At 40.9% G+C, this 72,089-nt stretch overlaps 1 protein-coding gene and 1 pseudogene across 1 annotated transcript; both read left to right on the forward strand.

Annotated features, from left to right (window-relative positions):
• The first annotated feature begins 961 nt into the window (after positions 1-961).
• Positions 962-5,765, forward strand: LOC149378659 (uncharacterized; annotated as a pseudogene).
• A 19,277-nt stretch (positions 5,766-25,042) lies between these two features.
• LOC149378660 (uncharacterized) lies at positions 25,043-25,780 on the forward strand. Its single transcript, XM_089602860.1, has one exon. It carries the CDS (start codon positions 25,043-25,045, stop codon positions 25,778-25,780), a length of 738 nt encoding a protein of 245 aa, XP_089458986.1.
• The last annotated feature ends 46,309 nt before the right edge of the window (positions 25,781-72,089 follow it).

Consider the following 72,089-nt stretch of genomic DNA (forward strand, 5'->3'; position numbering starts at 1 on the left):
GACTTATCATCTTGATTCTTAAGTGATCATCTTGAGTATCTTGGTGTGGCGTCATATATATTGTAGGCTTGGTTCTTATCTCTCTAGATATTGGGTGAAGTCTCAACATTCTAGTCCTTTGCACATCTTGGGGTCTTTTTCCAATCATTGTTATTGGGTCTTATCACATTTGTTGGTAAGGATCATATCATTTGGTATCAGAGCTTGGGTTCTAAGGAAAAGTTTGTTTATCATTTATTTTAATTTTCGTTTGTGTCATTTCAAGTAAAAAAAAAACAAAAAAAACAAAAAAAAACAAAAAAACAAACACAAAAAAAAAACACAAAAAAGCACAAAAAAGTAGGTTTTCCCCATTTTTTTTTCGCACAACTTTCAGTTTTCTTTGTTTTCTTATCATTATAATTTAAAAAAAAAAGGCAAAAAAAAGGAAGAAAAAAAAAGCAAAAAAAAAAAAAAGCGAAAAAAAAAGCAAAAAAAAAAAAGAAAAAAAAAGAAAAAGCCAAATGAAGAAAGAATTTAGTCTATCGTTGTAGTATTTTTGTTTGTTTTGTTTTATGGTCTGATTCTAGAATTGGTAATTGAGCATTTTAGTTTACGTAGTGTGGGTTGTTTATCTCATATCTTATCCTTTGCTTTTGAGTCTCGTGATTTGTTGAGTTGTTTCACTCATTGAATTGCTACTCGAAACCCTTGTTGTTTACTTAGTCTGATTAAGAACAAAAGAAAACACTAGAGTGGAAAAAGGCAAGAGTGTGAGATTATTTGAGGGTAAAAGCCATTTTATTTCTAAACACGAGTGTTGAGCGGATACATTATTGAGAGAAACACGTGAGCGAGTGTTTGTGAGGTCCTCTAACAGATACGTTTTTTTTTTAATAAAAAAATATATATATTTTAAATGTCAGGAAACGAATCTGATCGTGGGAGATACGTACAACCACTACTTAATCGAAATCTTCAAATGGAGGCATTCGTGGCGTTGATGACGGAGAAGTTTGAGCAACTAAATGCGAGGATTGATGGAATAGAAGGGATGGCAGCAAATCATGCACCAAATGTTCCCAATAGACGAGCACAAAGAGCTGAAGAAGAGGGTGATGTATCGGAAGGTGTTGAAGACGAGGTTGCTGAAGATGGTGGAGAAGAGCGTCAACATAACCGGGGCAGGTTTGGGCGTGGTAATGGGAATAGAGAAGCTAGGAGGGGAAGGCCTGGAAGGGATGATGATTTGGGGAGTATAAAGGTGACCATACCTTCTTTTCAGGGGAGAAATGAACCTGAAGTCTATTTGGAGTGGGAGCAAAAGATAGAGATGGTGTTCGAGTGTCATAACTACTCGGAGATGAAGAAGGTGAAGCTCGCAGCGATTGAGTTCACTGATTATGCCATAATATGGTGGGATCAGTTGTTGAAAGAAAGGAGGAGAAATAGAGAGCGCATGGTGGAGACATGGGAGGAGATGAAAGCCATCATGAGGCGGCGATTCATTCCAAGTTATTACCATCGGGAGTTGTACAACAAATTGCAGCGTCTAACTCAAGGAATAAAGAGTGTAGATGAGTATTTCAAGGAGATGGAGGTGGCAATGATAAGGGCAAACGTGGTGGAGGACAGAGAAGCAACGATGACCAAATTCTTGCATGGACTAAATCGTGAGATAGCGGATGTCGTGGAGATGCAACATCACGTGGAGTTGACCGATATGGTGCACCAAGCCATCAAAGCGGAGCAGCAACCAAAGCGAAGGAACATGGCTAGGAGAGGACCAAGTATGTCGTCAACAAATTCGTGGAGGGCAGCCTCTAGACGAGATGAATTTCAAGCAAACAAGCCTAAATTTGACACTTTGAAAAACGTCGTACAACAACCAGGGGCTACACAAGGTAACAAAGAGGCTAATTCTACTAAAACACGTGATATAAAGTGTTTCAAATGTAGAGGTTCAGGACATATAGCCAGCGAGTGCCCAAACAAGAGGGTTATGGTGATAAACGCACAAGGTCAGCTTGAGTCGGAGGATGAGGAAGATGAAGTAGATGAGGACATGCCACCACTTGAGGATTGCAGCGATGGTGAATACCCAGTCGATGGAGAACTATTAGTGGCGAGGAGAGCTCTTAGTGCACAAGTGAAGAAAGAAGAAAATAATCAGCGCGAGAATTTGTTTCATACTCGATGCTTCGTGAACCGGAAAGTGTGTAGTGTGATTATTGATGGAGGAAGTTGCACGAATGTCGCGAGCAATGAACTTGTCGAGAAATTGGCGCTGCCTACCTTGAAGCATCCACGACCCTACCGTCTTCAATGGCTTAATGATAGTGGAAACATCAAGGTGACAAAACAAGTTCTTGTGGCATTTTCGATTGGCAAGTATGAAGATCAGGTGCTTTGTGATGTGGTACCGATGGTAGCTTGTCACATGCTTTTGGGGAGGCCATGGCAATTTGATAGGAGGGTCTCACATGATGGTTTCACCAATCGATACTCTTTTACTCTTAAAGAGCAACCTGTTACACTTGTACCATTAAGTCCCAATCAAGTTCTTGCTGATCAATTGAAATTACAAACAAAAAGAGAAAAAGAAAAAGAAAAAGAAAAAGAAAAAGAAAAAGAAAAAGAAAAAGAAAGAGAAAAAGAAAAGGAAAGAGAAAAAGATGAAAAAAGGAATTTGAAAAGAAAGAGAGAAACATGAGTGAAAAAGTTAGTCTCATGGCAAAAAAAAGTGAGATCAAGAGGGCATTATTCACCCATCAGCCCCTTATAGTACTCATGTACAAGGAGGCCTTTTTATGTACTGATGATCTTGCCGGATCTTTGCCGAGCAACGTTTTCTCTCTTTTGCAGGAATTTGTAGATGTGTTTCCGGAAGAGGTACCTCCTGGTTTACCTCCTATTCGAGGGATCGAACATCAAATCGACTTTGTTCCTGGCTCCACAATTCCAAATCGACCAGCCTATAGAAGTAATCCGGAGGAGACTAAGGAACTTGAGAGGCAAGTCAGTGAGCTAATGGAGAAGGGACATGTGAGAGAAAGCATGAGTCCGTGTGCTGTTCCGGTGATTCTAGTGCCGAAGAAGGATGGGACATGGAGAATGTGTGTTGATTGTCGAGCCATCAACAACATCACGGTAAAGTATCGACATCCTATTCCTCGTTTAGATGATATGCTGGATGAATTGCATGGATCGTGTGTGTTTTCTAAAATTGATCTTAAGAGTGGATATCATCAGATTAGAATGAAAGAAGGAGATGAGTGGAAAACTGCATTTAAGACAAAATATGGATTGTATGAATGGTTAGTTATGCCTTTTGGGTTAACCAATGCCCCGAGTACATTCATGAGACTTATGAACCATGTTTTACGTACTTTCCTTGGACATTTTGTTGTTGTCTACTTTGATGATATTCTGATTTATAGTAAAAACCTTGAGGATCATGTTGCACATCTAAAATTGGTTTTAGAAGTTTTGAGGAAAGAAAGCTTATTTGGAAATCTTAAGAAATGTACATTTTGCACGGATAAGCTTGTGTTTCTTGGTTTTGTTGTAAGTGCTAAAGGGATTGAAGTTGATGAGGAAAAGGTGAAGGCAATTCACGATTGGCCAACGCCTACTTCGGTAAGTCAGGTAAGAAGTTTTCATGGTTTGGCTAGTTTTTATCGACGATTTGTTCGAGACTTTAGTAGCCTTGCAGCGCCGCTAACCGAAGTCATCAAGAAGAACATCCCATTTAAATGGGGAGCTGAGCAAGAAAAGGCATTCAGACTGATCAAGAAAAAATTAACTAACGCTCCTTTGCTTATTTTGCCTAACTTCACTAAAACGTTTGAAATTGAGTGTGATGCTTCAGGTTTAGGAATTGGTGGAGTTTTGATGCAAGAAGGAAGACCAATTGCGTATTTTAGTGAAAAGTTGAGTGGGGCAGCCCTGAACTATCCTACTTATGATAAGGAATTATATGCATTGGTGAGGACTTTGGAAAATTGGCAGCACTATCTTTGGCCTAAAGAATTTGTGATACATACGGATCATGAGTCGTTGAAGCATTTGAAGGGCCAACACAAATTGAATAGACGACATGCGAAATGGGTGGAGTTCATTGAAACATTTCCGTATGTGATCAAATATAAGCAAGGTAAGGAGAATGTTGTGGCAGATGCATTATCTCGCAGGTACGTTCTACTCTCTACTCTAGATTCTAAGTTGCTTGGATTTGAGTACATTAAGGAATTGTATGCTTCTGATTCTGATTTTGGGGCAGCCTTTGAATGTTGTTCTAATGGGGCGAATGGCAAATTTTTTTATTCATGATGGTTTTCTATTTCGTGAAAATAAATTATGCATTCCTCATTCTTCATTACGTGAACTACTTGTTAGAGAAGCACATTCTGGTGGTTTGATGGGTCATTTTGGGGTAGCTAAGACATTGGGTATGTTGCATGAACATTTCTATTGGCCCCATATGAAACGAGATGTTGAAAAGATTTGTGAGCGATGCATAACTTGTAAACAGGCCAAGTCTAAACAACAACCACATGGTTTGTATACACCACTTCCGATTCCTAGTGCACCTTGGGTTGATATTTCAATGGACTTCGTTTTGGGATTACCAAGGACTAAGAGGGGGAGAGATTCTGTTTTTGTGGTCGTTGATCGATTTTCTAAAATGGCACATTTTATTGCATGTCACAAAACTGATAACGCATCAAACATTGCTGACCTGTTTTTCAAAGAGATTGTTAGGTTGTATGGCATGCCTCGCACAATTGTTTCTGATAGAGATGCGAGATTCTTGAGCTATTTTTGGAAAACGTTGTGGGGAAAGCTGGGAACAAAACTATTGTTTTCTACTACTTGTCATCCGCAAACCGATGGGCAAACTGAAGTGGTAAATAGATCATTATCCACTTTGTTGCGTTCTATCATTCAAAAGAACCTGAAAGCTTGGGAAGATTGTTTGCCACATGTTGAATTTGCATATAATCGTAGTGTTCACTCTGCAACTAAGTTCTCTCCTTTTGAAATTGTTTATGGTTTTAATCCAATAACACCTTTGGATTTGATTCCTTTACCTATTGGTGAGCAAGTTAACTTGGATGGGAAAAAGAAGGCAGATCTTGTGAAACAGATTCATGAGAAGACAAGGCAAAACATAGAGCGACGGACTGAGCAATACGCAAAGAATGCCAACAAGAGCCGCAAGAAAGTGATTTTTGAGCTAGGGGACTGGGTTTGGTTGCACATGAGAAAGGAGCGATTCCCTGAGCAAAGGCGTTCCAAATTACTTCCAAGGGGTGACGGACCATTCCAGGTTTTGGAGCGCATCAATGACAATGCCTACAAGCTTGACTTACCTGGTGAGTATGGTGTTAGTGCAAGCTTTAATGTTTCTGATCTATCATATTTTGATGTAGGTGATGATTTGAGGACAAATCGCTGTCAAGAGGGGGAGAATGATGCGAATCGAGGAGCTAAAGTGGATGCAAGTGATCAAGGAGTTCAAATGGATACAAGTGGACCTGAGATGACTAAAAGAAAACTTTCAAGTGATCCATTAAGTTTGCCTAGTGGGCCTCTCACAAGGTTTAAGGCCAAACAATTCAAAGAGGCTCTAAATGGGCTGATTCAACAAGTTAGCTCATTTGGGCCCAAAGTTGAGGCAAATCTAAAGCAAGAGAGCCTAATTACAATGATTAAGGTTCTACAAGAGTAATCAGAATGCCTAGGTCGTTTTTAGGCATTGGATCCACATTTCTAACAATAAATAAGGCTGTTCACTCTTTTGGGAGTTACTTTTGTAACCACTCAGAATAGTTGGACGAATTTGGGGTGTTTATACCTATTTAGTGTGTTGTTTTGTGTGTTTTTATGTCAAAAACTTTCAGTTTCAATGTTATAAGGGCTGAGAGTTATTTGCATTTAGATTTCAGCTTTTATTACTAGTGTCTTAAATGTTGTTTTTAGAGCTGTTGGAGCAAAACGTTTTTGGCTGATTGTAAAGCCTCTCCAAGGCTATAAATAAGTGTTTAGGAGAATGTAATCAGGACAATTCCCCTTTGAATGAAATATATGTGAGTTTGTGTCTTTCTTGTTCTTGAAAAGACTTTTTGAACTTATCAAGTTTTCTTGTGACGTTCAGCAACTTGACTTATCATCTTGATTCTTAAGTGATCATCTTGAGTATCTTGGTGTGGCGTCATATATATTGTAGGCTTGGTTCTTATCTCTCCAGATATTGGGTCAAGTCTCAACATTTTAGTCCTTTGCAGATCTTGGGGTCTTTTTCCAATCATTGTTATTGGGTCTTATCACATTTGTTGGTAAGGATCATATTAGGTAACCATCTCTCCGGTCGGAAGAATCGTCATGCTCCTCTTATTCGGGCATTGATTCGCGATGTGACCTACTCCCTGGCACTTGAAGCACTTGATATCACAATTTTGCTGAAATGACGTCTCCGGTTTCTTTTGAGCACTGGGACCAGGATTACATGTGGTTGGGGCCGTGGAAGTGCTTGGCTTGGCTATGTCCCCTCGTGGTTTGAAACTGCTCTTCTCGTCTCGGTTGAAGGTCTTCTTCCATGCAGGTTGTTCTGAGAATCGGTTTCCCCGCATGCTACCCCTCGTCTTGAGCTGCTTCTCAATCTTGACGGCCAAGTGAACCAAATCCTCCATCTCGACATAATGCTGCAACTCCACCTTGTCCGCTATGTCAGGGTTCAGCCCGTTGATAAATTTGGCCATGGTAGACTCGCGATCTTCCTCGATGTTTGCTCGGATCATGGCAACCTCCATTTCCCGGTAGTACTCCTCAACACTGCGAGTGCCTTGCCGTAGGCGTTGAAGCTTCTGATAGAGCTCTCGGTAATAGTGGCGAGGCACGAATCTTTTCCTCATGATAGCCTTCATCTCATCCCAAGTCTCTATCAGCTCCTCTCCATCCCGTTGCCTACTCGTCACCAGTTGATCCCACCAAACAATAGCATAATCAGTGAATTCAGCGGCAGCAAGTATTACCTTCTTGCGTTCGGTGTAGTTGTAGCAATTGAACACAAACTGGGCTTTGGTCTCCCATTCAAAGTAGGCGTCCGGGTCACTTTTCCCTTGGAATGTTGGAATCTTCTGCTTGATGCCACCAATTCCTCCGTCTTCTCTGTCCCTTCCTCCATGTCTTCTTTCGAACATTCTCTCGTTTCGTCCTCCTCTCCTATAATCCTCCTCTTCAAAATCATTCTCCATCTCATCTTCTGTCTCCTCCCTAGGCTGTCTTCGTCTTCCTCTGTTGGGAGCTTGTTGGCCTTCCTCCACTCTCTCAACACGTTCTCGGAGCGGCTCCAACTCTTCCCTCATCATCCTCCGCATTTCTCCTATCATGGCTTGCATCATCAACCTCCGGTCTGGAATTCCCTCATCTGCGTCGCCGTTGTTAGACATGGTTGCTGCAAGATATTATTAGTAACAAAAGAAAACCTCACAAAACTCTCCCTCACGTGTTTACACTCAAATAATATCACTCAGCGCTCGTGTTTGATAATGGCGATAGTTATACTCTCTCTGTCTTTTACCACTCACTCAAACTCTCTATAGGCTCATACCGAACTACTCAGAGACCAGGAAGGTGATAAAAGGAATTCGAAAACGATACACCAAAACGACACAAACGACACCCAAACGACACGAACAATAAAAACGACACCCCAAATGACACAAACAAGAAAGACAACACCACGGAAAGTTATGACCAGGGTCTTATATAAGTCCCAAAAACAATTCTACCAAGGTGCGACAAACAGCCCAAAATGTGACAAATGGTCGGAAAAAAAAATTTCAATACATGTAGGGTACCTTAAAACGCTCCAAAACACACAAGGAAACTACCAGCAAAAACAAATGGTCGGGTCCTCTTTCTTTTTCTTTTTTTTTTTTTTTTTTTTTTTGATATCTGGGAGATAAATAAAAATGCTAATTCAGAAGTAATGTGAACGCTGAAATTGATTGTGATCACACAAAATCAGGAAACGAATGAATGGGTAATTAAATGAAAAATGATTCTGGAAATAAGGAAACTAGATGAAATCCGGAATTAAATCCACTTGAATGTCGAAATGGATTGTGAACACACAAAACAGGAAATGCAAGAGAGAGGATTCGGGAAATAAAAGCAATTAAATGAAAAACCGATTTCAGGAAACTAGGAATCAATGAGATTTTCCGAACTAAATGATAAAATCCGGAAACTGATGAAAATGGACTTCCTAAAACAGACTGCGATAATTAGAATGTATCCCCACTGAATAAAAAAAAATTGAACTCCACGGATTCTCTTTTTCTTTTTTTCTTTTTTTTTTCTTTTTTTTTTGTTCGGATCTTTTCTCTTTTTTTTTTTGATGCTCAAGAACACAGACCTAGCACGAAAAGAACACAGACCTAATACGAAGAAAACAAACACAGACTCAACACAAATACGTACGTACGGGATGAACACAACACAAATGGAGAAAAGAAAAAACAAGGAAAACAAAGGATAAGCAGACCTAAAACTAGAGACTAGCTCTGATACCACTTGATACGAACCTCGGCCGACTAAGCTCCGAGACCCGATACCCCAATAGCACAGCGACGGATCGTCTACGTTTTAGGAACGAAGGTGGATCGAATGACGCCACGGACGGATGCGAATGGCCGCCTGATGAGTCGGGCTCGAACTCCTACACGCACCGCTTTGTAAGAGACTCGAATAGTTCTAAACGAACCAAAGAGAGAATGAAAATCCTCACAGAAAAGTGTTTAACTCGAAATCAGAATTGTGTCTTCCATTCAGCCTAAAGGCTTAATTTATAGAGTTTACAAAGGTCAAATTCGCAGCTCCATGGGCCCCATAACCTAATAAGCCCATTTAGCCTTATTTAAGTACTAATAAGCATAAAACAAAGGACCAGCCCAATACAAACCATTATGGGCGTTTTAAATAACATGTCTTGGCCCAAATAACATAAACTGAAAATAGAAAAATAGGAATAGTCTGACTAATTCAATTCAGCCCAAATAACGTTCTTCATTGTTGTTTCTTGGCTTCCTTGAATCTTCTCCTTTGCGAGCTTGTCCCCTTCTTCATCTTGGAGCTTGATGATCAGATTGTGAAGCTCCTCCTTGAATCTCCTCGCTCGAGCTCTCGTCACGGGTCCTTCCAGCACTTGGTATTTTGCTTGCGGCTCCTTTTGGGGCATGTCCTCATCAAGTAGAGACATCGATCGGTGATAAAGGTTGTCTTAATTTGATCGGGCTCGTGCATCCAAATTTGGTTGTAGCCCGAATAGGCGTCCATGAAGATGAGAAGTTCATGGCCAGCCGTGGCGTCCACCAGCTGTTCGATACACGGGAGTGGAAAGCAGTCCTTAGGGCAGGCTTTGTTAAGATCTTTGTAGTCTATACAAATTCGCCACTTCCCATTAGGCTTTTTCACCATTACCACGTTGGCGACCCACTTGGGGTACTTAGCCTCTCGGATGAAGTTTACGGCGAGGAGTTTCTCGACCTCTTCATTTATGGCCAGGTATCGTTCTGGGTTGAACGTTCGTCTAGCCTGCACCTTTTCGGCGACCTTTGGGTCATCGTTCAATCGGTGCACTATTACCTTGGGATCAATTCCAATCATGCCCGCATGAGTCCACGCAAAAACATCCTTAAATTCCCGGAGGAAGGCAGTGAGCTGAGTTTTGATGGCGAGTGGAAGCCAGATGCCGACCTTTACAACTTGATCAGGCTTAGATTACGATCGGAACAAGATCGTCAGAGGTTTCCACCTTGAGTCTTTCGACTTCATCCCGGGGGTCAAGTTCTCCGAACTTCCTTGCGTCCCTTGGGTCGCATGGGTAATCGTCTTCCAGTTGGAAGATTGTGTTGTCCATTTTTCCCGCGGATTTACCATCAACTCCTTGCACGTAGCATATTCTGGCTTGGGATTGGTCTCCGGCCATAATGCCAATTCCCTCTTCGGTGGGGAATTTCACCAGTAGGTGGTACGTGGAAGTGATTTCCCTTAGCCGGTTCAACGTGGGTCGCCCGATGATTAAGTTATAGGGCGACTCATGATCGACCACTAGGAATGGGACCATGTGAACAGCCTCAATGCCTCCAGGGGTCTCGAAGGTGACCGACAAATCGATGATGCCCTCGGTCATAACCTTTTCCCCAGTGAACCTAAACAAGGGCGTTTGGGTCGGAGTCGGGCGTAGCCCCCCGAGCTACATGCGCTCTAGGGTGGACTTGAAAATTATGTCGGCAGCGTTGCCGTTGTCGATGAGAACCCTTTTCACCAAGTTATTGGCCACTTGGACTTTGAGCACAATTGCATCATTGTGTGGATGCACAACTCGCTTGGCCTCTTCATTGGTGAAATACATCGTCTCATGAGGCACGGACGGAGGTTCTTCATATGTAAATTTGACGTGCATAGCAGCGTCTTCCTGAGCCACGGCCCTAAGGAATTTCTTCTGTTGTCGGGCTGAATCTCCATCTTGTGGGCCTCCCAATATGGTGGTTACTAGATGGAGCTGTGGATTGGCATTGGCAGTAGCCGCGGTTCGGTCGGTAGAAGCGGCTGTTCCTCCTCCCTGACTAGACTGTGGTCTGTTCGTGGTGGGGCCCGCAGCGCTAATCATGCGTAACTCGAACTCTTTCAGCTCACCCCGTTGTATCAAGACTCGATTTGCCTTTTAAGGTTGTAGCATTCCGAGGTTAAATGACCGTATTCCCGATGGAACTCACAATATCTAGATCGATCGCGAGTTGCGGGATCCTTTTTCATTGGAGCTGGGGGTGTGAACTAGTCACGTGCCAGAGCCAGGATCCGTTCCGGCGCCGACGCGCTCTGCGACGGCGCGCTCTCCGCGTGCCCTGACTTTTTGCAACATTCTCCCCTTGACCTAGTTGGTCGAGGGCTGAACGTCGGGAATTCCCCTCTTGAGAAGCTACCGGCGCGTCGCCTGTCCGGGGTAGGGGATTCGATGGACCGGCTTCAAACACGGCGGGGAGTTCCCCGTCCTTCGTGAGAGAAGTCTCGGTATCCTCCGAATCACCAGTACCCTCATAATCAGGGTCGCGGTCGCGGCTTTCCTCGTTGGGGTTCTTAGGATCCCCGCTGGGGATTACCTTGACATGCGCAGATCACTTTGCAGCCAGTCGAGTGTGGTACCTTGCGTTCCTCGCCTTTAGTTGGCGGATATTCTCCTCCAACTCCATGATGCGGTTGTCCCTGCTATCAAGAGATGGATATGGTGAGCGGGTCGAGCTCTCTTCATGGAGTGACTCTTCGTCACCATGTGCTCGGGAGCGCAAGAAGTACTTTTTGGTCCCAGTGACGTTATCGGGGTTGTTCACGCCCTCAGAACGTATGGGTGGTTGACTACTCATCTTTTCTCAAATTCGAGAAAGTTGAGTTTGTAGAAGAAAAGAAGAAGATGAACAGAAGGGATTTCGGGCTGAACAGGTCGGGAAGTCCCCTCCTTCTAGCGCCAAAATGTTGTCGCCCGAAAATGAACAACTATTGAATACCTTGGGCGGTTCGATCCAAGGCCGGACCAAGTGATCGCACCCTAAAAGCAAAATAATATGCGGAATGAATAATTCTCATTAACAAATAAAGGGGTATTTATACACATACAATCAGGAAAACCTAATCAGACTCTAACTAAACCCTAAATAATAAAGCCCATCTAACAATCAGCCTATTGGGCTATTTAATGATAATACACGTTAATAAGCAAGAGAGGAACGAAATTACACAATTAAACAATGTACATTACGTGATTTAACACTCCCCCTCAAGTTGGTGCAAAGATATCTATCATGCCCAACTTGCTTATAAAGTCTTCAAACTTCAGCTTGTAGAGCCCTTTGGTGAGAACATCTGCTACTTGTTCTGATGTTGGGACGAATGGCATGCAGATTTCTCCCCTTTCTAGCTTCTCTTTGATGAAGTGACGATCTATCTCCACATGCTTGGTCCTATCGTGTTGAACCGGATTGTTGGCAATGCTGATGGCAGACTTATTATCACAGAATAGCTTCATAGGAGTTGTGAACTTGATTTGTAGCTCATTCAAGATGCCTCTGATCCAGAGGATTTCACAAATACCTTGGGCCATAGCTCGGAACTCAGCCTCTGCACTACTCCGAGACACAACAGCCTGTTTCTTACTCCTCCATGTTACAAGATTACCCCACACAAAGGTACAATATGCTGAGGTTGATCGTCGGTCATCTAAGCACCCGGCATAATCAGCATCTGTGAATACTTCAATCTGCCTCCCCTCACTCTTTTTGAAGACAACTCCTTTTCCCGGGCTTCCTTTGAGGTAGTGAAGAATGCGATACACTACCTCTAGATGATCATTGGAGGGGCTGTGCATATGCTGACTTACAAGACTCACTGAGTAGGAAATGTCAAGCCGAGTGTGAGCTAAGTAAATGAGCTTTCCACCCAACCTTTGGTACCTTGCTTTATCTGCCGGATCCTCACCATCTGACTTTGAGAGTTTATGGTTTGGATCAATTGGAGTAGAGGCAGGTTTGCAGTCGAGTAGACCTGTCTCCTTGAGTAGATCAAGCACGTACTTTCTTTGTGAGATTGCAATCCCCTTTGATGATCTGGCAACTTCCATACCTAGGAAGTATTTAAGGCTTCCTAGATCTTTCACCTCAAATTGCTGAGCAAGGAACCTTGTCAACTTGCTGAGTTCAGCCTCATCATCACCTGTCATCACAATGTCATCCACATAAACAATCAATATGGAGAGTTTACCATTTAGAGAGTATTTGTAGAACATGGTATGATCACCGTGGGCTTGTGTGTATTGCTGATCCTTCATTGCCTTTGTAAATCTGCCAAACCAAGCTCGTGGAAATTGCTTGAGCCCATATAACGCCTTCTTTAGGAAACACACTTTCCCATTTGTATTCTGGTCAAATCCCGGAGGGGGCTGCATAAAGACCTCTTCTTCTAGTTCTCCGTTGAGGAAGGCATTCTTGACGTCAAATTGTCGTAGAGGCCAATCAAGATTCACGGCAAGAGAGAGCAGAACTCTGACTGTGTTGAGCTTGGCAACCGGAGCAAAGGTCTCCTCATAATCAAGCCCATAGGTTTGAGTGAACCCACGAGCAACCAGCCTTGCTTTGTACCTGTCAATTACTCCCTCAGCATTATACTTGATAGTAAAGATCCACTTGCAATCAACCATTCGTTTTCCCTTAGGTAACTCAGTCATCTCCCAAGTCTCATTCTTCTTAAGAGCTCTCATTTCCTCTAAAACAGCTTCCTTCCACTTAGGACTACTTAGAGCTTCATGTATAGAACTAGGAACCTCATCAGTCATAAGATTAGTGGTAAAGGCTCTAAAGGTAGGAGACCGGTTTTGATATGAGACATAATTAAATAAAGGGTACATGGGAAACTTTTCGGCTTTTCTAGTGGTGCAATTTCTGGTTCCTTTTCTAAGTGCAATAGGCTCATCTATGCTTTCTGACTCATCTAGGCTTTCTGACTCATCACTCCTTTCAATGGCTATGGGTGAATTATGGATGATAGGAGATGTGTTACCTTGGCCTGAGCTCGGTTCTGATGATCACAATGCTGGAGTTTCTACTTCATTCTCTGATTGCACTCTTGAGTTAACACGGAAATCAGTACTTGGTTCCTCAATTGAATCAGTTCTATATTCAGTATCTGATGAAATAACATTGGGCACACGTGTAGGTAAAGGTACATAATTAGGCAAGGTGTGATTTAGTTCCTAAAAACACTCTTCATTACCATTTATCTCCCCCTGAAGAGAGTTTTTCTCAAAGAATGGTTTGTTTTCAAAAAATGTGACGTCCATACTTACAAAGAATTTACCCGAGCTGGGATCATAACATTTAAAACCTTTTTGAGTTGGTGAAAAACCAAGAAATATGCATTTTATTGCTCTAGGGTCCAATTTTCCTCGTTCATGATTATGAATGTGAACAAAGGCAGTACACCCAAATATTTTTGGAGAAAGATGTGTGAAATATTTATTTTCAGGAAAATACGTTTTTAGTGTTTTAATGGGGGTATTATAGCTAAGAACTTTGCTAGGCATTCTATTAATTAGATATGCAGCAGTTAGTAAAGCATCTCCCCAAAAACAATTTGGAACATTCATTGAAAACATTAGAGCTCGAGTAACTTCAAGTAGGTGTCTATTTTTTCTTTCGGCAATTCCATTTTGTTGAGGTGTATAAACACAAGAACTTTGATGGATGATGCCTTTTTCAATTAAAAACTCACCAAGGATTTTATTAAAGTACTCTCTACCATTATCAGTTCTTAAAATCTGTATCCGTCTATTAAATTGAGTTTCAACCATTTTGTAAAACGTTTTAAACATGTTTTCAGCCTCAGATTTATCCTTTAAAAGGTATATCCATGTGTTTCTAGTATGATCATCAATGAAAGTAATGAACCAACGTGTACCAGTTATATTTTTTACACGTGATGGTCCCCAAATATCACTATGAATTAAGGCAAAAGGTTTTGATGGATTATATTTCAAAGTAGGAAAACTAGACCTTTTGTGTTTTGCTAATTGACAAACTTCACATTGCAAAAGATCAATATTCTTATTTTGAAACATAGAAGGAAACAAATGCTTTAAATAACTAAAACTTGGATGACCTAAACGAAAGTGCCATAACATTATTTCATCAGATACTGAAAATAAACTAGAACAATGAGGTTTCTGAATCTGTTTACTCAAGGTGTTCTCGGATGTGAAGTAGTAGAGCCCTCCATATTCTTTAGCACTGCCAATCATCGTCCCCGTGCTTAGGTCCCGAAAATCACAACAAGAAGGCACAAACGTGAGTTTACATTGTGAATCAATTGACAATTTATGGACAGAGATCAGGTTATAGGCAAGTTTAGGAACATGAAGGACATTTAATAGGGTCATTGATGGGGATAAAATAATTGAACCTTTCCCATCAATTGCAGCAAAAGAACCATCTGCAATTTTTACTTTTTCATGACCAGAACAAGGATAATATGTGTGAAAAAGATAAGATGAGCCAGTCATGTGGTTTGTAGCACCTGAATCTAAAACCCATGGATTGGAATTTTCTAGGGTGGTTTTTAGGGCTGCTACATGAATACCTTTGTGTGCTAGGTTTGATGAGGGCTGATGAGATGACCATAGCTTAAACAATTGCTCTAAGTTGTCTTTAGAGAAGGAAATCTGATCTTGAGTTGATGATGAAGCTCTAGGGCTGCCTGGTTGAGACTTTGGCGGCTGAGACCACTCCATGAAATTACTTCCATTCAGCTTATGAGAAGTAATGAAATTAATGGAATGGGAAAGAGAAGAATTTTCGCCTGGGTTGATAGAATTAATTCCACCAGACTTAGAGGAATATCCAGTAAAGCTGGAATTATTAGAATCGGCCATGAGAGTTTGGTCACGAATTCTAGAGGTGTTTAGGGAAGGGTTTGCGATTTTGTGGCTTTGAATAAAGGGGTATTTATACAAATAAAGGGGTATTTATACACATACAATCAGGAAAACCTAATCAGACTCTAACCAATAAGGGGCTCGTGTTCACACACCCGTGGAACGCGGAACATCTACGATAGTATTACCAATAAGAAGCCCGCTCTCGTTTTCCCAACGTTTAATTGTTTTCATCTTATTTTCAATTTTAGCAAGAGACAATTTCAAGTTTCACATAAGGCCAATGGCATGGGAATGTAATTTTTTACTATTTCGACATGATAATTGAATTACATTTCACTTCGAAACCTTTATCCTATACTACCTTCGAGAGAATGAAAGGAGCCTCGGATCAAAGCGGAATGAACGTGGAGTCGTCTCGAGAGTCGAAATACCTGATCAGCTTGGCCTTGAATATGAAATTTCGGATGTTGTTTGTGGATTTATGGTTTGTGTTGAATTCAGATAAGGGTCGTAGAGGTTGTATGGAATGAAAATCGCCACAATAGTTTATGGTGCGAACTATTGATAAGATTGGATAATCAAGAACGCCACAAGGGATTGCCTTGATAAGTTCTTCGTTTAGGGCTTAAAATTTCAGAGAACTAATCCTCACACAAATGTTTGATAATCAAAGATGGTCTGCCTTCTACTTCCACACAATTACTACAAATACTCAATTCGAGATTATGGTTACAAAAACCAAAGAGACGCCATAAATCTCGAATTTAACACAAAAAGGAAATAACTCTCAGACCATAAACTCACAAACGGTTACAAGAAAACCAACAGTCTCACACACACATAAAATTCGTTTATCCCTTTGGGCTTGACTCTATTTCGGATTATTGCCTTGAGTTTGGGCTGAGATCATGTTGACGATTCTGGGCTCTTCTATGGCAATATTTTGGGCTCCAAACTTGTGAAGTAGGCTGGTCACTTGCTCTTTGAATCTCTTGGTTCTGGCTCGCGTCATTGGGCCCTCCGGTGTATCCTTGATTGAATGCGAATGCATGTTCGTGGTGATGTCCTCATCATTGCCCCCGGGTTGGAAAGGATTTGCCCTCAAATCCAAATCTGCATGAAAAGGAGACAAATCAGCAACATTAAAAGTAGCACTTACATTATACTTACCTTGGAGATCAAGTTTGTATGCATTGTCGTTGATTTTCGACACCACTTGGAATGGACCGTCGCCGCGAGGGAGTAACTTGGACTTGCGTTGTTCTGGAAAACGTTCCTTGCGCATATGAATCCAAACCCAATCTCCGGGCTGAAACAAAACTTTTGTGCGCCCTTTGTTTGCTTGCTTTGCATATTGATCGTTGCGTCGCTCAATGTTGGCCCGAACTTTTTCGTGGAGAGATTGTACAAAATCAGCCTTCCGTGCGCCATCGAGATTAACCTGTTGAGAACTAGGCAAAGGAAACAAATCCAAAGGTGTAATAGGATTGAAACCATACACAATTTCGAAAGGTGAAAATGTAGTGGCTGAATGCTTGCTGTGATTGTATGCAAATTCGACATGAGGCAAACATTCTTCCCAAGACTTAAGATTAGTTTTGATTATGGCACGCAACAAAGTAGACAATGTTCTATTCACAACTTCCGTTTGCCCATCAGTTTGGGGGTGACAAGTGGTAGAGAAAAGTAATTTCGTACCTAATTTTGTCCACAATGTCTTCCAAAAATAACTCAAGAATTTCGCATCACGATCGGAAACAATGGTTTTAGGCATACCGTGGAGTCGTACGATGTCGCGGAAGAACAAGTTGGCGATGTTGGAAGCATCGCTGGTCTTCTTGCAGGGGCTGAAATGCGCCATCTTGGAGAACCGATCAACGACAACAAAAATGGAATCATTTCCCTTGCTAGATCGAGGCAAACCTAAAACAAAGTCCATAGATAAATCAATCCAAGGAGAAGTAGAAACGGGAAGAGGAGTGTACATACCATGGGGCAGACTTTTTGATTTAGCCTTTTTACAAACAATGCAATTTCCACAAATTCGTTCAACATCTTTTCGCATGTTCGGCCAATAAAAATTTGATTGCAAAATAGGCAGCGTTTTAGCAACACCAAAATGACCCATCAAACCACCACTATGTGCCTCACGAATAAGTAATTCACGCATAGAACCACTAGGCAAACATAGCTTGTTTTTGTAAAACAAAAATCCATCATGCAAATAAAATTTTCCAAAAGCTTTTTGTAAACAGTTTGCATGAATTTCACCAAAATCCGAATCATCTTTGTACAACTCTTTTATTATTTCAAAACCCAACAAGGGTGCAGTCAAAGATGAAAGTAAAACATACCTCCGAGAAAGGGCGTCGGCTACCACATTCTCTTTACCTGATTTGTACCGAATGACGTAAGGAAAAGGTTCGATGAACTCTACCCACGTCGCATGTCGTTTATTCAACTTGTGTTGTCCTTTGAGGTACTTTAAGGACTCGTGGTCGGTGTGAATGATGAACTCTTTGGAAAGGAGATAGTGTTGCCATGTTTCCAAAGCGCGGATGAGTGCGTAGAGCTCTTTGTCGTAGGTCGGGTAATTCAGCGATGCGCCTTTCAATTTCTCGCTGAAATACGCCAAGGGACGTCCTTGTTGCATAAGGACAGCGCCAATACCAATGCCTGAAGCGTCGCATTGAATTTCGAAGGGCTGGTCAAAATTGGGCAGCGCCAAAAGAGGAGGATTGATGAGGCGCTCTTTCAAAGTTTGGAATGCTCCCTCTTGCTCGTATCCCCATTGGAATCCCACATCTTTTTTTATTAATTCGGTCAAAGGGGCTGCGATGGTGCTGAAATTGGGAACAAAGCGACGGTAAAATCCCGCAAGGCCGTGGAAGCTTCTAACTTGTTGCATGGTCGTTGGTGTTGGCCACTCTTGAATTGCCTTGACTTTCGCGCTATCCACGGAGATTCCTTTAGCGCTGACTACGAAACCAAGAAACACAACTTTGTCCGTGCAAAAAGAGCATTTGGACAAGTTAGCATATAATTGTTCTTTGCGCAACACTTCAAAAACCTCGTTCAAATGAATCATGTGGTCATCAAAAGTCATACTATAAATCAAGATATCATCGAAATAAACAACCACAAATTTCCCAATGAAAGAACGAAGTACATGATTCATTAAGCGCATGAAAGTACTCGGAGCATTTGTTAAACCAAACGGCATGACTAACCACTCTTTGCTCCAACTTGAGGGGGAGTGTTAAATCACGTAATGTACATTGTTTAATTGTGTAATTTCGTTCCTCTCTTGCTATTAACGTGTATTATCATTAAATAGCCCAATAGGCTGATTGTTAGATGGGCTTTATTGTTCCCTGGTTAGTTAGAGTCTGATTAGGTTTTCCTGATTGTATGTGTATAAATACCCCTTTATTCAAAGCCACAAAATCGCAAACCCTTCCCTAAACACCTCTAGAATTCGTGACCAAACTCTCATGGCCGATTCTAATAATTCCAGCTTTACTGGATATTCCTCTAAGTCTGGTGGAATTAATTCTATCAACCCAGGCGAAAATTCTTCTCTTTCCCATTCCATTAATTTCATTACTTCTCATAAGCTGAATGGAAGTAATTTCATGGAGTGGTATCAGCCGCCAAAGTCTCAACCAGGCAGCCCTAGAGCTTCATCATCAACTCAAGATCAGATTTCCTTCTCTAAAGACAACTTAGAGCAATTGTTTAAGCTATGGTCATCTCATCAGCCCTCATCAAACCTAGCACACAAAGGTATTCATGTAGCAGCCCTAAAAACCACCCTAGAAAATTCCAATCCATGGGTTTTAGATTCAGGTGCTACAAACCACATGACTGGCTCATCTTATCTTTTTCACACATATTATCCTTGTTCTGGTCATGAAAAAGTAAAAATTGCAGATGGTTCTTTTGCTGCAATTGATGGGAAAGGTTCAATTATTTTATCCCCATCAATGACCCTATTAAATGTCCTTCATGTTCCTAAACTTGCCTATAACCTGATCTCTGTCCATAAATTGTCAATTGATTCACAATGTAAACTCACGTTTGTGCCTTCTTGTTGTGATTTTCGGGACCTAAGCACGGGGACGATGATTGGCAGTGCTAAAGAATATGGAGGGCTCTACTACTTCACATCCGAGAACACCTTGAGTAAACAGATTCAGAAACCTCATTGTTCTAGTTTATTTTCAGTATCTGATGAAATAATGTTATGGCACTTTCGTTTAGGTCATCCAAGTTTTAGTTATTTAAAGCATTTGTTTCCTTCTATGTTTCAAAATAAGAATATTGATCTTTTGCAATGTGAAGTTTGTCAATTAGCAAAACACAAAAGGTCTAGTTTTCCTACTTTGAAATATAATCCATCAAAACCTTTTGCCTTAATTCATAGTGATATTTGGGGACCATCACGTGTAAAAAATATAACTGGTACACGTTGGTTCATTACTTTCATTGATGATCATACTAGAAACACATGGATATACCTTTTAAAGGATAAATCTGAGGCTGAAAACATGTTTAAAACGTTTTACAAAATGGTTGAAACTCAATTTAATAGACGGATACAGATTTTAAGAACTGATAATGGTAGAGAGTACTTTAATAAAATCCTTGGTGAGTTTTTAATTGAAAAAGGCATCATCCATCAAAGTTCTTGTGTTTATACACCTCAACAAAATGGAATTGCCGAAAGAAAAAATAGACACCTACTTGAAGTTACTCAAGCTCTAATGTTTTCAATGAATGTTCCAAATTGTTTTTGGGGAGATGCTTTACTAACTGCTGCATATCTAATTAATAGAATGCCTAGCAAAGTTTTTAGCTATAATACCCCCATTAAAACACTAAAAACGTATTTTCCTGAAAATAAATATTTCACACATCTTTCTCCAAAAATATTTGGGTGTACTGCCTTTGTTCACATTCATAATCATGAACGATTAAAATTGGACCCTAGAGCAATAAAATGCATCTTTCTTGGTTTTTCACCAACTCAAAAAGGTTTTAAATGTTATGATCCCAGCTCGGGTAAATTCTTTGTAAGTATGGACGTCACATTTTTTGAAAACAAACCATTCTTTGAGAAAAACTCTCTTCAGGGGGAGATAAATGGTAATGAAGAGTGTTTTTAGGAACTAAATCACACCTTGCCTAATTATGTACCTTTACCTACACGTGTGCCCAATGTTATTTCATCAGATACTGAATATAGAACTGATTCAATTGAGGAACCAAGTACTGATTTCCGTGTTAACTCAAGAGTGCAATCAGAGAATGAAGTAGAAACTCCAGCATTGTGATCATCAGAACCGAGCTCAGGCCAAGGTAACACATCTCCTATCATCCATAATTCACCCATAGCCATTGAAAGGAGTGATGAGTCAGAAAGCCTAGATGAGTCAGAAAGCATAGATGAGCCTATTGCACTTAGAAAAGGAACCAGAAATTGCACCACTAGAAAAGCCGAAAAGTTTCCCATGTACCCTTTATTTAATTATGTCTCATATCAAAACCTGTCTCCTACCTTTAGAGCCTTTACCACTAATCTTATGACTGGTGAGGTTCCTAGTTCTATACATGAAGCTCTAAGTAGTCCTAAGTGGAAGGAAGCTGTTTTAGAGGAAATGAGAGCTCTTAAGAAGAATGAGACTTGGGAGATGACTGAGTTACCTAAGGGAAAACGAATGGTTGATTGCAAGTGGATCTTTACTATCAAGTATAATGCTGAGGGAGTAATTGACAGGTACAAAGCAAGGCTGGTTGCTCGTGGGTTCACTCAAACCTATGGGCTTGATTATGAGGAGACCTTTGCTCCGGTTGCCAAGCTCAACACAGTCAGAGTTCTGCTCTCTCTTGCCGTGAATCTTGATTGGCCTCTACGACAATTTGACGTCAAGAATGCCTTCCTCAACGGAGAACTAGAAGAAGAGGTCTTTATGCAGCCCCCTCCGGGATTTGACCAGAATACAAATGGGAAAGTGTGTTTCCTAAAGAAGGCGTTATATGGGCTCAAGCAATTTCCACGAGCTTGGTTTGGCAGATTTACAAAGGCAATGAAGGATCAGCAATACACACAAGCCCACGGTGATCATACCATGTTCTACAAATACTCTCTAAATGGTAAACTCGCCATATTGATTGTTTATGTGGATGACATTGTGATGACAGGTGATGATGAGGCTGAACTCAGCAAGTTGACAAGGTTCCTAGCTCAGCAATTTGAGGTGAAAGATCTAGGAAGCCTTAAATACTTCCTAGGTATGGAAGTTGCCAGATCATCAAAGGGGATTGCAATCTCACAAAGAAAGTACGTGCTTGATCTACTCAAGGAGACAGGTCTACTCGACTGCAAACCTGCCTCTACTCCAATTGATCCAAACCATAAACTCTCAAAGTCAGATGGTGAGGATCCGGCAAATAAAGCAAGGTACCGAAGGTTGGTTGGAAAGCTCATTTACTTAGCTCACACTCGGCCTGACATTGCCTACTCAGTGAGTCTTGTAAGTCAGCATATGCACAACCCCTCCAATGATCATCTAGAGGCAGTGTTTCGCATTCTTCACTACCTCAAAGGAAGCCTGGGAAAAAGGAGTTCTCTACAAAAAGAGTGAGGGGAGGCAGATTGAAGTATTCACAGATGCTGATTATGCCGGGTGCTTAGATGACCGGCGATCAACCTCAGCATATTGTACCTTTGTGTGGGGTAATCTTGTAACATGGAGGAGTAAGAAACAGGCTGTTGTGTCTCGGAGTAGTGCAGAGGCTGAGTTCCGAGCTATGGCCCAAGGTATTTGTGAAATCCTCTGGATCAGAGGCATCTTGAATGAGCTACAAATCAAGTTTACAACTCCTATGAAGCTATTCTGTGATAATAAGTCTGCCATCAGCATTGCCAACAATCCGGTTCAACACGATAGGACCAAGCATGTGGAGATAGATCGTCACTTCATCAAAGAGAAGCTAGAAAGGGGAGAAATCTGCATGCCATTTGTCCCAACATCAGAACAAGTAGCAGATGTTCTCACCAAAGGGCTATACAAGCTGAAGTTTGAAGACTTTATAAGCAAGTTGGGCATGATAGATATCTTTGCTCCAACTTGAGGGGGAGTGTTAAATCACGTAATGTACATTGTTTAATTGTGTAATTTCGTTCCTCTCTTTCTATTAACGTGTATTATCATTAAATAGCCCAATAGGCTGATTGTTAGATGGGCTTTATTGTTCCCTGGTTAGTTAGAGTCTGATTAGGTTTTCCTGATTGTATGTGTATAAATACCCCTTTATTTGTCAATGAGAATTATTCATACCGCATATTATTTTGCTTTTACGCACTGATCCAACCAAACTTCGTATATACAACATCGATTGTCAAGAATAGTCTTCGTTGTCGCATATGGGGGAGGAAGAATAAGCCCTATCTAGGGGTAAATCTGATATTTTTGGCGGAAAAGGGCGAGATCGGAACTTTTGACAGACGATGGCAAGAATTTATCGTCAACGTTCGAAGGGTTGGACCCCGATGGAGGTATATCCGAAGATGACATCTTTGGTTTTTGAGAAAGGTGTTTGAAGAAATTCAAAAGATTTGAAGATGTTAAAGATTGCAGAACGAACTGAAGGAAATACCTTGAGTTCGTCTAACAAACTGAAGCGAAGTCAAAGAAAATATGGAGGTCTTTAGAGTTCGAACTGAGGGAATTTAAAGCCGAAGTCGTAAAAAGAGTCTAAAACTTTTGAGAGAAAAATAATATTTTAAGCGAAGAGAGAGAAAGTAAAAGTTACCTTTTTATGCCGAGTTCGCTGGAGGTTATAAGTAAGAAAAAAGTCTTTTCGAATTTACCTTATTTATAAGCTTTTATATTAAACCGAATTTCGAGAAAAGAGTAATGATTACGAATAAAATAATATAGAAGCGGATTAAATACTAACCGCTTTCCCGACCCTTCGACTGCGTCTTGTGTGGAGGAACGACAGCGTGCCGCGTCCGAAGTAACTGCTGAAATCCCTTATTTTCAGTAACCCTAAAAGATTTCGCTCTAATATTTCGAAAAATTCGGAATATTTTCAAAATATTCGGGGGCTAACTGTGGGGGTTAAAAATCTACTTTTAAAAATATTATTTTATATTGGGCTTCAGTTCAGACCAAGCCCATTATCCTCTTAGCAGGTCGGTCCGTATATCAGTATTGGGCCCAGTTCAATTTCAACAGGTCGGCCCAAGTCTAATTACATTCCAGATCGGCCCAAGCCCAATCGCGTCTTCCAGTTCGACCACGTCCTCTTGACCAGGAGAATAGGTCAGTTAAAGAGAAGCCGTGCCACGAAGACCGGATCCAGGATGAATTCAACCTCGACGATGCGAAACGGATTAAGCAACATGTGTCTTCAATAAAGAAGTCCCGCCTCGTCTATAAATAGAGGATCAGATGACGATTTGCACACATGAGTTTTTAGTTTTTATTATCAGAATTATTAATTGAGTATTGTTGATTTCAGTGCTGAATTCGCCTGCGAGACTTCATCACTTCGTCCTATTGTAATTCATTTTCACGATTAATAACGCTTATTAATATTTTCCTATTATTACAGCCTTTGGTCCATAAATAGTTTCTTATACGACGTCTTCTGAAACCCCGATAAAATAAATATCATATACTAGCACTTTAATATTTGTGATTGTTGATCGATCCAAAAATCCACATCAACAATGACCATGTCAAAAAATGTATTGACATTCATTTCATTCTATGTCCAAAAAGACAAAATTACCCTTTAGACAATTTTCGTAAAACTCGTCTCGTTCTTGTTTTGACTTAGCTTCTAGTTTAACTATTCCTACTCGATATGATTTGTGATAGTGACCTCATGGATCCAAATGAACAAAGCTTGAGCTAAAATACTTGGACTCAAAAGTACACAAACTTTTTTCCAAGTTTAGCTTAATGTCAACTGACTCCACTAAAGAGTTGATATGAACCTCGGCCGACTAAGCTCCGAGACCCGATATCCCAATAGCACAGCGACGGATCGTCTACAATTTAGGAACGAGGGTGGAATGAATGACGCCACGAACGGTTGCGAAAGACCGTCTGATGAGTCGGGTTTGAACGCCACAAGACTAGGCTTGATAAGTTCGATACAAGTTTGTTAAAGTATTATGTTAATTCCGTGTATACTCTCCAGAATAGTCTAATTAACGTGTAACATTGTTAAAAGGCTCATTAGGTTGATTGTTAGATGGGCTTTATTTTTCTCCTTGTTAGTTAGAGCTGATTAGTGTGTGGGATTAATTCCCTTAGCTGTACACGTTTTTCTTAGCTGTCCTTAGTTGTCAACAGCTGATTATTTGTTTCCTTGTATAGTAGGATTAGGTTTCCTTATTTGTTTATTTCCCTTTCCTTGTAATGTGTATAAATACACGTCTGATGCTAATGAGAAAATATCAATTCCGCACATCTCTTTATCTCTGTTTTACTTATATGGTATCAGAGCTACACAAAACCCTAAAACACATATAGGTACTCGTGATCATACACCATGGCCGAGTCCAATAATACCAGTTTTACTGGAAATTCTTCTTCTTCTCAACCTGGGATTAATCCTATTATCTCAGCTGACAATTCTTCTCATTCCATCACTTCCCATAAATTGAATGGGAGTAATTTCATGGAGTGGTCTCAATCAGTCAAACTCTTCGTTCAAGGGAGAGGCAAATTTGGCTATTTGTCTGGAATCACAACCAAACCAGACGTGAAGGAAGATGCAGCCAAATATGGCGTTTGGGAGGCTGAAAATTCCATGATTATGTCATGGCTCATTAATTCTATGGATGCAGGTCTAGGGAGGACGTATCTTTTTCTTCCTACAGCAAGTGACATCTGGACGGCGGTTAGAGAGACGTACTCTGATCTTGGCAACGCTGGCACACTCTTTGAGATAGAAACTCAATTGAGCAAGGCTAGACAAGGCGAGAAGTCAATGACAAAGTACTACACCGACCTGAAGATGCTTTGGCAAGAGGAAGACCTTTATTGCAACCACGAGTGGAGCTGCCCAAAGGACAGCGCCTTGTACCAGAAGCTCGTGGAGAAAGGAAGAGTTTTTAAATTTTTGGTTGGCTTGAATGCAGATCTTGATGAAGTCAGAGGAAGGATTCTTGGCCGAGACCCTCTCCCAAGCACCCGGGAGGCTTTTTTGGAAGTCCGGAGAGAGGAAACTCGTCGCCAAGTCATGTTGGGATCCGGAAAGAATGAGGCTGCACCAACACATTCATAAACGAGTGCAATGGTGTCTTCCAAGCCTAATTACAACAACAACAACAATAACAACAACAACAACCGGAACCCAAGAAACTCCTCTGGCCGCTACAACAACAATGCTCCAACTTGTGAGTACTGCAAAAAGACCTAGCACATCAAAGCAAAGTGCTGGAAGCTTCACGGCAAACCTGATGATCTTCCACAGCCCTTCAACAACAACAACAAGGGTGCCTTTCAAGCCTCTCAGTCCACGGCACCCAAGTCTCAGCCAAAGCAGCCCTAGAGCCTCTTCATCAACTCAAGATCAGTCTTCTTTCACTAAAGGAGATTTAGAGCAAATGCTTAAAATGTGGTCCTCTCATCAATCAACATCAACCTTAGCTAAAAAAGGTATTCATGTAGCAGCCCTTAAAACAACCTTAGAAAACTCCAATCCTTGGATTTTAGATTCTGGTGCTACAAACCACATGACTGACTCATCATATCTTTTCCATACATATTATCCTTGTTCTGGTCATGAAAAAGTTAAAATTGCAGATGGATCTCTTTCAGCCATCGCTGGGAAAGGTTCAATTACTTTATCACCATCCATTACTCTTTCTAATGTTCTCCATGTTCCTAAACTTGCCTATAACCTCTTATCCGTTCATAAATTGACAACTGATTCACAATGCAAACTCACTTTTATTCCTTCTGGTTGTGATTTTCAGGATCTAAGTTCGGGGAAGATGATTGGCAGTGCTGAAGAAAATGGAGGGCTCTACTACTTCACATCCGAGACCACCTTGAGTAAACAAATTCAGAAACCTCTTTGTTCTAGTTTATTTTCCGTATCTGATGACATTATGTTGTGGCATTTTCGTTTGGGACATCCAAGTTTTGGTTATTTAAAGCATTTGTTTCCCTCTATGTTTCATAATAAGAATATTGATTTTTTGCAATGTGAAATCTGTCAATTGGCAAAACATAAAAGGTCTCATTTTCCTACTTTGAAATATACACCTTCTAAACCTTTTGCTTTAATTCATAGTGATATTTGGGGGCCATCTCGTGTAAAATCTTTAACCAACACTCGCTGGTTCATTACCTTTATTGATGATCACACTAGAAACACGTGGATATACCTTTTAAAGGATAAATCTGAGGCTGAAAACACTTTCAAATTTTTTTACAAAATGGTTGAAACTCAATTTGATAGCCGTATTCAGATTTTGAGAACTGATAATGGTAGAGAATATTTTATAAAAATCCTTGGTGAGTTTTTAAATGAAAAAGGCATAATCCATCAGAGTTCTTGTGTTTATACACCTCAACAAAATGGAGTTGCCGAAAGGAAAAATAGACATCTTCTTGAAGTTACTCGAGCTATAATGTTTTCTATGAATGTTCCAAAACGTTTTTGGGGAGAAGCTTTGTTAACTGCTACATATCTAATTAATAGAATGCCAAGCAAAATCCTTAGCTATAAAACTCCCATTTCTACACTTAAATTTTTTTTTCCGGAGAACAAATGTTTCACACATCTAAATCCTAAAATCTTTGGGTGTACTGCCTTTGTACACGTTCATGATCATGCTAGAGGAAAATTGGATCCTAGAGCAATTAAATGCATTTTTCTTGGTTTTTCACCAACTCAAAAAGGTTTTAAATGTTATGACCCTAGCTCGGGTAAATTCTTTGTAAGTATGGATGTCACATTTTTTTAAAACCAACCTTTTTTTGACAAAATCCCTCTTCAGGGGGAGAATAATATTGAAGAGTGTTTTTGGGATTTAAATCATTCTCTGCCTATTTTGGATCTGCCTAATATTTCTAGCCGTGTACAAAATGTCCCAAATGCTCCAAATGATCAAAATGAAATGTCATCATATAATGAAAATGGAACTGATTCAAATGAGGAACCAATATCTGATTTCCGTGTTAACTCAAGAGTGCAATCAGAAAGTGAAGTTGAAACTCCAGCACTGTCATCATCAGAACCAAACACGGATCAAGGTAATTCTTCTCCTTTCATCTCAAATTCACCCATTCTTGATGAGTCAGCCGAGAGTATAGGTACACTTGAAATTCTAGATGAGCCAATTGCCCTTAGAAAAGGAACCAGAAATTGCACCACTAGACAAGCCGAGAAGTTTCCCATGTACCCCTTGTCTAATTATGTCTCATATAAAAATGTGTCTTCTGCCTTTAGAGCCTTTACCACAAATTTGTTGATTGATGAGATACCTAGTTCTATTTATGAAGCTCTAAGTATTCCTAAGTGGAAAGAGGCTGTTTTAGAGGAAATGAGAGCTTTAAAAAAGAATGAGACTTGGGAACTGACTGTGTTGCCTGCAGGAAAAAGAACAGTTGATTGCAAATGGATATTTACTATCAAGTATAATGCCGAGGGAGAAATTGACAGGTACAAAGCAAGGCTGGTTGCTCGTGGGTTCACTCAAACCTATGGGCTGGATTACGAGGAGACCTTTGCTCCGCTTGCCAAGCTAAACACCGTCAGAGTCCTACTCTCTCTTGCCGTGAATCTTGACTGGCCACTACGACAATTTGACGTCAAGAATGCCTTCCTCAACGGAGAACTAGAGGAAGAAGTCTTTATGCAGCCACCTCCGGGATTTGATCACACGGCCAATGGGAAAGTGTGCTTTCTTAAGAAGGCACTGTATGGACTCAAGCAATCTCCACGAGCTTGGTTTGGCAGATTTACTAAGGCGATGAAGGATGAGCAATACACGCAAGCCCACGGTGATCATACCATGTTCTACAAACATTCTCTAAATGGTAAACTCGTCATATTGATTGTTTATGTGGATGACATTGTGATGACAGGTGATGATGAGGCTGAACTCAGCAAGTTGACAAGATTCCTAGCTCAACAATTTGAAGTGAAAGACCTAGGAAGTCTCAAATACTTTCTAGGTATGGAAGTGGCCAGGTCCTCAAAGGGGATTGCAATCTCACAACGAAAGTACGTGCTCGATCTACTCAAGGAAACAGGTCTACTCGGCTGCAGACCTACCTCTACTCCAATTGATCCAAATCATAAGCTCACAACGACAAATGATGATGAGGATCCGGCAGACAAGAAAAGGTATCAAAGGCTGGTTGGGAAATTGATTTACTTGGCTCACACACGGCCAGACATTGCATTTGCAGTGAGCCTTGTAAGTCAACACATGCACAATCCATCCAAGAATCATTTAGAGGTTGTGTATCGCATTCTACACTACCTCAAAGGAAGTCCGGGAAAAGGAGTTTTATTCAAGAAGGATGATGGGAGGCAGATTGAAGTGTTCACAGATGCTGACTATGCCGGGTGTTCAGATGACCGGCGATCAACCTCAGCCTATTGTACCTTTGTTTGGGGTAATCTTGTGACGTGGAGAAGTAAGAAGCAAGCTGTTGTGTCTCGAAGTAGTGCAGAGGCAGAGTTCCGAGCTATGGCGCAAGGTATTTGTGAGATCATTTGGATCCGAGACATCTTAAATGAGCTACGGGTTAAGTTCACAGCTCCCATGAAACTGTTTTGTGATAACAAGTCTGCCATCAGCATCGCCAACAATCCGGTTCAACATGACCGGACAAAGCACGTGGAGATAGATCGTCACGTTATCAAAGAGAAGCTAGAAAGGGGGGAAATTTGCATGGCATTCGTTCCAACATCAGAGCAGCTAGCAGATGTTCTCACCAAAGGGCTTTACAAGACAAAGTTTGAAGACTTTTTAAGCAAGTTGGGCATGATAGATATCTTTGCACAAACTTGAGGGGGAGTGTTAAAGTATTATGTTAATTCCGTGTATACTCTCCAGAATAGTCTAATTAACGTGTAACATTGTTAAAAGGCCCATTAGGTTGATTGTTAGATGGGCTTTATTTTTCTCCTTGTTAGTTAGAGCTGATTAGTGTGTGGGATTAATTCCCTTAGCTGTACACGTTTTTCTTAGCTGTCCTAAGTTGTCAACAGCTGATTATTTGTTTCCTTGTATAGTAGGATTAGGTTTCCTTATTTGTTTATTTCCCTTTCCTTGTAATGTGTATAAATACACGTCTGATCCTAATGAGAAAATATCAATTCCGCACATCTCTTTATCTCTGTTTTACTTATAAAGTTCATAAGAACTCAAGAGAAGACTCTCATATTTTTTTTTATAAAAATCTGGATGTCTTTCATTCAGTTTGAAACCTCCTTTAAATAGGAAAATACAAAGCAAATTCGGAGTACATTGTTGCCCTAGTTTAAAGGGGCCTACAAAACATTATTTAGGCCTGATAATATTAAAATTAAAAGCCTAACTTGATACCTAACACATATGGGCTTCATTAAGCATAACTAAAGCCCAAAAACACTTTAAAAAGAATCTAACTTCATCTATTATTTTTAGCTACGAAAATAACAAATAAATAGCTCAAACTGCTTAAAATGACGTGAATAAGCTTTCCTTTATTTGCGCCGCCCTTGGCCTCGTGGTTGGGTTTTCTTCTTGCGTCGCTTTTGGCTCTAGCTTTATATTTCTTCCATTCAGCTTTGTTCAAACCATGAAACTCTTTGTTGAAGTCTTGTACTCTTGAATTAGGAATAGGCTCGATGAAGCGCCATTGTTCCTTTGCACGTGGGATCACATCATTCGGGACTTCTAATTTTATGGGAATAGACTCCTCGATTAGCATAGTCACTAACTCCTCTCCCACAAGAATTTCCTTTTCTTCAACAACTTCGAGATGTTGGTCATTTTTCTTCTTCTTTTGTTGGAAGGTCTGGTCTTCAAACCAGATACAAAATTGTTCTGTCAAAACATCCCATTTCTTGTCAAGGGCCTCTACCCTTTTCTTTTTAGCAATACTTTTGGACTGTTGATTTTCTTCAATTCGATCCAATCTCTTCATAATTTTTTTGTTTCTTTCGAAATTATATCCTTTGCCACACTCAAAAACTCATCAAAATCCTTTTTTTTTTTGGATTCTTCTTTCTTTTTTTTTTTTTGTTCAGACCCCCCCTTTTTTTTTGGATCTGTCTCTATTTTTTTTTCTATGGAAAAGGTACTTCAAAAAAAAAAACGAATATAAATAAAATGAAAAAAATAGAAAATTGGATAAGCAGACCTAAACGTAGAGCACAGCTCTGATACCACTTGATATGAACCTCGATCAACTTGCTCCGAGACCCGATATCCCAATAGCACCACGAACGGTTGCGAAAGACCGTCTGATGAGTCAGGTTTGAACGCCACAAGACTAGTCTTGATAAGTTCGATAAAAGTTCATAATAACTCAAGAGAAGACTCTCATATTTTTTTTTAATAAAAATCTGGATGTCTTTCATTCAGTTTGAAACCTCTTTAAATAGGAAAATACAAAGCAAATTCGGAGTACATTGTTGCCCTAGTTTAAAGGGGCCTACAAAACAGTATTTAGGCCTGATAACATTAAAATTTAAAGCCTAACTTAATACCTAACACATATGGGCTTCATTAAGCATAACTAAAGCCCAAAAACACTTTAAAAAGACTCTAACTTCTTCTATTATTTTTAGCTACGAAAATAACAAATAAATAGCTCAAACTGCTTAAAATGACGTGAATAAGCTTTCCTTTATTTGCGCCGCCCTTGGCCTCGTGGTTGGGTTTTCTTCTTGCGTCGCTTTTGGCTCTAGCTTTATATTTCTTCCATTCAGCTTTGTTCAAACCATGAAACTCTTTGTTGAAGTCTTGTACTCTTGAATTAGGAATAGGCTCGATGAAGCGCCTTTGTTCCTTTGCACGTGGGATCACATCATTCTCTCTCTCTTGAAGAAGATTTGTCCTCAAATCTTGTAGGTTGTTGAATTCAGAGATGGGAGAGAAAATCTTGACCTTCTTCGTTCGAAACGAAATTACATCGTCCTCCATATTCTTGTTATCCTCAAAATAAAGAACTTCAAAATTCGGGACTTCTAATTTTATGGGCATACACTCCTCGATTAGCGTAGTAACTAACTCCTCTCCCACAAGAATTTCCTTTTCTTCAACAACTTCGAGATGTTGGTCATTTTTCTTCTTCTTTTGTTGGAAGGTTTGATGTTTAAACCAGATACAAAATTTTTCCGTCAAAACATCCCATTTCTTGTCAAGGGCCTCTACCCTTTTCTTTTCAGCAATACTTTTGGACTGTTGATTTTCTTCAATTCGATCCAATCTCTTCATAATTTTTTTGTTTCTTTCGAAATTATATCCTTTGCCACACTCAAAAACTCATCAAAATCCATTTTTTTTTTTATTCTTGTTTCTTTTTTTTTTTGTTCAGACCCCCCCCCCCCCCCTTTTTTTTTTGGATCTGTCTCTATTTTTTTTTCTTTTTTTTTTCTCTGGAAAAGGTACTTCAAAAAAAAAAAACGAATACAAATAATTAAAAAAAAAAATAGAAAATTGGATAAGCAGACCTAAACGTAGAGCACAGCTCTGATACCACTTGATATGAACCTCGATCGACTTGCTCCGAGACCCGATATCTCAATAGCACAGCGGCGGATCGTTCTACGAATGAGGAACGAGCGTGGATCGAATGACGCCACGAACGGTTGCGAAAGACCGTCTGATGAGTCAGGTTTGAACGCCACAAGACTAGTCTTGATAAGTTCGATAAAAGTTCATAAGAACTCAAGAGAAGACTCTCATATTTTTTTTTTATAAAAATCTGGATGTCTTTCATCCAGTTTGAAACCTCCTTTAAATAGGAAAATACAAAGCAAATTCGGAGTACATTGTTGCCCTAGTTTAAAGGGGCCTACAAAACATTATTTAGGCCTGATAACATTAAAATTTAAAGCCTAACTTAATACCTAACACATATGGGCTTCATTAAGCATAACTAAAGCCCAAAAACACTTTAAAAAGACTCTAACTTCATCTATTATTTTTAGCTACGAAAATAACAAATAAATAGCTCAAACTGCTTAAAATGACGTGAATAAGCTTTCCTTTATTTGCGCTGCCCTTGGCCTCGTGGTTGGGTTTTCTTCTTGCGTCGCTTTTGGCTCTAGCTTTATATTTCTTCCATTCAGCTTTGTTCAAACCATGAAACTCTTTGTTGAAGTCTTGTACTCTTGAATTAGGAATAGGCTCGATGAAGCGCATTTGTTCCTTTGCACGTGGGATCACATCATTCTCTCTCTCTTGAAGAAGATTTGTCCTCAAATCTTGTAGGTTGTTGAATTCAGAGATGGGAGAGAAAATCTTGACCTTCTTCGTTTGAAACGAAATTACTTCGTCCTCCATATTCTTGTTATCCTCAAAATAAAGAATTGCAAAATTCGGGACATCGAATTTTATGGGAATAGACTCGTCGATTAGCGTAGTCACTAACTCCTCTCCCACAAGAATTTCCTTTTCTTCAACAACTTCGAGATGTTGGTCATTTTTCTTCTTCTTTTGTTGGAAGGTCTGGTGTTCAAACCAGATACAAAAATTTTCTGTCAAAACATCCCATTTCTTGTCAAGGGCCTCTACCCTTTTCTTTTCAGCAATACTTTTGGACTGTTGATTTTCTTCAATTCGATCCAATCTCTTCATAATTTTTTTGTTTCTTTCGAAATTATATCCTTTGCCACACTAAAAAACTCATCAAAATCCATTTTTTTTTTATTCTTGTTTCTTTTTTTTTTTGTTCAGACCCCCCCTTTTTTTTTTGATCTGTCTCTATTTTTTTTTCTTTTTTTTTTCTCTGGAAAAGGTACTTCAAAAAAAAAAAAAACGAATACAAATAATTAAAAAAAAAATAGAAAATTGGATAAGCAGACCTAAACGTAGAGCACAGCTCTGATACCACTTGATATGAACCTCGATCGACTTACTCCGAGACCCGATATCCCAATAGCACAGCGGCGGATCGTTCTACGAATGAGGAACGAGGGTAGATCGAATGACGCCACGAACGGTTGCGAAAGACCGTCTCATGAGTCAGGTTTGAACGCCACAAGACTAGTCTTGATAAGTTCGATAAAAGTTCATAAGAACTCAAGAGAAGACTCTCATATTTTTTTTTTATAAAAATCTGGATGTCTTTCATTCAGTTTGAAACCTCCTTTAAATAGGAAAATACAAAGCAAATTCGGAGTACATTGTTGCCCTAGTTTAAAGGGGCCTACAAAACATTATTTAGGCCTGATAACATTAAAATTTAAAGCCTAACTTAATACCTAACACATATGGGCTTCATTAAGCATAACTAAAGCCCAAAAACACTTTAAAAAGACTCTATCTAACTTCATCTATTATTTTTAGCTACGAAAATAATAAATACATAGCTCAAATTGCTTAAAATGACGTGAATAAGCTTTCCTTTATTTGCGCCGCCCTTGGCCTCGTGGTTGGGTTTTCTTCTTGCGTCGCTTTTGGCTCTAGCTTTATATTTCTTCCATTCAGCTTTGTTAAAACCATGAAACTCTTTGTTGAAGTCTTGTACTCTTGAATTAGGAATAGGCTCGATGAAGCGCCTTTGTTCTTTTGCACGTGGGATCACATCATTCTCTCTCTCTTGAAGAAGATTTGTCCTCAAATCTTGTAGGTTGTTGAATTCATAGATGGGAGAGAAAATCTTGACCTTCTTCGTTCGAAACGAAATTACATCGTCCTCCATATTCTTGTTATCCTCAAAATAAAGAACTTCAAAATTCGGGACTTCTAATTTTATGGGCATACACTCCTCGATTAGCGTAGTAACTAACTCCTCTCCCACAAGAATTTCCTTTTCTTCAACAACTTCGAGATGTTGGTCATTTTTCTTCTTCTTTTGTTGGAAGGTTTGATGTTTAAACCAGATACAAAATTTTTCCGTCAAAACATCCCATTTCTTGTCAAGGGCCTCTACCCTTTTCTTTTCAGCAATACTTTTGGACTGTTGATTTTCTTCAATTCGATCCAATCTCTTCATAATTTTTTTGTTTCTTTCGAAATTATATCCTTTGCCACACTCAAAAACTCATCAAAATCCATTTTTTTTTTTATTCTTCTTTCTTTTTTTTTTGTTCAGACCCCCCCCCCCTTTTTTTTTGGATCTGTCTCTATTTTTTTTCTCTGAAAAAGGTACTTCAAAAAAAAAAACGGATACAAATAAAATGAAAAAAAAATAGAAAATTGGATAAACAGACCTAAACGTAGAGCACAGCTCTGATACCACTTGATATGAACCTCGATCGACTTGCTCCGAGACCCGATATCCCAATAACACAGCGACGGATCGTTCTACGAATGAGGAACGAGGGTGGATCGAATGACGCCACGAACGGTTGCGAAAGACCGTCTGATGAGTCAGGTTTGAACGCCATAAGACTAGTCTAGATAAGTTCGATAAAAGTTCATAAGATTTCAAGAGAAGACTCTCATATTTTTTTTTATAAAAATCTGGATGTCTTTCATTCAGTGTGAAACCTCCTTTAAATAGGAAAATACAAAGCAAATTCGGAGTACATTGTTGCCCTAGTTTAAAGGGGCCTACAAAACATTATTTAGGCCTGATAACATTAAAATTAGAAGCCTAACTTAATACCTAACACATATGGGCTTCATTAAGCATAACTAAAGCCCAAAAACACTTCAAAAAGACTCTAACTTCATCTATTATTTTTAGCTACGAAAATAACAAATAAATAGCTCAAACTGCTTAAAATGACGTGAATAAGCTTTCCTTTATTTGCGCCGCCTTTGGCCTCATGGTTGGGTTTTCTTCTTGCGTCGCTTTTGGCTCTAGCTTTATATTTCTTCCATTCAGCTTTGTTCAAACCATGAAATTCTTTGTTGAAGTCTTGTACTCTTGAATTAGGAATAGGCTCGATGAAGCGCCTTTGTTCCTTTGCACGTGGGATCACATAATTCTCTCTCTTGAAGAAGATTTGTCCTCAAATCTTGTAAGTTGTTGAATTCAGAGATGGGAGAGAAAATCTTGACCTTCGTCGTTTGAAACGAAATTACTTCGTCCTCCATATTCTTGTTATCCTCAAAATAAAGATCTGCAAAATTCGGGACTTCTAATTTTATGGGAATAGACTCCTCGATTAGCGTAGTCACTAACTCCTCTCCCACAAGAATTTCCTTTTCTTCAACAACTTCGAGATGTTGGTCATTTTTCTTCTTCTTTTGTTGGAAGGTCTGGTGTTCAAACCAGATATAAAAATTTTCTTTCAAAACATCCCATTTCTTGTGAAGGGCCTCTACCCTTGTCTTTTCAGCAATACTTTTGGACTGTTGATTTTCTTCAATTCGATCCAATCTCTTCATAATTTTTTTTGTTTCTTTCGAAATTATATCCTATGCCACACTCAAAAACTCATCAAAATCTATTTTTTTTTTATTCGTCTTTCTTTTTTTTTTTTTGTTCAGACCCCCCCTTTTATTTTTTGGATCTGTCTCTATTTTTTTTCTTTTTTTTTTCTCTGGAAAAGGTACTTCAAAAAAAAAAAAAACGAATACAAATAAAATGAAAAAAAAAATAGAAAATTGGATAAGCAGACCTAAACGTAGAGCACAGCTCTGATACCACTTGATATGAACCTCGATCGACTTGCTCCGAGACCCGATATCCCAATAGCACAGCGGCGGATCGTTCTACGAATGAGGAACGAGGGTGGATCGAATGACGCCACGAACGGTTGCGAAAGACCGTCTGATGAGTCAGGTTTGAACGCCACAAGACTAGTCTTGATAAGTTCGATAAAAGTTCATAATAACTCAAGAGAAGACTCTCATATTTTTTTTTAATAAAAATCTGGATGTCTTTCATTCAGTTTGAAACCTCTTTAAATAGGAAAATACAAAGCAAATTCGGAGTACATTGTTGCCCTAGTTTAAAGGGGCCTACAAAACATTATTTAGGCCTGATAACATTAAAATTTAAAGCCTAACTTAATACCTAACACATATGGGCTTCATTAAGCATAACTAAAGCCCAAAAACACTTTAAAAAGACTCTAACTTCTTCTATTATTTTTAGCTACGAAAATAACAAATAAATAGCTCAAACTGCTTAAAATGACGTGAATAAGCTTTCCTTTATTTGCGCCGCCCTTGGCCTTGTGGTTGGGTTTTCTTCTTGCGTCGCTTTTGGCTCTAGCTTTATATTTCTTCCATTCAGCTTTGTTCAAACCATGAAACTCTTTGTTGAAGTCTTGTATTCTTGAATTAGGAATAGGCTCGATGAAGCGCATTTGTTCCTTTGCACGTGGGATCACATCATTCTCTCTCTCTTGAAGAAGATTTGTCCTCAAATCTTGTAGGTTGTTGAATTCAGAGATGGGAGAGAAAATCTTGACCTTCTTCGTTTGAAACGAAATTACTTCGTCCTCCATATTCTTGTTATCCTCAAAATAAAGAACTTCAAAATTCGGGACTTCTAATTTTATGGGAATAGACTCCTCGATTAGCGTAGTCACTAACTCCTCTCCCACAAGAATTTCCTTTTCTTCAACAACTTCGAGATGTTGGTCATTTTTCTTCTTCTTTTGTTGGAAGGTCTGGTGTTCAAACCAGATACAAAAATTTTCTGTCAAAACATCCCATTTCTTGTGAAGGGCCTCTACCCTTTTCTTTTCAGCAATACTTTTGGACTGTTGATTTTCTTCAATTCGATCCAATCTCTTCATAATTTTTTTTGTTTCTTTCGAAATTATATCCTTTGCCACACTCAAAAACTCATCAAAATGCTTTTTTTTTTGGATTCTTCTTTCTTTTTTTTTTTTTGTTCAGCCCTCCCTTTTTTTTTTGGATCTGTCTCTATTTTTTTTTCTCTGGAAAAGGTACTTCAAAAAAAAAAAAAAACGAATACAAATAAAATGAAAAAAAAAATAGAAAATTGGATAAGCAGACCTAAACGTAGAGCACAGCTCTAATACCACTTTATATGAACCTCGATCGACTTGCTCCGACACCCGATATCCCAGTAGCACAGCGGCGGATCGTTCTGCAAATGAGGAACGAGGGTGGATCGAATGACGCCACGAACGGTTGCGAAAGACCGTCTGATGAGTCAAGTTTGAACGCCACAAGACTAGTCTTGATAAGTTCGATTAAAGTTCATAAGAACTCAAGAGAAGACTCTCATATTTTTTTTTATAAAAATCTGGATGTCTTTCATTCAGTTTGAAACCTCCTTTAAATAGGAAAATACAAAGCAAATTCGGAGTACATTGTTGCCCTAGTTTAAAGGGGCCTACAAAACATAATTTAGGCCTGATAACATTAAAATTAGAAGCCTAACTTAATACCTAACACATATGGGCTTCATTAAGCATAACTAAAGCCCAAAAACACTTCAAAAAGACTATAACTTCATCTATTATTTTTAGCTACAAAAATAACAAATAAATAGCTCAAACTGATTAAAATGACGTGAATAAGCTTTCCTTTATTTGCGCCGCCCTTAGCCTCGTGGTTGGGTTTTCTTCTTGCGTCGCTTTTGGCTCTAGCTTTATATTTCTTCCATTCAGCTTTGTTCAAACCATGAAACTCTTTGTTGAAGTCTTGTACTCTTGAATTAGGAATAGGCTCGATGAAGCGCCTTTGTTCCTTTGCACGTGGGATCACATCATTCTCTCTCTTGAAGAAGAAGATTTGTCCTCAAATCTTGTAGGTTGTTGAATTCATATTTGGGAGAGAAAATCTTGACCTTCTTCGTTCGAAACGAAATTACATCGTCCTCCATATTCTTGTTATCCTCAAAATAAAGAACTTCAAAATTCGGGACTTCTAATTTTATGGGAATACACTCCTCGATTAGCGTAATAACTAACTCCTCTCCCACAAGAATTTCCTTTTCTTCAACAACTTCGAGATGTTGGTCATTTTTCTTCTTCTTTTGTTGGAAGGTCTGGTGTTCAAACCAGATACAAAATTTTTCTGTCAAAACATCCCATTTCTTGTCAAGGGCCTCTACCCTTTTCTTTTCAGCAATACTTTTGGACTGTTGATTTTCTTCAATTCGATCAAATCTCTTCATAATTTTTTTGTTTCTTTCGAAATTATATCCTTTGCCACACTCAAAAACTCATCAAAATCCATTTTTTTTTGGATTCTTCTTTGTTTTTTTTTTTGTTCAGACCCCCCCTTTTTTTTTTTTTGATCTGTCTCTATTTTTTTTCTCTGGAAAATGTACTTAAAAAAAAAACGAATACAAATAAAATGAAAAAAAAATAGAAAATTGGATAAGCAGACCTAAACGTAGAGCACAGCTTTGATACCACTTGATATGAACCTCGATCGACTTGCTCCGAGATCCGATATCTCAGTAGCACAGCGGCGGATCGTTCTACGAATGAGGAACGAGCGTGGATCGAATGACGCCACGAACGGTTGCGAAAGACCGTCTGATGAGTCAGGTTTGAACGCCACAACACTAGTCTTGATAAGTTCGATAAAAGTTCATAAGAACTCAAGAGAAGACTCTCATATTTTTTTTTTTATAAAAATCTGGATGTCTTTCATTCAGTTTGAAACCTCCTTTAAATAGGAAAATACAAAGCAAATTCGGAGTACATTGTTGCCCTAGTTTAAAGGGGCCTACAAAACATTATTTAGGCCTGATAACATTAAAATTTAAAGCCTAACTTAATACCTAACACATATGGGCTTCATTACGCATAACTAAAGCCCAAAAACACTTTAAAAAGACTCTAACTTCATCTATTATTTTTAGCTACGAAAATAACAAATAAATAGCTCAAACTGCTTAAAATGACGTGAATAAGCTTTCCTTTATTTGCGCCGCCCTTGGCCTCGTGGTTGGGTTTTCTTCTTGCGTCGCTTTTGGCTCTAGCTTTATATTTCTTCCATTCAGCTTTGTTCAAACCATGAAACTCTTTGTTGAATTCTTGTACTCTTGAATTAGGAATACGCTCGATGAAGCGCCTTTGTTCCTTTGCACGTGGGATCACATCATTCTCTCTCTCTTGAAGAAGATTTGTCCTCAAATCTTGTAGGTTGTTGAATTCAGAGATGGGAGAGAAAATCTTGACCTTCTTCGTTTGAAACGAAATTACTTCGTCCTCCATATTCTTGTTATCCTCAAAATAAAGAACTGCAAAATTCGGGACTTCTAATTTTATGGGAATAGACTCCTCGATTAGCATAGTCACTAACTCCTCTCCCACAAGAATTTCCTTTTCTTCAACAACTTCGAGATGTTGGCCATTTTTCTTCTTCTTTTGTTGGAAGGTCTGGTGTTCAAACCAGATACAAAAATTTTCTGTCAAAACATCCCATTTCTTGTCAAAGGCCTCTACCCTTTTCTTTTCAGCAATACTTTTGGACTGTTGATTTTCTTCAATTCGATCCAATCTCTTCATAATTTTTTTTGTTTCTTTCGAAATTATATCCTTTGCCACACTCAAAAACTCATCAAAATCCTTTTTTTTTTGGATTCTTGTTTCTTTTTTTTTTTGTTCAGACCCCCCCTTTTTTTTTTTGGATCTGTCTGTATTTTTTTTTCTTTTTTTTTCTCTGGAAAAGGTACTTCAAAAAAAAAAAAAAACGAATACAAATAAAATGAAAAAAAAATAGAAAATTGGATAAGCAGACCTAAACGTAGAGCACAGCTTTGATACCACTTGATATGAACCTCGATCGACTTGCTCCGACACCCAATATCCCAGTAGCACAGCGGCGGATCGTTCTGCGAATGAGGAACGAGGGTGGATCGAATGACGCCACGAACGGTTGCGAAAGACCGTCTGATGAGTCAGGTTTGAACGCCACAAGACTAGTCTTGATAAGTTCGATAAAAGTTCATAAGAACTCAAGAGAAGACTCTCATATTTTTTTTATAAAAATCTGGATGTCTTTCATTCAGTTTTAAACCTCCTTTAAATAGGAAAATACAAAGCAAATTCGGAGTACATTGTTGCCCTAGTTTAAAGGGGTCTACAAAACATTATTTAGGCCTGATAACATTAAAATTAAAAGCCTAACTTAATACCTAACACATATGGGCTTCATTAAGCATAACTAAAGCCCAAAAACACTTTAAAAAGACTCTAACTTCATCTATTATTTTTAGCTACGAAAATAACAAATAAATAGCTCAAACTGCTTAAAATGACGTGAATAAGCTTTCCTTTATTTGCGCCGCCCTTGGCCTCGTGGTTGGGTTTTCTTCTTGCGTCGCTTTTGGCTCTAGCTTTATATTTCTTCCATTCAGTTTTGTTCAAACAATGAAACTCTTTGTTGAAGTCTTGTACTCTTGAATTAGGAATACGCTCGATGAAGCGCCTTTGTTCCTTTGCACGTGGGATCACATCATTCTCTCTCTCTTGAAGAAGATTTGTCCTCAAATCTTGTAGGTTGTTGAATTCAGAGATGGGAGAGAAAATCTTGACCTTCTTCGTTTGAAACGAAATTACTTCGTCCTCCATATTCTTGTTATCCTCGAAATAAAGAACTGCAAAATTCGGGACTTCTAATTTTATGGGAATAGACTCCTCGATTAGCATAGTCACTAACTCCTCTCCTACAAGAATTTCCTTTTCTTCAACAACTTCGAGATGTTGGTCATTTTTCTTCTTCTTTTGTTGGAAGGTTTGGTGTTCAAACCAGATACAAAATTTTTCTGTCAAAACATCCCATTTCTTGTCAAGGGCCTCTACCATTTTCTATTCAGCAATACTTTTGGACTGTTGATTTTCTTCAATTCGATCCAATCTCTTCATAATTTTTTTTGTTTCTTTCGAAATTATATCCTTTGCCACACTCAAAAACTCATCAAAATCCATTTTTTTTTGGATTCTTCTTTGTTTTTTTTTTGTTCAGACCCCCCCTTTTTTTTTTTTTGATCTGTCTCTATTTTTTTTCTCTGGAAAAGGTACTTAAAAAAAAACGAATACAAATAAAATGAAAAAAATAGAAAATTGGATAAGCAGACCTAAACGTAGAGCACATCTCTGATACCACTTGATATGAACCTCGATCGACTTGCTCCGACACCCGATATCCCATTAGCACAGCGGCGGATCGTTCAACGAATGAGGAACGAGGGTGGATCGAATGACGCCACGAACGGTTGCGAAAGACCGTCTGATGAGTCAGGTTTGAACGCCACAAGACTAGTCTTGATAAGTTCGATAAAAGTTCATAAGAACTCAAGAGAAGACTCTCATATTTTTTTTTATAAAAATCTGGATGTCTTTCATTCAATTTGAAACCTCCTTTAAATAGGAAAATACAAAGCAAATTCGGAGTACATTGTTGCCCTAGTTTAAAGGGGCCTACAAAACATTATTTAGGCCTGATAACATTAAAATTAAAAGCCTAACTTAATACCTAACACATATGGGCTTCATTAAGCATAACTAAAGCCCAAAAACACTTTAAAAAGACTCTAACTTCATCTATTATTTTTAGCTACGAAAATAACAAATAAATAGCTCAAACTGCTTAAAATGACGTGAATAAGCTTTCCTTTATTTGCGCCGCCCTTGGCCTCGTGGTTGGGTTTTCTTCTTGCGTCGCTTTTGGCTCTAGCTTTATATTTCTTCCATTCAGCTTTGTTCAAACCATGAAACTCTTTGTTGAAGTCTCGTACTCTTGAATTAGGAATAGGCTCGATGAAGCGCCTTTGTTCCTTTGCACGTGGGATCACATCAAGAGGTGACACTGAGAATCTCTCGGTTCAAATGAATTTATTTTCTACTCAAGAATTCAACTAAATTGTGATGAGTGGATCCACTGAATTTTATCTATATTTACCCTTCATGAATATCATCAGCTGGTCGGGATTTACAAAATCACCATTTTACCGTTCTAGTTGTTATTTCCTCAACTCTTTGTCGCTTGTGAATAAGTTAGAAACAATGTATTGACGAGGAGCTAACAACTCACATTGTTTCATCCAGAAGAGTCAAGACTCATTTTGGACACTGGCGAGTTCATTTATTCACATTCCAAGGAACAAAGCATGAGGTGATATACATTGCATTTCAGCAATCTTGTACATGAATTCCATATCTATGAGAACATCACAAAGTTACTCATGAAATCTTCATAACTTAGTACTTCACCAATAGGTCTTGTTAAGAATCACATGGTGAATCCGAACTCTGAATTTCTCAAATGAGAATACGTAAGCTATGAAATGACATGTCTCATTTCAGGATCGAGGTAAGCATGATGTAATTCATACGTAGTGACCTCGAGACATAAGAGGTTAAATGGTTTGTTCTTATCTTGTCTCTAGAAGAGCACTGGTCAATTCAGTACCTTCGTAAGATACCTAGAAGAACTATATAGTCTCCAACTCTCAATGTCCCATAACCAGACATCATAGATTCTCCTAACAATCGTACTGAGATCAATAGTCGTTTAATCCTTAGATTGTGAATATATTGTTTTAAGCAAACGATGAAGAGTTTGTTCATGCGAATCTACATTTGTCTCTTCATATGTCGTTAGGTTTGTTTATGGACTAAAGACTAAGGTTTTATTATAAAGCTTCAGAAAAGAAAGAATCAATGAACGTTTCAACTTTTATTAATAAATAAGCAATTACAAGCAAGAGTCTTCGTGAGACTTTATTACATCAAATGTACAAAAGTAAAGACTACAACTCTTCTTGTGGGCACCGTTGACAACAGAAGTATGTGTGTTGATTGTCGAGCCATCAATAACATCACGGTAAAGTATCGACACTCTATTCCTCGTTTAGATGATTTGCTAGATGAATTGCATGGATCGTGTGTGTTTTCTAAAGTTGATCTTAAGAGTGGATATCATCAGATTAGAATGAAAGAAGGAGATGAGTGGAAAACTGCATTTAAGACAAAATATGGATTGTATTAATGGTTAGTTATGCCTTTTGGGTTAACCAATGCCCCGAGTAGATTCATGAGATTATGAACCATATTTTACGTGCTTTCCTTGGGCATTTTGTTGTTGTCTACTTTGATGATATTCTAATTTATAGGAAAAACCTTGAGGATCATGTTGCAAATCTAAAATTGGTCTTAGAAGTTTTGAGGAAAGAAAGCTTATTTGGAAATCTTAAGAAATGTACATTTTGCACGGATAAGCTTGTGTTTCTTGGTTTTGTTGTAAGTGCTAAAGGGATTGAAGTTGATGAGGAAAAGGTGAAGGCAATTCACGATTGGCCAACGCCTACTTCGGTAAGTCAGGTAAGAAGTTTTCATGGTTTGGCTAGTTTTTATTGACGATTTGTTCGAGACTTTAGTAGCCTTGCAGCGCCATTAACCGAAGTCATCAAGAAGAACGTCCCATTTAAATTGGGAGCTGTGCAAGAAAAGGCATTCATACTGATCAAGAAAAAATTAACTAATGCTCCTTTGCTTATTTTGCCTGACTTCACTAAAACGTTTGAAATTGAGTGTGACGCTTCAGGTTTAGGAATTGGTGGAGTTTTAATGCAAGAAGGAAGACCAATGGCGTATTTTAGTGAAAAGTTGAGTGGGGCAGCCCTAAATTGTCCTACTTATGATAAGGAATTATATGCATTGGTGAGGACTTTTGAAAATTGGCATCACTATCTTTGGCCTAAAGAATTTGTGATACATACGGATCATGAGTCGTTGAAACATTTGAAGGGCCAACACAAATCGAATAGACAACATGCCAAATTGGTGGAGTTCATTGAAACATTTCCATATGTGATCAAATATAAGCAAGGTAAGGAGAATGTTGTGGCAGATGCATTATCTCGTAGGTATGTTCTACTTTCTACTCTAGATTCTAAGTTGCTTAGATTTGAGTACATTAAGGAATTGTATGCTTCTAATTCTGATTTTAGGGAAGCTTTTGAATGTTGTTCTAGTGGGGCGAATGGTAAATTTTTTATTCACAATGGTTTTCTATTTCGTGAAATAAAAGATGCATTCCTCATTCTTCATTACGTGAACTACTTGTTAGATAAGCACATTCTGGTGGTTTGATGGGTCATTTTGGGGTTGCTAATGCTGGAATTGATTTAGGGTTAAGAAAAGATTTAACGCTTCGAGCAAGCGGCGGAAAATAAAAATTTTCTTTTAAACAAGTAAAACGATTTTACTAACCTAAACAAAGAGCAATAACATGTTTATTATTAAATCTATCTAAAAATTACACGTTTACTAACCTTTGTGAAGCTTGAACGTTGAGAAGCCTTAGGAAGGTTGAAACGTTCGTCTCCCCATGCAGCTCGTCTTTCTTCGTTCTTCGGAAACTCGAGTAACAATGAAAGTTTCTATCACATGAATTACTCGAGAAAAGAAGGAATTAGTGTGTGGGCACTTTTAAACACGACGACTCAAGAACAAGTCTAAGAGTCGAAGAGCTAAAATACTAGGTCAAATGTGGACCTAGGTGCCAAAACAAAAACGATAAGAACTAGAAAGAGAGAGGGAGATGGGCGGCCACAAGGTCTAGAGAGAGAAGCTCTCAATCTCTAACGTATGTGGGATGAGAAAACAATGAGAATGATGCGTCTATTTATAGGAGAGGGATTACCTTCATAAAGGTAGTTTCCTCTTCTATAGAATGTCACATATTCATGAGCAAATATTGCCCCTTATTCCCCATAATTCACACGGCCAAGTAAGCTTCTAGAAGCCCTTGGATTTGTTTCCTCTTTTGCTTTCGCTCATGCTTGGCTGCCCATATTCATTTCCTCTTAGAGGAAATTTGTTTCCTCTTTTTTTTTTTTTTTTTGGAAAGTATCTTCATATATTAATGCACAAAATTGGTCTCTCTTGCCATGTTGGACGTGCAACTCTTTCTAGAAGGAGTTTCTAGATTTATCTTCATTTGTTCATGACAACATAAGAAAAGCCCATTAAAAATTTTCAAGTAAAATTCTATGAAATGAAATTAATCCTCAAGACCCAAATTCATCAACATGGCTGAGGGGTTTAAATAATTTGTCATCATATGACAATGTCAAAAAATTTATTGACATTCATTTCGTCCTATGTCCAAAAAGACAAAATTACCCTTTAGACAATTTTTGTAAAACTTGTATCGTTCTTGTTTTGACTTAGCTTCTAGTTTAACTATTCCTACACGATATGATTTGTGACAGTGACCTCATGGATCCAAATAAACAAAGCTTGATCTAACATACTTGGACTCAAAAGTTCACAAACTTTTTCCAAGTTTAGCTTAATGTCAACTAGGGGTGACAATTTGGTCCAGACACGAAACACGAAACGATTACGACACGATTTAAAGCGGATTTGGATCTCAATAAATGGGTTGGTTCTTAATTGGGTCGAACACGCTAACACGATTAAATAAATGGGTCAAAACGACACGATTACGATAACAGGATTAAAATCCGATTAACACGATCCGCACGAATATGACCCAGTTAATACGGTTACGAGTAATAGCACGGTTACGACCCAGTCTAACACGATTAATATTATATATGTAAAATTATTAATCTGTAATTATAAACATAAAATTGATATTTGAAAATATGATGGAATAAAATAAGGTATATTTCTATTAATATCAATTTACGTATGATAACATATAGTCAATAGTATATCAATTGACTTCACGACAGCAATAATAATATATCGAATTAGTTGTTTTCAATTAATAATTTAACTAGTATATTTAGTGGTGTTCTCATAATTGACAATTTGCAATCACAATAACAAAGGTCTCATATAACATATCGTATCAATTCTTATTTGATTTCAATTCATATTGAACAATCACATTAATAATAGTCTCATAATACTGTATCATATTAAATTTTATTTGATTATAATTCATATCGAACAATCACAAACAATTCACAATAGTCTGATAATAAGGTATCATATCCAATTTTATTTTATTTCAATTTTAATTCAATTCATATTGAACAATCATAATCACAATCACAATTATTAATTATTGTCTCATAATAACATATCTTATTCAATTTTATTTGATTTCCATTTTAATTCAATTCATACTATTACTATGGTCTCATAATAACATATCATATTCAATTTTATTTTATTTCCATTTTAATTCAATTCATATCGAACAATCACAATTCACAATCACAATAACTATGTGTCATAATAATGTATCATATTCAAATTTATTTGATTTCAATTCAATTCAATTCACATCAAAACATTCACAATTCACAACTCACAATTCACAATCACAATAATATCATAATAACGTATAATATTCAATTTTATTTGTATTTCATTTTTTATTCAATTCATATCGAACAACTTGTACAATTACAATTTATGTAGTCTCGTAATAACGTACCACATTAAATTTTATTTGATTTCAATTTTAATTCAATTCATATCGAACAATCACAATAATTATAGTCTCATTATTACATTATTCAATTTTAATTGATTTCAATTCAATTCAATTCATATAGAAAAATTATAATTCAGAACTCACAATCACAATAACATAGTATCGTAATAATGTATCATATTCAATTTTATTTGATTTCAATTCATATCGAAACAATCACATTAACTAAAGTCTCATAAAAATGTATCATATTCAATTTATTTGGTTTCAATTCAATTCAATTCATATTGAACAATCACAATTCAGAACTCACAATCACAATAATTATACTATCATAATAACGTATCATATTCAATTTTATTTGATTTCAATTACAATAAAAATGACTTATTACCTCTAATTATAATAAAATGATTTCAATAACATTAAAACAATTTCTCTAAAAACCCAAATCTTTTAATTTCCCGCTCTAAAAGTTTACCGCATTCCCCCAAATATTTTCAACTTGAACTTATATAATCAATTCCCAGAAAAATTGGATATAATCAATGGGTCAATAAAATAAAAAAGAAATCACCAAAAAATAAGAGAACATAAACCGTCGAGCCCTAAGACCTTAAACCAAAAATGCAATCTCACCTCTATCTTCCTCGGCGCCGATTGGGGCTTCATGTAATGAAACCTAGCCTCCGCCAATGATAGCGACGAGGTGCGATCTACCGCAACAACGCCAATGATGTGGAACGCGAAATATAGAACATTATGTTTGTGGAAGACGGTGAGGTAATTTTTCTCCGCCGTCATCCGTCCGTTTAGTGCCGCCGCCTCCGTGTCGTGTAAGTCCCCTCTCTCTCTCTCATATGATACAAAGATGAAAACCAAGCCCACGACCCCGAGAAGTCGACGATCTCGTCCAGCCTGTGAAGATTCATCCCATTAGCAAGACTAAAACCTTCTTCTAAGTTCCTGTGCCGTCCAGGAGCACACACCCGTCCGCTAATGGCAACCTCGGGATCCCGTTGTAGTCTCAACAGCCCAATTAGACAGAGACGCCACATATTCATTAGTCTCTTGGTGTTTTTTTTCTTTATTATTATTTCTTCATTTTAAGTCTATTTTGATGTTATATAGCTCTGGGTTGGATACATGTTCGATTCCCTGAATTCAAGTTGGTTGTTTTATTTTCTCTAAAGTGTTGATGTCTCTTTGCATTTGCATACCATGTGTTTGTCAAAATTTCGCAGAGTTCATTTGAAATGGTATTATTTTCTCGACTATTTTTTCAGGTTTTGCGTGCAGACTCCAAGAACAAATTGAATATTTTGGGGATTAAGGATGATGAGGCTTCAGACTTTCTTTTGTTAGAGCTTTGTTCAATCAAAAGGTATGCTCTTCGACTCACATGTATGTTGAATGTGATTTTATTAATTTTAAATTGAATGTGTGGAAATTGTAAATAGAAGCTTCTATGCTGCGTTGGATGATATGGAAGGAATTAAAATCTCAGGAGCAAGCTTTATTATGATGTTTTCACTGCATGCAGTAAAAAACGGTGAATTGAATGTCTTTTTTGTTCAATTATGATATCTTTATAGATGATATCTTGTGAAATATAATTTATTATTTTATAATAGTCCTTAACATAGTTATATATATATATATATATATTTTATGAAATTTGTCTTGATTTACTTTGATTATCTAACGTAGGAGTTTAATGAGATGCCTCATTCAGACGAGCCAATGATTTCATACAGGACGTTTTGAAATTCAAGCTATATGAGAGGATGTATAATCTAAAGGTTCAAGTATTTTTATTGGCCAAAACTAATCATATGCCTTCTTTTATTTATTTTTGAGAACGATGATTGTATTTTGGAGTCTTATTTTCCCATGACTATTATGTTTGATATATTTTTTATTTTGTTAAGATTAATTTTTCTCTTATAACTATTATGTTTTTTATAATTTAATCTCAGTTAATTGAGTCTGAATGTCTAAACACGATTAAATAAACCATTTAACACGTTTATTAAATGGTTTAATTTAAACAGTAATGGATCTGTAAAAAACTAAACGGTCGGATTTGGATCTAGATTTCAAACACGATTAATAAATGGTCGGATTTGGTTTTAACAATTATTTATGCAAACACTATTAACACGACACGAACACGAAATTGCCATCCCTAATGTCAATTGACTCCACTAAAGAGTTGACACTGAGAATCTCTCGGTTCAAATGAATTTATTTTCTACTCAAGAATTTAACTTAATTGTGATGAGTGGATCCACTGAATATTACCTATGTTTACCCTTCATGAATATCATCAGCTAGTCGGGGTTTACAAAATTACCATTTTACCCTTCTAGCTGCTCAACTCCTTTGTCGCTTGTGAATAAATTAGAAATAATGTATTGACGATGAGCTAACAAGTTACATTGATTCATCCAAAAGAGTCATGACTCAATTAGGACACTGACCAGTTCATTTATTCACATTCCAAGGAACAAAGTATGATATACATTGCATTTCAGCAATCTTGTACATGAATTCCATGTCTATGAGATCTTCACAAAGTTACTCATGACACCTTGTCCTGTTCAGAATCACATAGTGAATCCGAACTTTGACTTTCTCAAATGAGAATACGTAAGCTATGAGTGAGATGTCTTATTTCAGGATTGAAGTAAGCATGATGCAATTCATACGTAGTAACTTCGATACATAAGAGATTAAATGGTTTGTTCTTATTCTGTCTCTAGAAGTACACTGGTGCCTTAGGGGTCTTCAGATACCACGCTTGTCACGCAAAATATGAAGGTCTCTACTTGACGAGAGTGACTCAATTCGATGAGCAAGGCTCGACGAGAGTGACTAGAGGTTCGACTCGAGGAGAACGACTCGAGGAGCGAAGCTCGACTCGAGGCTTGACTTGAGGAGAATGACTCAACTCAAGGAGCGAGGCTCGACTTGAGGGGCCGAGAGTTTGGCACGAGGACTTTCCAGCCGACTCATGACGGAAGGCTTGCCACTCTTTAGGACCTCCGGTCTGACCATCGGCCCTTTGAGCGGCGTGTCTTCTCGGCGTTCCGAGTTTTTCGAAAACGACCGACAACATTAGCCCCCCAAGTTCAGCGCTCGGGAGGCCCCGGGCGGTGAACTTTTAGATGTTTCCGCCGGGTGTTTGAGGAAAATTTATTTCCCCGAGCTTCGCCGTAGCGAAGCCTTTGTGATTATAAAGGATAATTTTCTTAATTGCATGTGCTCAAGAGTCCGACGAGACGGGCCATGCACCGCGCGCGCAGCACGCCGCGCCGGCCAGCCATTCACAGCAAGCCACGCGCCGCATCGGGCATGTCGCACGCCGCGCCAGACAGACCGCGCGTCATGCCAAGACAAGCCCGCGCATCCCGCGCCGCGCCCAATGACCCGTCCGCCGCGTGCGCCGTGCGCCTCCACTTGACGGCGCGCGCGCGCCCCCAGTCCCACATGGACAAAAAAGGGACCTTTTAAGGCCCTCAAACACCTATAAATACCCCCTCTCATCGAGGGGAAAGCCAGCCCATTCATTCTCAAGGAACTTGAGACTTCTCTCTGCTTCTCTGGATGCCATCCTTGGCCTGAAGCGGATTCTCCTCGATCTCTCGTTCTCAGAGGTTCTAAAGCACTCTCGGGGACTTCCCGGACGTCGCTCCCTCTGATTGAACGCCCTCCAGTGCTCAGGCTCGCTTCTAGGCTTCTCGACTAGAGTCCCCCTACGCGTCTAATACGCTAGACGCGTACGCGATCTCCGAAGTTCTGAGACGCCGCCGAGGACTCCTCCGCGCCCCGTCTCCTTCGTCGAGTATGCTTCTCCACCAAGGCTCCGCGCCTCATACTGCGTTACATACGCCTGAACTACGTTCTGACCTGATCCCACACAAGGGTACGTAGGCAGCCGACACATAAGGCACGGTCACTCCCCTTCCTCACCCCTTCTCTCCTCTGAGAGGTGGGTTGATCGGAGAAAGCCTAGCTCGAGACTTTCGAGTCACTTTTGGCCCGGGTGCAATCACTAGGTCCGGCCTTGGATCAAACCGCCCGAGGTATTCAATAGTTGTTCATTTTCATGCGACAACACCCTCTTCAGTGGGGAATTTCACTAGTAGGTGATACGTGGAAGTAATAGTTCTTAGCCGGTTCAGCGTGGGTCGCCCGATGATTAAGTTGTAGGGCGACTCCTGATCAACCACTAGGAATGGGACCATGTGAATTACTTCAATGCCTCCGGGGGTCCTGAAGGTGACCGGTAGATCGATGATGCCTTCGGTCATGACCCTCTCCCCAATGAACCAAAACAAGGGCGTTTGGGACGGAGTCGGGCATAGCCCCCCGAGCTTCATGCGCTCTAGGGTAGACTTGAAAATTATGTCGGCAACACTGCCGCTGTCGATGAGAACCCTTTTCACCAAGTTATTGGCCACTTGGGCTTTGAGCACAATCGCGTCATTGTATGGATATAGAACTCGCTTGGCTTCTTCGTTGAGGAAATACATCGTCTCGTGAGGCACGGACGGAGGTTCTTCATACGTAAAGTTGACGTGCATGGCAGCGTCTTCCTGAGCCACGGCCCTAAGGAATTTCTTCCATTGTCGGGCTGAATCTCCATCTTGCGGACCTCCCATTATGATGGTCACAATGTGGAGTTGCGGATTGGCGTTGGCAAGAGCCGTGGTTCGGTCGGCATAAGCGGCTGTTCCTCCTCCCTTGCCAGAATGTGGTCTGTTCGTGGTGGGGCCCGCAGCGCTGATCATGCGTAACACGAACTCTTTCAGCTCACCCCATTGGATCAAAGCCTCGATTTGCCTTTTAAGGGTATAGCATTCCGAGGTCAAATGACCGTATTCCTGATGGAACTCACAATATCTAGATCGATCGCGAGTTGCGGGATCCTTTTTCATTGGAGCCGGGGGTGTGAAATTGTCATGTGCCAGAGCCAGGATCCGTTCCGGCGCCGTGTTCAACAGTGTAAACAACGAGTACCCTTTGAAGTTTTCCGCAAGTCGCGGCTTCTGGGGTACAGGGGGTTGGTTATTAGAAACCTGATTTCCCTTGTTTCCTATGTCTGAGCATGTGAATTTAGATGGTGAACAGAAAGCAAAGCTTGTTAAGCAGCTTCACGAGACGGCACGACTCAACATTGAGCGAAGAATGGAGCAGTATGCGCAGGAAGCCAACAAGGGCCGCAAGAGAGTGATTTTCGAACCTGGTGATTGGGTTTGGCTACATATGCGCAAGGAGCGTTTTTCGGGGCAACGCAAGTCCAAACTACAGCCGCGTGGCGATGGACCATTCCAAGTTATTCACAGGATCAACGATAATGCCTACAAATTGGATCTTCCAGGTGAGTATAATGTTAGTGCTACATTCAATGTGACTGACTTATCTCCTTATTTTGATGCAGATCATGATTTGAGGGCAAATCCTTTTCAAGACGAGGGGAATGATGAGGACATGCCCCAAAAGGAGCCGCAAGCAAAATACCAAGTGCCGGAAGGACTTGTGACGAGGGCTCGAGCGAGGAGATTCAAGGAGGAGCTTAACAATCTGATCATCAAGCTCCAAGATGAAGAAGGGGACAAGCTCGCAAAGGAGAGAATTCAAGGAAGCCAAGAAACACCAATGAAGAATGTTATTTGGGCTGAATTGAATTAGTCGGACTATTCCTATTTTTCTATTTCAGTTTGTGTTATTTGGGCCAAGACATGTTATTTAAAAGCCCGTATGTGTTTGTATTGGGCTGGTCCTTTGTTTTACGTTTATTAGTACTTAAATAAGGCTAAATGGGCTTCTTAGGTTATGGGGCCCATGGAGCTACGAATTTGACCTTTGTAAACTCTATAAATTAAGCCTTTAGGTTGAATGGAATATATACAATTTGGATTTTCGAGTTAAACACTTTCTGTGAGGATTTCATTCTCCCTTTGGTTCGTTTAGAACTACTCGGGTTTCTTACAAAGCGGTGCGTGTAAGAGTTCGAGACCGACTCATCAGACGGCCATTCGCATCCGTCCGTGGCGTCATTCGATCCACCTTCGTTCCTAAATTGTAGACGATCCGTCACTGTGCTATTGGGGTATCGGGTCTCGGAGCTTTGTCGGCCGAGGTTCGTATCAAAAAATCTCATGGAGATCGTAGAGCATGTCAGCGGCAGTCTCAATGTCACGATGTTGTTGTTGTAACACATTGTTCATTGATGCTAAGATATAGCACCTCGCAATCTCATTGGATCGTAGCCAGGCCGCCGTGACATCTTTTTCCTCTTGTGTCGAATCATCATTCGTTTGACGACAGGGGATGGTGAGTACCCATTTGTGCTTGTGACTATGTCGAGGTTACGTTTCCAATCCACGTAATTCTCGCATTCGAGTTTGGTCGAGGAAAGGATGGCTGAGAGAGAGGGTAGAGAGACATTATGGTGAAAAGGTTAAAACAAGTTTATGATTAGGCTTTTGATTTAGGATTTCAGTTTGTTGAAGATTTTAGGATGAACAAGACAGGAAAAATCCAAAGGTGTTATGCACAAAATGACACTTTACTCCTTCGAGGGAAGGCCGCAACGAGTCTCCTTTCATAAGTAAATGACTCATCATTAATGCATAGCCAAGATGTCAATAAAAAAGTTTGATCACTCACATCCTTTCGCAGGGCTTCGAGGGAGGATTACTACGTATGGAGTCTAAGTGTGTAACCAACCACTTAGTCCAAGAGATTGTTACCGGTCGTTTTTGGGAAACTGGAAAAACAAAAACGATATTGCGCCAGCCGGGCTTCGCCGGCCGGACCACCTGCCGGGCCCCGGCACTCCGGCCCGTGCACGCCCCTGCGCCCCCGGCCGACGCGCGCCCGGCTTCCTCGGCCGCATGCGCTCCTTCACGCGTAACTCGCCCGCGCGCGCCCTCCCGTGCGCGCCCGGGCCTCCATCGACCGCGCGCCCCAGCGTCGGCCGAACCTCCCTTGGCGAGCACCGGCGCACCCATGCCGCGGCGCCGGCCAGACAGTGCTCCCGGCCGGGCTCCAAGCCCCGGCGCGCCCCGCGCCCGGTAGGGCTTCACGCCCGTGCGCACCCCACGCCACGCGCGCATGCCGTGCCCCGCGACCTGCCATCCGGTGGGCCGCAAGGGGGCCGGGCCAAGGCTTCCTTCAAGCCTATAAATACCCCCTTCATTTCCACTTGACGGGGACCTTGGCTTCACTTTTGGTGAACTCTCTCTTCTATCGCACCACGCTCTTGTGACATTCCAAGAACGCTCTCTCCTCCTCTCCCGGCTCGGCTCAGAAATTTGAGAACCCCCCCTCAACGAGAGGGAGCGTGTTCCTATCCTGTGACCCGAGTCTTCATAGCGCACAAGCTGCGCTTCCGCTTCTTGGCCCTTGAGTCAGAACTCTGAGCTACGAGTCAAGCGACCTCTCTAGAGTCTTCACTAGAAGCTACAAGCCGGGTCCTTCTCTAAAATCCTAGATTCTAAACCTCTGAGCCCAAGATAGCCCCACAACCTACATTGAACTACGTCCTGACCTGATTCCGGATGACGGGTACGTAGGCAGCCAACCTCTGGCACGGTCACACCCTCTGATACACACCTCAGCGGTCTAGAGGGTGCAACTCGGTGTTCGAGTTCATATTTTTGGCCCGGGCGCGGTCACTTGGTCCGGCCTTGGACCGAATCGCCCGAGGTTTTTAATCGTTGTTCATTTTTGTGCGACAACCTTTTGGCGGTAGAAGGAGGGGACTTCCCGACTTACACAGCCCGAAATCCCTTCTACAACTCGACCCCTTCTTTCTCGACTTGGGAAAGACATGAGTGGTCGACCACCCGTTCGTTCGGAGGGCGTGAATAACCCCGAGAACGCAACCGGAGTGAAGAAATACGTCTTGCGCTCCCGGGTGCATGGCGATGAGAAGTCTCTCAATGACGAGAGCCACACTCCCTCTCCGCCTCCGCCTCAGGATAGCCGGGACGACCGCATCCTCGAGATGGAAGAGAAGATCCGCAAATTGAGGGCCGCCAATGCGAGGTACCACCGCCAACTGGCGGGTAAGGGACCTATGCAAGGTGTTCCTCAAGGGGATCCCGAAGACCTCGTAGATGAAGGACATGACTATGACCCCGACTACAAGGGCTTGGAGATTTTGGCGGACATCGAGACTTCTCTCACTAAAGACGGGGAACTCCCCGTAGAGATCGAAGACAGTCCTTCAAATCCACAACCTAAAACAAAGACAATACCCACCTCTTCCCAAGAGGAGACCTCTCGACGATCAGCCCATGACCGACTTGGTCAGAGAGGAAATGTCAGGGAAGGTCAAACGACTCGACAAGTGAGGCATGTGGCTCGAAGCTCACACCTCCATACCACTGATCAAGACCTTAGGGATCGACTTACCGCCCAACGGAACAACTATGGCGTAGACCTACGAGAGAGGTTGAGTGCCCGCTAGGGTCACAACCCTGTGGCCTCAATCAATGGGGACCCTCGCACGGCTCAAGGGTCGAATGAAAAGGCGCCAGGTGGCTCCTCCCGAACAGGGAGTGACCCCCAACACTGGCCTTGACGTCGTCACCATGATTTACAACATTCGCAACGAAGTACGTGATCTACGTGAAGGCGGCTTGGCCAGTGATACATACATGGTTGTAGAAGAACATTCGTCCATTCACAGCCCAAATCCTTGCTGAGGTGTGCATGGGAAATTTCAAACTCTAGAATGTCCCTCCCTACAATGGAAAAACCGACCCTACTTATCACATCCAACACTACGAAACTTGGATGACGATGTAGGTCTCACCTGGGGCTCTATACCAAGCTTTTAGTCTTACCCTCACCAGATCCGGTTTCGAGTGGTTTAAGAATTCAAGGTCAGGGAGCGTCCAATCGTTCAAAGACCTGAAGGACATGTTCCTAGCACGATTTGCTACGTTGATGGTTCAAAAGAAAACAAAGAAGTACTTATGGTCAATCAGACAAGAGAATAACGAGTCCTTGAGACAGTATCTCACTCGGTTCACTGCAGAATCGAACAAGGCCGACCGCTTCGACGACAGTGACGCGATAATAGCTATCATTGAGGGCTTGCGCACTGGGGACTTCTTAAAGTCCATTGTTGGCAGAGTCCCTTCTACAATAGCTGAGTTAATGAATCGAGCCAAAACTTTCATGGGGGTCAAAGATTACCTCGACTGCCGTAGGAGCAATAATCAAAGCTCCCGCCGTCGAGACGAGTCTGGCAACGAGCACAAAAACTGATATGAACCTCGATCGACTTGCTCCGAGACCCTATATCCTAAATAGCACAGCGGCGGATCGTTCTACGAATGAGGAACGAGGGTGGAATGAATGACGCCACGAACGGTTGCGAAAGACCGTCTGATGAGTTGGGTTTGAACGCCACAAGACTAGTCTTAATAAGTTTGATAAAAGTTCATAAGAACTCAAGAGAAGACTCTCATATTTTTTTTAATCAAAATCTGGATCCTTTCATTCAGCTTGAAACCTCCATTAAATAGGAAAATACAAAGCAAATTCGGAGTACATTGTTGCCCTAGTTTAAATGGGCATACAAAACATTATTTAGGCCTGATAACATTAAAATTAAAAACCTAACTTAATACCTAACACACATGGGCTTCATTAAGCATAACTAAAGCCCAAAAACACTTTAAAAAGACTCTAACTTAATCTATTATTTTTAACTACGAAAATAACAAATAAATAACTCAAACTGCTTAAAATGACGTGAATAAGCTTTTTTACCGGTCGTTTTCGGGATACCGGAAATTCAAAAACAATTCAAGACCGGCTGGGCTTCGCCGGCCGGAAGCCCAATGGGCCCCGGCCCACCAGGCCCGTGCGCCTGACGTACCCACGGCGCAACAGGGCCGGCGCGCGCGCACCTGTGCCCCCGGCCCAGGGGCCACGCGCACCCGCGCCCCCGGCCCAGTGGGCCTGAGCGCGCGCCCTACTCGCCTGGCCCGCGCGCGCCCTAGCGCGCCCGGCCCGCGCACGCCCTACGCCTCGGCCGTCCCGGCCCGCGCGCCAGGGCGTCCCGGCCCACGCGCGGTCCCGCGCCCCAGGCGTCCCGGCCCGCTCGCGCTCCCGCGCCCCTGGCGCCCGGCCCGCGCACGCTCCAGCGCCCCAGCCGAGCACCTCTGCTGCCTCTGCCGGGCGCCCCTGCTGCCTCTGCCGAGCGCCCGTGCTGCCCCGGCCAAGCACCTCTGCTGCCTCTGCCGGGCGCCCCTGCTGCCTCTGCCGAGCGCCCGTGCTGCCCCGGCCAAGCACCTCTGCTGCCTCGGCCGGGCGCCCCTGCTGCCCCGACCAAGCGCTCCTGCTGCCTCGACTGGGTGCTCCTGCCGCCTCGGCCGGGTGCCCCTCCTGCCCCGGCCAAGCGCCTCTGCTGCCTCGGCCGGACGTCCCTGCTGCCCCGGCCGAGCACTCCTGCCGCCTTAGCCGAGTGCCCCTGCTGCCTCGGCCGGGCACACCGCGCCCGGCCAAGTCTCACGCACTGCGCGCCCCGCGCCCATCCAGACGACGCGCCCTGCACCCTTATGGGTGTAGTGCCTCGCGCTCCTCGCTCCCGGCCACCCGGTGGGCCTTGAGGGGGCCGGCCCAAGTGATATGATCCTTACCAACAAATGTGATAAGACCCAATAACAATGATTGGAAAAAAGACCCCAAGATCTGCAAAGGACTAGAATGTTGAGACTTGACCCAATATCTAGAGAGATAAGAACCAAGCCTACAATATATATGACGCCACACCAAGATACTCAAGATGATCACTTAAGAATCAAGATGATAAGTCAAGTTGCTGAACGCCACAAGAAAACTTGATAAGTTCAAAAAGTCTTTTCAAGAACAAGAAAGACACAAACTCACATATATTTCATTCAAAGGGGAATTGTCCCTGATTACATTCTCCTAAACACTTATTTATAGCCTTGAAGAGGCTTTACAATCAGCCAAAAACGTTTTGCTCCAACAGCTCTAAAAATAACATTTAAGACACTAGTAATAAAAGCTGAAATCTAAATGCAAATAACTCTCAGCCCTTATGACATTGAAACTGAAAGTTTTTGACATAAAAACACACAAAACAACACACTAAATAGGTATAAACACCCCAAATTCGTCCAACTATTCTGAGTGGTTACAAAAGTAACTCCCAAAAGAGTGAACAGCCTTATTTATTGTTAGAAATATGGATCCAATGCCTTAAAAACGACCTAGGCATTCTGATTACTCTTGTAGAACCTTAATCATTGTAATTAGGCTCTCTTGCTTTAGATTTGCCTCAACTTTGGTCCCAAATGAGCTAACTTGTTGAATCAGCCCATTTAGAGCCTCTTTGAATTGTTTGGCCTTAAACCTTGTGAGAGGCCCACTAGGCAAACTTAATGGATCATTTGAAAGTTTTCTCTTAGTCATCTCAGGTCCACTTGTATCCATTTGAACTCCTTGATCACTTGCATCCACTTGTATCCATTTGAACGCCTTTGCTCAGGGAATCGCTCCTTTCTCATGTGCAACCAAACCCAGTCCCCTGGCTCAAAAATTACTTTCTTGCGGCTCTTGTTGGCATTCTTTGCGTATTGCTCAGTCCGTCGCTCTATATTTTGCCTTGTCTTCTCATGAATCTGTTTCACAAGATCTGCCTTCTTTTTCCCATCCAAGTTAACTTGCTCACCAATAGGTAAAGGAATCAAATCCAAAGGTGTTATTGGATTAAAACCATAAACAATTTCAAAAGGAGAGAACTTAGTTGCAGAGTGAACACTACGATTATATGCAAATTCAACATGTGGCAAACAATCTTCCCAAGCTTTCAGGTTCTTTTGAATGATAGAACGCAACAAAGTGGATAATGATCTATTTACCACTTCAGTTTGCCCATCGGTTTGTGGATGACAAGTAGTAGAAAACAATAGTTTTGTTCCCAGCTTTCCCCACAACGTTTTCCAAAAATAGCTCAAGAATCTCGCATCTCTATCAGAAACAATTGTGCGAGGCATGCCATGCAACCTAACAATCTCTTTGAAAAACAGGTCAGCAATGTTTGATGCGTTATCAGTTTTGTGACATGCAATAAAATGTGCCATTTTAGAAAATCGATCAACGACCACAAAAACAGAATCTCTCCCCCTCTTAGTCCTTGGTAATCCCAAGACGAAGTCCATTGAAATATCAACCCAAGGTGCACTAGGAATCGGAAGTGGTGTATACAAACCATGTGGTTGTTGTTTAGACTTGGCCTGTTTACAAGTTATGCATCACTCACAAATCTTTCCAACATCTCGTTTCATATGGGGCCAATAGAAATGTTCATGCAACATACCCAATGTCTTAGCTACCCCAAAATGACCCATCAAACCACCAGAATGTGCTTCTCTAACAAGTAGTTCACGTAATGAAGAATGAGGAATGCATAATTTATTTTCACGAAATAGAAAACCATCATGAATAAAAAATTTGCCATTCGCCCCATTAGAACAACATTCAAAGGTTGCCCTGATGAGGACATGCCCCAAAAGGAGCCGCAAGCAAAATACCAAGTGCCGGAAGGACCCGTGACAAGAGCTCGAGCGAGGAGATTCAAGGAAGAGCTTAACAATCTGATCATCAAGCTCCAAGATGAAGAAGGGGACAAGCTCGCAAAGGAGAGGATTCAAGGAAGCCAAGAAACAACAATGAAGAACGTCATTTGGGCTGAATTGAATTAGTTAGACTATTCCTATTTTTCTATTTTCAGTTTATGTTATTTGGGCCAAGACATGTTATTTATAACGCCCATAATGGTTTGTATTGGGCTGGTCCTTTGTTTTATGCTTATTAGTACTTAAATAAGGCTAAATGGGCTTATTAGGTTATGGGGCCCATGGAGCTGCGAATTTGACCTTTGTAAACTCTATAAATTAAGCCTTTAGGCTGAATGGAAGACACAATTCTGATTTTCGAGTTAAACACTTTTCTGTGAGGATTTTCATTATCTCTTTGGTTCGTTTAGAACTATTCGAGTCTCTTACAAAGCGGTGCGTGTAGGAGTTCGAGCCCGACTCATCAGACGGCCATTCGCATCCGTCCGTGGCGTCATTCGATCCACCTTCGTTCCTAAAACGTAGACGATCCGTCGCTGTGCTATTGGGGTATCGGGTCTCGGAGCTTAGTCGGCCGAGGTTCGTATCACCGAGGCAGCAGGGGCTCTCGGCCGAGGGAGCGAGGGCATCCGGACGAGGCAGCAAGAGTACTTGGCCGGGGGAGCAGGGGCCTCCGGCCGAGGCAGCAGAGGCGCTCGGCTGGGGCAGCTGTAGCCTCGGCCGAGGCAGCAGAGGTGCTAGGCCGGGGCAGCAGGGGAACCCGGCCGACGCAGCGGGAGCGCTCGGCCGGGGCAGCAGGGACGTCCGGCCGAGGCAGCAGGCGTGCTTGGCCGGGGCGCTGCTGGTAGCGCGGGAGCGTGCGCGGGCTGAGACGCCCGGGGAACGGGAGCGCACGCGGGCCGGGATGGTCGGGAGCGCGGGAGCGCGCGCGGGCAAGGATGCCCGGGGGAGCGGGAGCGCGAGCAGGCCGGGATGGCCGGGAGCGCTAGCGGGCTGGGACGGCCTGGAGCGCTAGGGCGCACGCTCAGGCCCACTGGGCCGGGAGCGCAAGTGTGCGCGCAGCCCGTGGGCACGGGCAGGCTGGCGGGCGCGCAGGTCCATTGGGCCGTGGGTGCGTCAAGGCACTCGGGCCTAGTTGGTCGGGGCCCATTGGGTTTTCCGGCCGGCGAAGCCCGGCCGGTCTTGAATCGTTTTTTAATTTCCGGTATCCCGAAAACGACCGGTAACATTAGCCCCCCAAGTTTACGGCTTGCGGGACGCAAGTCGTGAACTTTAGAAAAAGAAAGAGCGTTGAGGTCATTTTACCTTCGGTCGTGTGTGACTGTTCACATACACATTTCTTTTTTTCTTTTTTTTTTGGCCGGACCCTAGGGGATCGGACCGGGCCGGCTGGGCAGCAAGGCCTCCCCGCGGCCTGACGCTGGCGGACTGGCGCGTGCGCGAGACTGGTACGCTGGCCGGGCCTTGTGTCGCGCGCGCAGGGGGGGGGGGAGGTGCAGGGTTTGCTCCTTTCTTTCCTATAAATAGGAGAGCTTCCTGCCTTTCTATTCACACCTGGCAGCCTTTTGGGTAATTAGAAAATTCCTTTGAGTTTGAATGGGGAGTGAGCTTCCTCCGACTTTTTTACCCTTTTTTAATGGGGAGTGAGCTTTTTTCCCACGTTGATGATCCCAAGGTTGACTCTTCCTGCCTTCTCCAAGATTTTGGGGGGCGGCCAAGGGTCCCTTTGAGGAACTCGACGGGATTTCTATTTTTGTCGAGGAAGACTCTGGCGCGGCCGACAAATGGCTCGCAGAGTTGGAGACTGACGCCGCGGCGGTAGACGAGCTGGCGGGGCCCGGGAGTGGCCTACCTACCAGGTGCGGCCCCGAAGGGGAGGACGAAGGGTCCAAAGACTCGCGTTCGTCTCGGCAGGTGATTAACCTGGTTTCTCGCGAGGCATCCTTTGACGCCCCATCGCTCAAGCAGCGAGGTGAAGCGATGGTGAGTGCTGGGCTTCCCCGGGCGTCTAACTTAAATGCCTCGGGTGCTGAGCTTATGATAGTGCCGTCCGAATCTTTTTTGGACGAGATTTACTCCAACGACCCCCTAAGGTCGGGCTCAGAAGGCCCTGGAGAGGACTTGGAGGCTCCTCCCACGGGGGGAAAGGAGAAGCGTAATGGAAAAATTGCTGGAGACGGCCTGGTCGGCTTTCGAGTCCGCGGAGTCTTCGGGCTACACCTATGCCAAGTCTCTGGAAAGGACTCCAATGTACGGAGTAGGCGACTCTGTTGCCCCCGTCGGCTTAGACTGCAGGGGGATTGATGTCGCGAGCACACTCACTTCCCGAGTCTTTAGCACGCTCTGGAAGATGTATAACATTCCTCGCTCGGTGGGGCTGCTGAGACCTGCCCCCGAGGACAGACCCTCTTGTCCAAGGAACGGGTATGCGGCCGTGACGATCATGAGCCTTGTCTGCGGGTTGCGCCTCCCGTTCCCGACGATCGTCCAGCAGATTCTGACCCGACTAGGGGTGCATGCGTGTCAAATGAGCCCGGCGTTCTATCGCCTGTTGACTACGTGCTTCATGGAGTGGCATTGCAAGAAGCAGCGTGCCATGACCGTGGATGACTTTCGCAATCTGGTTCCTATCTTCCCGGCGTCAGGGCATCCGGGGTTTCACATGGCCCGTGCCCGGGGCAACGTGAGGTTGGTCTCATCTCGACTCGAGCGTGTCGGCTTGGTATCCCAAGCCGTCCCTTAGCTGTAGGTGATCTCTATCTCGTCCAAGCACCTGAAATGTGAACAAAAAGGTGTGAACTACAAAGGGGAAACAGAGGGGTTGCCTCTGTTTACCTCTCCGACGCTCAACATTAGTAGGATTGAGGTGGTTTGTAGAGGGTTTAGTGTTTAGAGGCCGAGACTTGAGAGAAACGAGCAAGGTGCGAGTTCGACAGCGTTTCAGTACTCAAATTCGGATTACCTGGGTCAAGGGAGAGACCCTCATATTTATAGGCGGCCAAGGGGTGTTTGGGGAACCCCTTGACCGAGCGCCGGCCTTGGAGAGCCGGCCTTGGCGAGCGCCGGCCTTAGAGAGCCGGCCTTGGAGCGCCGACCTTGGAGCGCCGGCCTTGGAGCGCCGGCCTTGGAGAGCCGGCCATGGAGAGCCGGCCTTGGAGAGCCGGCCTTGGAGAGCCGGCCTTGGAGCGCCGGCCTTGGAGCGCCGGCCTTGGAGAGCCGGCCTTGGAGAGCCGGCCTTGGAGAGCCGGCCATGGAGAGCCGGCCTTGGAGAGCCGGCCTTGGGGCGCCGGCCTTGGAGAGCCGGCCTTGGGGCGCCGGCCATGGAGAGCCGGCCATGGAGAGCCGGCCTTGGAGAGCCGGCCATGGAGAGCCGGCCATGGAGAGCCGGCCTTGGAGAGCCGGCCTTGGGGCGCCGGCCTTGGAGAGCCGGCCTTGGGAGAGCCGGCCGCGGAGAGCCGGCCGTGGAGAGCCGGCCATGGAGAGCCGGCCGTGGAGAGCCGGCCATGGAGAGCCGGCCTTGGAGAGCCGGCCTTGGAGAGCCGGCCATGGCGAGCGCCGGCCCCGGACGAGCGCCAGGCTCAGGACGGCCGCCAGCGTGGCCGTCGTCGAACTACCGGGCCGAGCCGGATCGGTAACAAATAATTTATTTAGTGAGATAATAAAGGAGAATATATTATTCTCCTAGATACTTTCCTTTAAATAAGGAGAAAATATAGGACAATATCTTATATTTTTCTCTCTCCTTTATTTAAACAACTAAAGAGAAAATATTGGTAAATACCAATATTATAAAATTCGAATTTTAGGCACACAGCCAAGGGGGAATTTGCGCAAACCCTAGTGCCAAAAATTCCCAAATCCGATTTTCATATTTTGTGCAAGGCCCAATTGCTTAAAACCCAATTAATTATTTATTTACTTGGTCAAACAATAAACAAATAATTAATAATTGTTTATTTACTTGATCAAACAATAAATAAACAATTCTACCATAAATATTTATTTAATTATGCGAATACCCGTTTTCCAGAATTAATGTTGTCAATCACAATTACACCAAGTGAGATTAATAATGATAAACATTATTATACGAAAGTTCTTATCCGCCTTTATCAGAGCCGAATCGGGGACTATGGACCTAGTAATAGGAGCTTAACAAATCCGATGAAAAAGACGAAATTGTCCTTTCTCTTTTGTCCATCGATTCGTCTAATCTTGGTCAAATACTCCACCTTGTAAGCCAAGACTGAACTCTCCTTGATACTAGAATTATATTTACTCATCGTGACGAGTGTTCACTGATATAGTCAGTTCGTGATCAAGATCCTCCAGGTTCAACCCGTGTCAAGAGAAGTCAATTTTTCCGTTATACTTCTCTTGATACATATCATCCCTAAGCCTTGTTGCTTCCCCAGCGAAAGATTCTTTCGAACGTTACTTACTTCGAAAGTGCTAGCAATCTATCGGTTCTGGAATCAACCCTTAGGTGAGTGAAAATTAACCTTCTTTCAGGAAGGATGGATTCCGTATCTGTAAATCACTTCCCACTCGAATCATGCTCTGAGAAAACTCCCAAGACATAAACTGTGATTAGCATGAATAGCCTTTTAGCGAATGAGTCAAAGAGCTCAGTAACATAACCCAGTGTCGATGATCACTTCAGGATTTAGATCAAGTCTCACTGTGACCATCATAGTGACCTCGGTTAGTGTGTCGTAGCGATCCTTAAACAACACATCTACAACCAAGACATGTCCAAGTCGTACACTTACCACAAGTGTAGAATGCTCCCACATAGTGATCAGCCTTCACCTATGTGTTCCACGTATATGACTTTAGATATAACTTTTTAGGCGTATATCAGTCATCGACCATGTTTTAGCACACCGCCCGAACTCAGGTGCCCAGCTTGTGACTCAGTTAGATACGGAGGGTATGGAAGATAGTTGTTATTGATTCTAATTGTTTAGAACTCAACCCACTAATCATATAATGCTAATAAAGTAATCTTATTATCGAATTTAGTAATCATTTATTCATTATCTTCAAGTGGGCAATATTCCCAACAATCTCCCACTTTGACTAGAGAAGATAAGTTTCCTTCAGCCAATTTAATTCTTTGCCATCATTATAGACGCTTTAGACTTTGACCCAGGATTGAGATTCCATCAATATGGATTCCCATTTTATCTATACTCTATCATTTATGACGATCTGACATATGTCCCATCTTCATATTATTTTAGTTCATGCATTTTTGCAAGTGATTGACTTACCATTTAAGGTCAAGTCAATTTGTTCACAGTAAATAAATTTACTTTAGAACAAATTAACACTTCGCATACCATACAACAGACTTTATATCTAAAGATAACAAGTCTCCTTATCAAGGTATACATCCATTTGGTGCCAAAACAGGTTGCACCATTGCATGGTTTGATCTCATCATCACTTACTATAGTGTGATTTATTGAACGTGTTTAAATAAGAACTTTATTGACATATTTCCATTACTTGGTTATTTATAGTTCATCCTTGTTTGTCGTGTTCATATTCAATATATACACAGGACTTTAAGGATTTACTATATTTAAATAACTAAGTATCTCACTACTTCCAGAAATTACAATGTTTACAACACATGTAGTTATTCTCGGAAATACGACATTGTCTAAGGTCTAGTTATTAGTCATTTTTAAAGACAATGTTGATAGCCTGAACATTGAGCTCATACATTATATCAATAAGTATGTTTGAGACATAATGGAACGAGCATGTCGTTTCTAAATTTAGTTTTAGAAACAGTTAGCTCAGTCAATTTACTTGTGTCATAATGATGTCTAGAACTATAATAGTAATGACTTTATTCATGACACTTGTTTAGGAGCTACACTTATCGATCATTCTCAAAATATCGATTATAACAAACATCCATGTACAATCATATGATTAGTTTGTTAAGTACTTAGGATTTACCTTTCATATTTCAAAAGGTTTAGTAGTATAACTACTTCGATCCTTGTCTTTATGTTATTGGAACTTCATCCTGAAAGGACAGTTCATCTTCAATTTTGAAGATCCCTAATGAAGTGGTTCGTGGTATCAGAAAGAAGAGTATCATTGATGATAATGTCTCTCCTTAAGGGCTTAATCCCTTACCTTATAGCTTATTAAAGCTTAAACCATTTCATTAATCCTTTTATAGATCTCTCTATTCCTTTAAGCTAATAGCTTAACAGGTAGATCTATTAAATATGGGCTAATAACTTTCAGACAAGTTAGTATGATGGAGAGTGATATCTCAAGATCATGTCTTTCCATTTAAGGAAAGTTTATTGTTGATGAGAGTGACAAGGATCCATTCTAGGATGCTCCCACTAGGTTATTGATTTTAACGACAAGATAATTCAAAATTATCCTTCCTTTCAATTCATTGATTTATGTGGCAAGGTAATCATTAATTTCTCTTCCACTTTAATTGTTGAATAATATCATATACATTCCGGTTAAGGATGCCATCTTCAATGATGGGTTTAATCCTATGAAGGATGTTGCTATTTATTGAACAACAAGTGGCTAGATTTCATTAAAGAAAGCTCTCACTCTTTTATTGAACAATACTGACTAGAATCCAATTAAGGATGCTCCCACTCAATAATATTTGTTATTTAGTGACTAGGTTCCATTTATGGATGCTCCCACTATGTCAATGAATAAGAGTAGCTAGGTTCCAGCTAAGGATGCTCCTACTCTGTCAATGAATAAGAGTAGCTAGGTTCCAGGTAAGGATGCTCCCACTCGATTATTGAATTTTAGACTGGCTAGGTTCCAATTAAGGATGCTCCTACTCAATCAATAAATCTAGAGTGACTAGGTTCCATTCAAGGATGCTCCCACTCAATCAATACGAATATTAGTGACTAGATTCCAATTAAGGAAGCTCCCACTAATTTAATTCATCATCAACACTAACTTTTAGTTGTGTCTCCTTTATTACTTATTATTCGCACAAGTCATTGTCGAATAATGGTAATATTTATTTAGACGCTTTCAAAGCTCTAAATAGTTCTTAAACAATAAAACATATTCAACATAAGAATTTAATGAAGCAATAAAAGCTAATTAAATTCTAGCAGAGATAATAACTTAGAAAATATTTATATTTATTTATCGTGCTTCTATATAGCATATGAACGGAAAAACGTGACATTCATATTCTATATCTTTTTCATAAGGACATAAGCATTCATGCATATTCAAATATCATAAAAGCAATCAAGGCATTCAATAGAAAGAAATATTTAAAGACACAACCATGTGTTCATAAATAATGTAATAAAACATAAAGAAAGAAATATTCATTCTTTCTGGAATAGCCATAAAGGCTACAATCCAGAAAACCTCGGATTATTAAATGACACATCCCATGTTCAAAAATTAAATCCAAAAATGAAAGTAATAAAACTAGCGGGAAATTAGATCTTCAAACGGAGCATGAGCTTCTCTACAATTCGGGCTTGAATCCGACATTGCTCAGCACGCTCGTCTACACATGTGTGCTCCATCAGATCTGCTCTGCAACAAGAAAAGAAGTATGCTCATGAATAATTATCCTCAAAACATTTTTAGGATATCTTTAATCATGATTTTTAAGGTATCATACCAGCATTCTTCTTGTTTTTCTCAAGCTCAGCCAAGTACAAAGGACAATGCATCTTCCAATGGCCATCAGTGTTGCAGTGGTGACATTTACCAATGCTTTCACGCTTCTTCTCTTTTCCTTTTCCACTTCTCTTGAAGTTCTTCCTTTCCTTCTTAGCGGGACCTTTCCCCTTTGAAGTATTCGGACGTGCCTTAGATGACTCAGCACCAGAAGTAAACAACTTCTTGGTTTTAGGCGAAGAACTCTTGTCAGCATAGAGAGCTGACCCTTTGTTCTTCCCATGTCGAGTGATAGACTCGAAAGTCTGTAGTTCATTCAACAGCTGAGACAGTCCATACGTCAATTTGTTCATGATGTAGTTGGACGTAAACTGTATGAAGTCACTCGAAAGGGAATTCAGGATTATTCCCACCTGAGTAACCTCATCCATCTGTGCCCCATGGAGTTCAGCTTCGGTGAAATAGTTAGTCATCTTCATGACATGATCCCTCACCGGAGTTCCCGCAGTCATCCTAGTGCTAGTGCACTTACGGGTGAGCTCAATGCGGGCTTGCTCGCTTTGCATCCCAAACATTTGTTGCAACGAGTCAAGGATCTCCACAGCGGTCTCCTTCCCTTCCATCTTAGTTCGCAACGCATCAGATATGCTTGCGAGCATGTAGGCCACCGCCTTGTTATTGGCAGTAGTCCACTTGTCATAGTCCTCCCTCAAGTTCTTGGAGGCACCATGAGCAGGAAGAGGAGGTCTGTCTTCAGTGAGGATAAAGCGAATGCTTTCACTCACAAGCACAATGTTGAAATTCGACTTCCACTTAGGGAAGTTATCTCCAGTCAGGACGTCTTTCGACAACAGGGCCATAATAGGGTTCGACATGATTACTAAAAACATAAAAGTACATTTATTAACAATATGAAAAGAAACAACTATCAATATAATTTAGGAAATAAAAACTATAATGCAAACATGCACGGGATAAAATACTAATCAAAAGAACCCAGTTTTTATATTCCATGGTAATTCGACTAATAGCCACAGTCCGTTTCACTCTGGTGACGTAACGGAGTGCACCTAGTGAAAATGAGAACCATCTCAGATTAGTGAGCAATCATAGTACATGCACCTTCATAACTATGCTCACTAACTACCAATTTTATAGGAATCTTTGGCCACATGAGCAACCACCGGTTGGTTCATGCATGAGTCAACCCAACATTTCAGTGAAAGAAATCTAGCTCATACGCACTAGCGTAACTAGTACACGCAGAGATCAACCCTCCCACCTATCGTCAGAGACATAACCTTGATATTGGAATAAGAAAAGCCCTTCTGAATGGAACTGACCACCATGTTTAGAAAACCGCCGGTCACGAGGGGATCTTTCATCCTCACGGTGTTGGGTCAATGTTGGAGACCTACGACTCAATATACTTTCAGTATTTTAATTTTCCTAGCACTAACTTTAATCTAGGTGATCCACTCGAGTTAACTAAGTCATATTAAAAACTCGAGTGTTTCTAAGCTACCCTTAAAAACAGATGTTTCGATATAGCTTAGTGATTAGGAATTCGTGACATCTAGTCTTGATTATCCTAAAAGTATTCCATCACGGAAAAAGCTCACAGTAAAGAAGGTGAGACACTAGGTCTTCTTAAGTACCTCTCAGCTTAGCCTCTTATCGGCTTGGTGACAGAGCTCTCCGATCCGTTCAACTCATTCATTAATTAACTATCATAATCCAATTAGACAAGTTTAATGAATGAAAGCCCATGACAACCATTAACATACGATACATGATCTAAGTTATAGCATACAAGCATGGCATAGTAATTAAATAAACAAGCAAGAGCATGCAAGAATGGTTTGATTCGGATTGATCATTTCCTATTTGATTTTGTAAAGTAAATCAAGATGAGCCCAATCATATTGGCCCATGGATTCAATTGGGCCCATTCTTATGTCCCTTAGAAAAATAAATCAATAAGGGCCCATTCCAAAGTCCCATTAAAAATAAATCGATATCATAATCATTTATTTTGTAATGTTTTAAATAAACATCATTAGGGCTCAGCCCATACAATTAATTAAATAAAACATTTAAAAACTTATTTTTTCGGTAAATTTTTTTTTTTAATGAGTGGGCCCGTGGGCCCACTAGGGTTTCCGGGCTGAGGCCCGGACGAATCCTCTAATCTTGACCTAGGTCAAGATTAGACTTGAGGCTGCACCGGACCGCCGCCGCCACGAGGGCGCGGCCCGGCACGAAGAGGACCGCCGAGACTTGTCACAAAATTTTGTGACAAGTTTTCTTGTGGCGTAGTCGTGGAGGGTTTCTTCGTCCGTCATGCTTCTTCGTTTTGTGTCCGTCTCTCGCCGATTGTCGTGATCAAGAACGTCGCACCATCGGATTACAACAATAATAATAATAATTACATAAAACCTATACCCTTTGAATTTCGGATTTACAAAAATCTAGAAAAGCGAGAATCAAATATTCTACGATCAAACCACGAATCACAATTCACATATCATATATTGAATTGCATGAAATTCACATCCACATATAATTTCCTTCAAACCATATTTAAATTAATTACAAGAACGAATCGATTAATTAATCATAACATCTAGCTCTGATACCACTTGTTGGTGGATCGAGCTCGCATCGGACACGAACGATCGCTCCGATGCGACTCGTTTGAGATGATTCCACCATATAACCATATTAATGCGGAAAAATAATTAATTACGCTGATCATAAGCTAATTAAATTATGGTTATAATTAACAAGATCTAGTTATGTTTAATTAATTTAAATCACAAGAGCATATAAGTCAAGTAACCGATATAAGAGTAAACGAGTACTTACATTGATTTTCGGTTCAGCTACAGAACGCTCCAATCCAATTACGTACTCCTTGCGTCATCTTGATGAAGGACTCGAGGATGACACCTTAGTCTTCCGAAACGTAATCTCCGTGACGAATAAGAAAGATGAGTGGGCACAGTCTTTATCTCACTAGATCACGAAACTATGTGTTTCGAGATCTCTCTCTTATTTTGCTAAGAATGGAAACGAATTTCCGAGGGGAGGGAGAGGCAGATGCACGGCCAAGAGAGGCTAGTGATGCACGAAATTTTCACTCAAAATTCCTTAAAATAATTCCTTATTTTTGCATTCTCATGAACCCCTATTTATAGTAGTAAAAGGAGATATTCATGGAATCTTCCAGAATATTTTATTTCCTTTTATTGTGTTCACACTAGAGGATTTAATTTAGGCCCTTAGATCTCAACAAGTGAATCCTACATTTTCTCTCATCCATCAGATCAATATCTATGGGATATTATTCTTTTATTTAAATAGAGAATAATTTATTTAGTGAGATAATAAAGGAGAATATACTATTCTCCTAAATATTCTCCTAGATACTTTCCTTTAAATAAGGAGAAAATATAGGACAATATCGTATATTTTTCTCTCTCCTTTATTTAAACAACTAAAGAGAAAATATTGGTAAATACCAATATTATAAAATTCGAATTTTAGGCACACGGCCAAGGGGGAATTTGTGCAAACACTAGTGCCAAAAATTCCCAAATCCGATTTTCATATTTTGTGCAAGGCCCAATTGCTTAAAACCCAATTAATTATTTATTTACTTGGTCCAACTATAAACAAATAATTAATAATTGTTTATTTACTTGATCAAACAATAAATAAACAATTCTACCATAAATATTTATTTAATTATGCGAATACCCGTTTTCCAGAATTAATGCTGTCAATCACAATTACAGCAAGTGAGATTAATAATGATAAACATTATTATACGAAAGTTCTTATCCGCCTTTATCAGAGCCGAATCGGGGACTATGGACCTAGTAATGGGAGCTTAACAAATCCGATGAAAAAGATGAAATAGTCCTTTCTCTTTTGTCCATCGATTCGTCTAATCTTGGTCAAATACTCCACCTTGTAAGCCAAGACTGAACTCTCCTTTATACTAGAATTATATTTACTCATCATGACGAGTGTCCACTGATATAGTCAGTTCGTGATCAAGATCCTCCAGGTTCAACCCGTGTCAAGAAAAGTCAATTTTTCCGTTATACTTCTCCTGATACATATCAGCCCTAAGCATTGTTGCTTCCCCAGCGAAAGATTCTTTCGAACGTTACTTACTTCGAAAGTGCTAGCAATCTATCGGTTCTGGAATCAACCCTTAGGTGAGTGAACATTAACCTTCTTTCAGGAAGGTTGGATTCCGTATCTGTAAATCACTTCCCACTCGAATCATGCTCTGAGAAAACTCCCAAGACATAAGCTGTGATTAGCATGAATAGCCTTTTAGCGAATGAGTCAAAGAGCTCAGTAACATAACCCAGTGTCCATGATCACTTCAGGATTTAGATCAAGTCTCACTGCGACCATCATAGTGACCTCGGTTAATGTGTCGTAGCGGTCCTTAAACGACACATCTACAACCAAGACCTGTCCAAGTCGTACACTTACCACAAGTGTAGAATGCTCCCACATAGTGATCAGCCTTCACCTATGTGTTCCACATATATGACTTTAGATATAGCTTTCCAGGCGTATATCAGTCATCGACCATGTTTTAGCACACCGCCCTAACTCAGGTGCCCAGCACGTGACTCAGTTAGATACGGAGGCTATGGAAGATAGTTGTTATTGATTCTAATTGTTTAGAATGTAACCGGTCGTTTTCGGGACACCGGAAATTCAAAAACGATTCAAGGCCGGCTGAGCTTTGCCGCCCGGAAGCCCAACGGGCCCCGGCCCACTA

Source organism: Urtica dioica, chromosome 12 (assembly GCF_054948205.1).
Source record: "Urtica dioica subsp. dioica isolate 48M chromosome 12, U.dioica_male_clone48M_v1_H2, whole genome shotgun sequence".
Classification (NCBI taxonomy): Eukaryota; Viridiplantae; Streptophyta; class Magnoliopsida; order Rosales; family Urticaceae; genus Urtica; species Urtica dioica.

Coding starts and splice junctions, on each gene's coding strand:
- LOC149378660 (XM_089602860.1), top strand. CDS start 25,043: ATGGCCGAGTCCAATAATACCAGTTTTACTGGAAATTCTTCTTCTTCT.